The sequence below is a fragment of the Solanum lycopersicum genome, chromosome 7 (genome assembly GCF_036512215.1).
Source record: "Solanum lycopersicum chromosome 7, SLM_r2.1".
NCBI classification, from domain to species: domain Eukaryota; kingdom Viridiplantae; phylum Streptophyta; class Magnoliopsida; order Solanales; family Solanaceae; genus Solanum; species Solanum lycopersicum.
In genome coordinates, this window is record NC_090806.1 from 35,320,344 (window position 1) to 35,392,432 (window position 72,089).

At 37.2% G+C, this 72,089-nt stretch overlaps 1 protein-coding gene across 4 annotated transcripts; it reads left to right on the forward strand.

The window, feature by feature from the left end:
• The first annotated feature begins 15,733 nt into the window (after positions 1-15,733).
• LOC101268198 (uncharacterized) lies at positions 15,734-55,782 on the forward strand. 4 transcript variants are annotated; one of them, XM_004242928.5, is made up of 16 exons: positions 15,734-16,014; positions 16,112-16,161; positions 16,605-16,665; positions 21,498-21,593; positions 21,697-21,846; positions 31,793-31,924; positions 37,203-37,330; positions 42,316-42,358; positions 50,635-50,718; positions 51,370-51,411; positions 52,436-52,506; positions 54,032-54,085; positions 54,187-54,292; positions 54,398-54,466; positions 55,078-55,221; positions 55,371-55,782. In XM_004242928.5, the coding sequence occupies exons 1-16, from the start codon at positions 15,871-15,873 to the stop codon at positions 55,500-55,502; spliced, it is 1,506 nt and encodes a 501-aa protein (XP_004242976.1). In that variant the 5' UTR covers positions 15,734-15,870; the 3' UTR covers positions 55,503-55,782. The 4 variants fall into 4 exon arrangements, with proteins under 4 accessions (XP_004242976.1, XP_010323464.1, XP_019070420.1 ...); XM_010325162.4 differs by having other exon boundaries at positions 15,766-16,014; positions 55,078-55,181; XM_019214875.3 differs by lacking the exon at positions 31,793-31,924 and having other exon boundaries at positions 15,766-16,014.
• Positions 55,783-72,089: the final 16,307 nt, after the last annotated feature.

Genomic DNA, 72,089 nt, shown 5'->3' on the forward strand with positions numbered 1-72,089 from the left:
GCTTCTTCTTTTACTCCTTTCATTCTTCTTCGTGGTTCTTTTTTGAAAATGTATTCATGGATGGGCTCAAGAGGAGGATGACATTTTAAACCTGTAACTATGGCAAACTCTCTTATGCCAAAGAACATTGGTCTGCCATAATAATTAATTACAATCTCATCCTTCTTTTCAGGACTTGAAAAATGAACCTTATTTTCAGAAGTTTATAAATAATGGTCATTTAAAAACGTGGAGTTGTATCAATGGGTAAATCAAGAAGATGACCGAAACAATTATTTATGAAAAAAATCTTCTAAATGATTTCTCTTGAGGATGTCCATGTAGTTGTTGAAAGGTTTTTCTAGGATTGACCTAATAATACTATCATCATTAACATTAGGCTACAGATGCACAGGAAAAGTCTTTGCATTGATGATTTTGTTACCATCATCACCAGTATCATTACAAACATCACGAAGTTCTTGTTCTTCTTCATCAACTTCATTTATTTTTTCTTCTTCTTGCTAAACTAGTTCTCTATTAACTACTATTATATTTTCCCCTTGTTCTTCCTCAGCTTCATTTATTTTTTTTTCTTGTTGCTAAACTACTTCTCTATTAAATACTTCTATATCTTTCCCTTGTTCTTCCTCAACTTCTTTTTTGTTTTTCCTCTTCGTCCTCCATCACTTCTATTTGTTCAAATTCTTTTTGAGAAAATTCTAGTTCTACTTGAGAAGAAGAAACTGCTTCAGATGCAAGATCTTCTAAAAGAGTGATATTTTCATTCATGTTCCTAGCAATTTTAGACCTACCCTTCTTCTGGATATTTTTTGTGTCAGATGTATCAAGTTTTCTTCTGACATGAGCCATTATATTTGTATCTGCAACCACAAAATAAAATATTTGAATGTCACCCACATGAGCTACAAATGAACTTTTTTTATATACACAACACAATACACAACAAACAAACCACAAAATCCTCCCTAAACAATATACAACGTACTATGATGAAGTTTTTTTGAAATCAGAAAATATTTCAAAAAAGAACAACTACAGAAACAAAAAAATGATAAAACCACTAAAAACAGGGCAAACAAGTAAAGCAGAAAAGTACATGCATTTCAAGCCCTAATTAAATATTTCCTGAGAAGACATATCAACGATAAACTAGAAATGATGAGAATAACAATGCCTTGTTGTAGAAGAGGATGGCAACAGATTACAACTAATGATTTAGAAAATATCGCAAGACCAATGATTTGTGAAGGAAGGAATAAAGGAATAATAGAAAAGAAAACTAAAATTAGTAAAAATAAATAAAATTTGGAATATGAAATGACTTTTATAGAAGAGAGGAGAGAGGAGAGAGAGGAGAGAGAGAGAGGAGAGGAGAGAGTGAAAATTAAAATGAAAGTACGATTGCATTGAAACTGTTTTGATTTTTTTTAAATTAAGAAAATTCAAACTGTGACATATGCTTCCACATATATACTTTCTTTTGGGGAATATATGTTATATACATAGTATAATGTTGTCACATATTTCATTTCTGTGACATATGTTACCACATATCTCTTTTATGTGTTATACGTTGCCACATGACCCCTTTCTGTTGGTACACATGCAGATTAGGGACGATTACTATTATAAGCAAAAAGATTGAAATTAGTAAAAATAAATAAAATTTGGAATATGAAACTACTTTTATAGGAGAGAGGAGAGAGGGAAAATGAAGGGACGATTATATTAAAGTCGTTTAATTTTTTTTATTTTGACAATTCATACAGTGGCATAGGTCGCCACATATAAACGTTCTGTTGCATCACATATCACATTTTATGTGACATGTTATACAGTATAATGTTTCCACATATATCCTTTTTGTGAAATATTGTCACGATTCGGATTCTGGAATCCGAATCGCAATCGGCATCGTTGACCTCTAAGATGTCACACACAAGCCTCATCTTGCATTCATCACATTCATATGGCTAATTTCCGCGGAAAATTTAAAACTTTTAAATGTATGAAGTATACATATACTTCATATAGTTATTTCATGAATTCATCATATACTAAACTCAACTTAAAGAAACAACCATCTAACAATTGTGGATTCAAATCAAAGACTAACATATCATAGTAGTTTGCCAAAACGACCTTATTACAAAGCTTTGAATAAATGTATGAAAGAAACTCTAGGGACAACATCAACTAGCTAGGTCTAAAACTAAGGCTAGACAAAAACTGTAGCATCCTCAAAATCAAGAGGACCTACCAAATGATCTCGAGAAACATTGATGTCCAAATCGTTGCAAGAATCATCAATATGTCCCTTAACCTGCATCTGTAAAATAGTAAATAGTAGGGGTTAGTACACCACTTGTACTAAGTATGGGTGTATGCAAAGATGCACATAATGCTATGCATGATCAAATAAAGCTCTTCCTAAACAACATGTTATTTCTAGAAAGCCTAGTGACTAGACTTTCCTAAATTGTTAGATGTGAATGGTGGTATGAATATGATGTATTTTAATGCATTCAAAGCACACAAATCATTTTCTATATGATTACAAAACATTAATATTATCCACATAATTTTAGAACAACTCGGGCGAAGATTTGAGATTCTGATACTCTTAGGATAAGATCTCCTCTTTGTACACTTAGATTATTTTTCAGTCTTTTTCTTCTTGTTGTTGTGTATTTCAATAATTCTTTTGGTCCTATGTTTTACTTACAAGTGCAATGATTCATTGTAGTACCATACACACAATGACTCGATGTAAGTAATCAAAGGACTAAGGAATGATTTCCCTACCTTATAGTGAGTCGTTCTTTACATGATATATTTATTACCTTTCATAAGAAATTCTGGTTTCATTACTTTCATGTCTTATATATAATACATTTCATATACACGAGACTTTGGAATCATTGATGTAGCATAATACATCTCAAGTGAGGGCCCAACATATGGGACCTCAACCCGAGGGCCATTATTAGCAAACATAGAGTCTACTTCATTCGTTCACTCGTACTTCACATAATTCATTCCATTCATTCGTAGTCTGATGTAAACACCAGCTATACCTAGGATGAAGTTTAAGACTCTCATGAGATCATGAAGTGCAATGACCAAGAATGACCTAATGTCAATACTTCATAGTGATTTCACCACCTGATTGTCTTGCACAAACACCACCGGTATCGGTCATTTCATTATTTTTCATACTTTAAGGAACTCCAACCCTAACCAACATATATCATGTGAGTATAATGAAATCCAGTGTCTATGCCAAATCAAAAAGAGGTTGAGTCATAGGCCAAAGTGGCCCAAAACATGCTAGTGAACATAGGAATTGAACCCCGCCGGACAGTCTCATCTCGTAAGAGTTACGTGAACCTCCGTCCTTCCCGAAAGAAGGCATCACTGCTCATAGCTAGCCTATCGATGCTTAGTATAAAGTTCCATTTCATTCAACTCATATGTCATGGAAGTTGGCTTCTACTATGAGGACATCATAGCTCAATAGATAATTTCTCATCTCATCATTAGCATTAAGTATACATTAATATCAATACTTTCGTTAGAGTCTACAGAGAGACTGGTCTCTTCATTAGGTTTACATTCTCATAGGTGAGTACGTTTTGGTAACATTCACTTAGGCTCATTTGAGATTTCTCTCATCTTTCACATTAGCCTCTTATCATATTGTCACCACATTCATTAGCATTATCACATTTTCTTTTCATAATTACTCATCACTTTAACGTGAATGTTCATTTCATCATATGCCAATGTACTTGGTCATTTAGTGTATTTCACACTCTTACTTAACCCTTCTACGGTTTCATCATTTCATTACATACATCTTAGTTACTCATCCATTTTTACGTGAATGTTCATATTTAAATTTCCATATGTATGAAACCTTAGCCAATCTTGTAATCATTTAAATAAGTTTCTAGCCATTAGCATATATTCATCTTGACCAAATAGAGTTAGCCAACTTTATTGGAATCAGATAGCCAATTTATTCAAGATATGATTTCATAGATGTCTTCGAGCCAATTCTTAGTTTATGGATTTTAGTGTAACGTTTTAAGAACATTTCGGACAACATTATATTAACATTTGATGGCTTTAACATCTTCATAACATCACAACAACAAGTCAACATTCACCCAAACACACATATTCAGTTAACACATCACGGACTTAACTTAGCATATTATCTATCCTTAATTATCATGATAAGATTAACTTTACTCAATTAAAAGTTCATAAGTTCATTCGATACTCATCATTAAAGAAGAATACATGTTAAGAACAACCAGCACCACATACCAACAACATGATCTCTAACCTATTAAACATTAAAATAGAAAAGGATACTAGGGAAGGGAAGTTCGACGAGAATGACGGGAACAACCCTAATTTTCATGATCTTGTGAATCGTTCGAAGGAAAATACTCTTAGAGAAAGAATTCCAGGATAGAAAACCACACCTTAAGTAGAAATTAATCTACAAAGACCACCTTGAACGAATCTTGAAGAAACATTGAAAATCGTCTAAGAAATCCTCTGTTTTTTTCTTGCGTTTGTTCACTGTTTTTCTCACGCTTGTTTTCTGGTTTAATCGTGTATTTGTTTGCGTTTGAACGTGGTTTTTAGGTTTATTAACTGACCTTGACTTATTCAAATTAGTGTTTAATATGTTAATTAAATAAATTAATTAACTAATTACTAAAAAGTTCATCCTAGATTGACTAGAACTAGGAAAACACAATACTTGGTCAAATCTGAGATTTATCCTAAGAATTTCGTTTTGCCCATTTAAATTAATTGATTAAATTTCAAATTTAATTAATTAAGGTACCTAGTGTAACTATTGAAGTTCTCCTAAATCATTGGAACAAAAATTAACCCTTTTGGACCATCCTAGGTTAAGTATTAGGATGTTTCTTGAGTTGTACTAGGTTTGTGTAAAAATTTCGGTTTGACCCCTTTAATTTAATTAATGAAGTGACCTAGGGTATTTATTTACGTACCCTTAAGTCTTTATAACCATAACTAATCCTTTGAACCATCCTAGGTTAGGTACTAGGTTTTCTTTTTTCTTGTTTTAACCGAAATCTGAATATTGCTTTGTGATTTCGGTTTTGCCCCTTTAAATAAATTAATTAAGTTGATAAATTAATTAATTAAGTATCCTAGAATAATTACTAAAGTATACTTAAGTCGTTAAGATCTTAACTAACTCTTTGGACCATCCTAGGTTAGGTACTAAGTTGTCCCTTTCTTGTCTTAACCGAAATCTAAAAGTTTCCTTTTTATTTTCGGTTTTAACCATTTTAAATTAATTAATAAATTTTCTAAATTAATTAATAAGTCAATCTAGTGGAATTACTAAAGTACCCCTAATTTTTTAGGACCAGAACTAACCTTTTGGACCATCCTAGGTTAGGTACTAGGTAGTCTGTTTAACTAGTACTAGGTTAGTGTTAACCCGGTTTTGTTCCTAGGTTGTCGGGTGCACTAATGGGTACTATTAGGGTAGTACTAAGTTAATTAGTTATTTATGGCAGTAGGATAGAGTCTAGAATTGGTAGCGAGGTTAGTTCCCACATGGAGTGGTCCCTTGTTCACGTTTTCCCCCTAACTACCCTAACCGAATTCGTTAGGGTGGTCCCCTTCTTTGGTAGCTTATTCACATGTCTTGCACATGGGTTGCTTGCACTTTCCTAACTAACTATTATTTATGGTTCATTTGGGAATGTTTAATTATTGTCCCAAGTACCCTCACTATGTCCTTGGACATTGCTTAATTTACATGATCATTTTAAATGGTCATGTGGAATGGTACTAGGCTTGACACTTGGATGCTTAGTACTTTGTGTGAAACTATTCATAACGGATTTTCTTTTAGCTTAGGGTCTTCATTTCAGGTACATTTATTGAACATCAATCTTGGATTGGGGTATGACAACTCAAAAAGTATATTTCTTATTCATATATAGAAAATTGGCTAATATCCTTTAGCCATTTTTTCTATACTATGCCCAATATTTTTCAATATTGGGCATTGGGGTGCCTATGTAAACCCTAATAGGCTATCCTAAGGGCCTACTAGCACTTCATTAGACATATGATTTTCCGGAATGTTACATTATCCCACCCTTAGGAACATTCGTCCCCAAATGACACTTATATATCATTTATACAAAGAGGGTGACTTAGTTTGTCGTACTTAAAGTTTCTCTTTTGTGAATACCTAATTCACCCTTATTTGGATGATGCATATCATTCAAGATTATTTGAAGCTCTATTTTTGAGATTGAGGAATTTCCCTCTCAACCGCACTTAACTTAATGCACACAACTCATGCAATACAAAAATCATGTCTATGCTACACAAAAACAGCAACATGAAATGCAAACATGACTTAATTTTAACTCACATAGTGCTATTATAAGACATACGATTAGGAAATTTCAACCAAATCAACTAATGCACTAAAACTTAGAGTTTCTTAAACATAAAATCAGACTTAGGAAGAGTAAATCTAACCTCAAGAATTGAACAAATGAGGGTAACGATATCTCATATTGTCCTCGGCCTCCCATGTTTCTCCCTCAACAAGGTGGTTCCCCCATGATACTCTTACAGAGGCAACCTCCTTGTTCCTCAACCGTTTCACTTGGCGATCTAAAACTCTTCGTAAGAAAGGCTCTCATTGACTCCTAAACCCTTAGATAACATCTTGTTGGCCTTAAGATTTGAAACTATTTGGCTTGTTGGATTTGAACCACGCCCTTTCAATCTCAACTCTAACTCATTTGGAAACTGAAACCTTAATACCCTGTTTCTATAGTCTATCATAGCATAACACTTATGAAGCAAATCCATGTCTAATCCATATTCTTAAGTTGGTATACACCCAACTAATCCTTCTCCTCCTCATCAATACTCATAGCAGGCTTTTAAACATTACCATGCATTCACCTCCATGCGAACAACCACACTCACCACACGTCTTTCGTCCACATTGGGCATTTCCATTATGGCCCTTTCTTGGAAAGGCTAAATCTTGATTTTGGCGCATTAGACAACTTGGCCATCCTTATTAATGTGTGTATCCCTATACGTGCTCACACAAGAAGAAAGATAGATACTTAGAATGACACAAAGTGTCAAAGCTCTAGATAGAACAATAAAGAGTAGAAAAATGGAGAATTTCCTATCATCGCGTAGTCTCTAAGTCATGATTGTGGCGTGCTTCACAACCATAAGCTAGAAACTACATAATGTGGTTGAGTTGAATTTTAGATCCTAGATTATTTAACCTCATGCTTTGATACCAAGTTTGTCACGACCCGGATTCTGAATCTGAATCACAACCAGCGTTGTTGACCTCTCAGAGGTCGTAGACAAGCCTCATCTTGCATCCATCACATTCATATGGCTAATTTTAATGGAAAATTTAAAACTTTTAAATGTATGAAGTATACATAGACTTCATATAGTTATTTTATGAATTTATCATATACTAAGCTCAACATAAAGAAACAACCATCTAACAATTGCGGAATCAATTCAGATCAAAGAATAACATATCATAGTAGTTTGCCAAAACGACCTTATTACAAAGCTTCAAATAAATGTATGAAAGAAACGCTAGGGACAAGATCAACTAGCTATGTCTAAAACTAAGGCTAGACTAAAACTGTAGCATTCTCGAAATAAAGAGGACCTACCAAATGATCTCGAGAAACGTTGATGTCCAAACCGTTGCAAGAGTCGTCAATCAGTCCCTTAATCTGCATCTATAAAATAGTAAATAGTAGGGATTATTACACCACTTGTACTAAGTATGGGTGTATGCGCAGATACACATAAGGCTATGCATGATCAAAGAAAGCTCTTCCTAAACAACATGTTATTTTTGGAAAGCCTAGTGACTAGACTTTCCTAAATCGTTAGATGTAAATGGTGATATTAATATGATGTATTTTTAATGAATTCAAAGCGCACAACTCATTTTCTATATGATTACAAAACATTAGTATCATCCACATAATATAAGAACAACTCGGGCGAAGATTTCAGATTTTGATTTTCTTAGGACGAGAGCTCCTCTTTGTACACTTAGATTATTTTTCAGTCTTTTGTTCTTCTTGTTGTGTAGTTCAATAATTCTTTTGGTCATATGTTTTACTTACAAGTGCAATGATTCATTGTAGTCCCATACGCACAATGAATTGATGTGAGTAATCTAAGGACTAAGAAATGATTTCCCTACCTTATAGTGAGTCATTCTTTACACTATATATTCATTAACTTCATATGCAATTCTATATTTGTCATGCCATTGATTTCATTACTTTCATGTTTTATATATAAATGCATTTCATATACACGAGACTTTGGAATCATTGATGTAGCATAAGACATCTCAAGTGAGGGCCCAACATATGGGACCTCAACCCGAAGGCCTTCTTTAGCAAACACAGAGTCTGCTTCATTCGTTCATTCGTACTTCGCATTATTCATTTCATTCATTCTAGGCTGATGTAAACACCAGGTATACCTAGGATGAAGTTTAAGACTCTTATCGGGATCATGAAGTGCAATGACCAAGAATGACCTAATGTCATTACTTGAATCTGATTTCACCTCCTATTTGTCTTGCACAAACACCTTCGATATCATTCATTTTATTATCTTTCATACTTTAAGGAACTCCAACCTTAACCAACATATATCATGTGAGCATCATGAAATCCAGTGTCTATGCCAAACCGAAAAGAGGTGAAATAACCGGTCAAAGTGACCCAAAACATGCTAGCGTACATGGGAATTGAACCCCACTAGATCTTATATTAGCAGTATAGGTTCGAAGACTAGGACATATAAGGAGACCCATACCTGGTATGCCAGAAAGTCTCATCTCATGAGAGTTAGTGAACCTCTGGCCTTCCCGAAAGAAGGCATCACTGCTCATAGCTAGCCTATCGATGCTCAGTATAAACTTCCATTTCATTCAACTCATACGTCATGCAAGTTGGCTTCTAATATGAGGACATCATAGCTCAATATATAATTTCTCATCTAATCATTAGTATTAAGTATACATCAATCTCAATACTTTCGTTAGAGTGTACATAGAGACTGGTCTCTTCATTAGCTTTACACTCTCATAGCTGAGTACGTTTTGGTAACATTTACTTAGGCTCATTTGAGATTCCTCTCATCTTTCACAATAGCCTCTTATCATATTGTCAGCACATTCATTAGCATTAGCACATTTGCTTTTCATAATTACTCATCCCTTTTACGTGAATTTTCATTTCATCATATGCCAATGCACTTGGTCATTTAGTGTATTTCACACTCTTACTTAACCCTTCTAAGGTTTCATCATTTCATTACATATACTTAACCCTTCTAAGGTTTCATCATTTCATTACATACATCTTAGTTACTCATCCCTTTTTACGTGAATGTTCATATTTAAATTGCCATATGTATGAAACCTTAGCCGATCTTTTAATCATTTAAATAAGTTCCTAGCCATTAGCATATATTATTTTGACCAAATAGAGTTAGTCAACTTTATTGGAACTAGATAGCCAATTTATCCAAGATATGATTTCATAGATGTCTTTGAGTCAATTCAAAGTTTATGGATTTTAGTGTAACGTTTTAAGAACATATTGGACAGCATTATATTAACATTTGATGGATTTAACATCTTCATAAAATCATAACAACAGCAATTCAACATTCAGCCAAAGACACATATTCACTTAACACATCACGGACTTAACTTAGCATATTATCGATCCTTAATTATTATGATAAGATTAACTTTACGCAATTACAAGTTCATAAGTTCATTCTATACTCATAATTAAAGAAAAATACATGTTAAGAACCGCCAGCACCACATACAAACAACATGATCTCTAACCTATTAAACATTGAAATCGAAAAGGATACTAAGGAAGGGAAGTTCAACGATAACGACGGGCACAACCCTAGTTTTAAAGATCTTGTGAATAGTTCAAAGAAAATACTCTTGGAGAAAGACATACCTTAAGTAGAACTTAATATACGAAGACCACCTTTAACGAACCTTGAAGAAACCTTGAAAATCGTCTGAGAAATTCTTTGTTTTTTGTTGCGTTTTGTTCACTGTTTTTCTCACGCTTTTTTTTCTAGTTTTAGTCGTGTTTTTGTTTGTGTTTGAACGTGGTTTTTAGGTTTAGTAACTGATCTTGACTTATTCAACTTAGGTTATAATAAGTTAATTAAATAAATCAATTAACTAATTACTAAAAAGTCCATCCTAGATTGACTAGAACTAGGAAAACACAATACTTGATCAAATCTGAAATTTTTCCTAAGATTTCATTTTGCCCCTTTACATTAATTAAATAAATGGATAATTTAATTCATTAAGGTACCTAGGGTAACTATTAAAGTTCCCCTAAATCAAATGAACAAAAATTAGCCCTTTTGAACCATCCTAGGTTAAGTACTAGGATGTTTCTTGAGTTGTACTAGGTTAGTGTAATAATTTCACTTTGACCCTTTAATTTAATTAATTAAATGGATAATTTAATTAATTAAGTGACCTATGATAATTATTAATGTACCCTTAAGTCGGTGTAACCATAACTAATCCTTTGAACCATCCTAGGTTAGGTACTAGGTTTTCTTTTTTCTTGTTTTAACCGAAATCTGGATATTGCTTTGTGATTTTGGTTTTTCCCCTTTAAATTAATTATTAACTTGCTAAATTAATTAATTAAGTATCCTAGGATAATTACTAAAGTATCCTTAAGTCTTTAGGATCTTAAGTAACTCTTTGGACCATCCTAGGTTAGATACTAGGTTGTCCCTTTCTTGTCTTAATTGAAATTTGAAAATTTCCTTTTTATTTTCAGTTTTAGCCCTTTTAAATTAATTAATTAATTTTTTAAATTCATTAATTAGGTAACCTAGGGGAATTAATAAAGTACCCCTAAGTTGTTAGGACCATAACTAACCCTTTGGACCATCCTAGGTTAGGTACTAGGTTGTCTCTTTAACTAGTACTAGGTTAGTGTCAACCCGGTTTTGGTCATAGGTTGTCGGGTGCACTAATGGGTCCAATTCAGTTAGTCCTAGGTTATTTAGTTATTTAGGGCAGTAGGATAAAGTCTAGAATTTGTATGGAGGTTAGGCTCTACATGGAGTGGTCTTTTGTGCACGTTTTCCCCCCTAACTACCCTAACCAAATTCGGTTAGGGTGGTCCCCTCCTTTGGCAGCTTATTCATATGTCTTGCACATGTGCTTACACATGGGTTGGTTGCACTTTCCTAAATAACTATTATTTATGGTTCATTTGGGAATGTTTAATTATTGTCCCAAGGACCCTCACTATGTCCTTGGACACTACTTAATTTACATGATCATTTTAAATGGTCGTGTGGAATGGTACTAGGCTTGACACTTGGATGCCTAGTACTTTCTGTCAAACTATTCATAACAGATTTTCTTTTAGTTTAGGGTCTTCACTACAGGTACATTTATTGAACATCAATCTTGGATTCTGGTATGACAACCCAAAAAGTATATTTCTTATTCGTACATAGAAAATTGGCTAATATCCCTTAGCCAATTTTTCTATACTATGCCCAATATTTCTCAATATTGGGTATTGGGGTGCCTATATACCTCTAATAGGCTATCCTAACGGCATACTGGCTCTTCATTAGATATATGATTTTCTGGAATATTACACATATCCTACCATATATCACCTTTATGTGAAATATGTTGTTACATGTATCCTTTGTGTTTGTATACATGCAAATAATTATGTGGTTTTTTACAACAGAAGTTATATATGTTGTCACAGACACTATCTTTGATCCTTTCCATCATAATTGACATTTGTTCCAACAAAATCAAAATAATCCTAAAGACCATTTATATTAATACTTCACCAATTCTTTTATACAACTTATCAACAAAAATGTAATTTACAATGATATGCATAACTACCTATCTAATCAATGGTGGTAACCACAACATTTTCATTGATCTTTGCCTTTTTAGGTCTAGGCCTATGTGGGTCTTCATTGTCACTAACATAGTCATTCCGAGCCTTTAAAATTTCATAATTCCATAGGAGTGAAGCATATCTCATGCGAAGGGTGTCAACACTAATTCCACAAGGTGGTACTTCTAATACATTACTCAAAAACTCAGCATATGCAACAACAAAAAGTCGACAATCTCTGCATGATATGTCATCAATCAGAAAATTTAATAACATCACATTTTGATAGTCGTAAGACAAAAAAATAATGTGATACTTACAGACTACTGCTTTCTTGTTGGGCAATACCAGTAACATGTCTGACTTCGAATGGGTGAGATTTGTTCTTTCCTTGATAACATTCAAGAACTGACCAGTTGGTTTGCTCTTTTTGCTAAAAGATTCACTTAACTCAAGGTACTTAGGTGACATTGTAGACAACTTTTGAAGCTCGAAGGACAATTTTCTATTAGACCTAGATGAGGACATGGAATCATACACTTTTATGCATCGTTCCTTCAATGCAACGACCGCCAAGACCCAATGAAATTCCCCATTACTATTCACAGGGAGATAAACATCATTTGTCAAGTGTCAAGTCAGTTCACAAGGTACAGCAAACCTTTTCATTATGTCAATGATTTTATCCTCATATTCACTAGCATTGTCAATGTATGTTTTGAAAAAACAACTGGTGGTGGTATATCGATGTTTAGAATGAATTTGTTGCTTCGACTTCTTAAGTAAATAGTAAAATATGACATCCACATACTACACACATGCATCAAACAAGTGTATCGCTGTTTATAAATTTAATTCTATATACTCATGTACTAAAAAATACATAAAAGTGGGCATGTATTACCTCATCATTCCAACACTTATTGGGTTGAGACATTACGTAGAACCAATCCTTATTCTTTGGAAATGCAACTACAAAATCAAGTTGGTCAAAATCAAGTTACGAGCAATTAGCTAAGTAGTGATCGTCCTTGTTTCCTCTGCAATTGGCAATTGTGTAATCATTATAAATAATTATTTAGTGAACAAGAAGAAGAAATACTAATAATAGTTGAACGACCTTACTTACTTTTTTGCATGATTCTAGTAAAGACCCTCGTTTATCCATTGCGAGAAGGATGTCATTAGTTCAGTTGGACCCTCGTCGTCAATGTCAAAACCTTCAAATGGATATTCTCGCTTCACATCACAACTGACGACTTCGACTTTCTTCTCTTTATTTTTGACTTTTGCTTTTTCTTTCTGCTTCACCTTTTCCTTATCCTTCTCCTCCTTCTCCTTCTCCTTCTCCTTCTCCTTCTGCTTCCACTTCTCCATCTCATTTGCCTTCTTCTTCTCCTCCTTCTCCTTCTCCTCCTTTGCCTTCTTCTCCTTTTTTTATTCTCACTAATTGTATAAAGTGTTTGGGAAATAGATTTCTTCAACCTTCTACACTTCAAAGACTGTGAAATCTTCTTGGATGTTTGCACATCAATATTATGAGATATTTCATTAAAAGTATCAGTAAATTTTTTAACACAACTTGTAAAATAATCATGTTGCTGCTCACATTCTTCGCATAAGTAAATAAGAAAAGATTGAGATTTTACAATTCATTATAAAATAATGGTAATAGTATGTTACCATAAATGGATAGTCTGTTTCCGTAAATTAACATTATGTTGTCACATATGTACCTACTGTTGCAACACGTAAAATTTTTGTTGTCACATAGAGATCTTATGTTGTGACAGATGAATCATATGTCGACACAAATGTATCTATTGTTACCACAAATGAATCCTAAGTTGCCACATATAAATCTTATGTTGCCACAAATGACCATTTTGTTGACCTAAAGTGAGATATTACAACATATGATGACTGTTGGAATATGCACCTACATATCACGAAAATGTGGCAACATACAATACATCTTTCAATAAATGAAATATATGTTGGACAACTGAACAAGACTATATTTCTTAAATCATATCAACAAAATGGCAACAAAAAGAAGAACAAAGCAACAAAAACGACTTTTCATTGAATGTTACAATACATATACATTTCCTCAAAATGAGGATTTTTTGGGTTGGTTGATTTTCTTTCAAAAATAATAAATAATAGACACCATTAAGTCGATTATTCAATTTTTACATCTATAGAACGTTTTATTGTTCATTAATCCAAGAAAAAAACTTCAAAAATTATAACATATTTCAAAAAAAAAACTTACCTATTTCTGGTCGAACACAATTTCAGTTCAGAAAAATGAGAGAGTAACGACCGGAGAGGAGAAGGAAAATAATGGAGATAGAGATAGTCAATCGGAGAGAAAGATAATGGAGGAGAGATAGACGGATTTCTGAATTTTTAAGAAAAAAGAAGAAGAGAGAAGAGAGAGGAAGAAAAGATGATTTTTTTTTGAAATAATTTGGATTGAAGTATAGAAATGTATATTGATCCCAAATTACAATTACATTTTAGGGAAAATTGTATATAATGGCAAACTAATAACCTAAAATAAATGGAGTAGCTACGGTTTGATTTAATTGTGCTCCATAGCAAACGTTAACCAAAATTTGTCAGGCGTCTCTCTCCCAAAAGTCTCGCTCGCCTCTCTCGCTTTATACACAGAAGTGTATAATTTCTGTTTCCGTTTTGTATAAAGTGAGAGAAAATTGTATATACACATGCAAAAACATATATCTTCGTGTTATACACTTAATTATACAATTTACAAACATTTTACTTCAATTCAATTGTAGACAAATGCAAATTTTATACAAATATTGCAGAGAAAAAGGTCAACGAATTATACAATTGCGAATTATTAATTGTAGTGAAATACAATTTTCTCTAGCTTTATATAACAGAAGTGTATATATTGTGTTTCTGTTTTTGTATAAAGCGAGAGAAAAACATATATCTTCTTGCTATACACTTATAATTATGCAATATACATACATTTTAATTCCATTCAATTGTATGCAAAGCAAATTTTATAAAAATATTGCAGCGAAATAGGCAGTGAATTATACAATTGTGCATTATACAATTGCAGTGAAATAGGACACTGAATTATACAATTGCAGCGAAATAGACTAGAGAATTATACAATTGTATATGCATAGGGAATTATACAGTTTTATGTTTGCTATGGAGCGCAATTATGCAAATTTTGCTATAGTATACAAATATAATTTTTTTATTTGCTATATGTGAAAGTTGCCCCTTTTAAAAAATGATTTGACACTCTTCATCGATCTGTCCAAAAAAAAAACACAAAGACCCTTAGAGCCCGTTTGGCTCAACTTAAAAGCTGGTCAAACTGACTTAAAAACTGATTTTTGACTTATTTAGCTGTTTGACAATACTCAAAATAATTTATTTTAAGTTAAAAAAACTTATTTTAAGCCAAAAGTAAAAAGCTGGGGTAAGAGTGTTTTTTTTAGCTTATAAGCTGTTTTAAGTTGACCACATTTTTATCTTTTTGGCCTTAATATTTCTATACAATCTCCAAATTACCCATATAACCATAACATCTCTTTCTTCCATTTTTCCCTTTTCACGTTTGACATATCACCTTCAACACTTTTATCCAAACGCATAATTACTTATTTTAAAAATAAGTTTCATCATTTTTTAAAGTAATTTTTATTATGCCCATCCAAACGGCCCTTAATTTTGTGAAAAGACTCGCCGGCTCACGGCCATTTAATAATCTGCTGTTATTTCTAACTCCTCGATTAGGGCCACGGCTTGATCGGTGGTAACCTCTGTAATGGCTTCTTCTTCGCCATCATCCATGTCTCCTCCGATGATTCGCATGGAACTCCATTCACTTAATCGAGAGAAGCTCTTCAACTCTCTGCGTAACCACCTCACTTCATGCGCTCGTCCTCTCCAAGGCTTTGTTCTCTTACAGGTTCTCTGTGCTTTCAGTATTTTTTCTCTCTTAACCTTCACTCACTTAAGCTTTCTCTTCTGACTTCTCTCCTTTCGTAACTCCAACTTTGAATTAGGGTGGCGAAGAGCAAACTCGACATTGCACCGATCACCTAGAACTGTTCAGGTATAAGTAATCATTTATCTGTTTATCTACACTTGTCGATGGTTATGCTTGTTCTTAGCATCTATAGTTATTGCGTGACAAATTGACATTTTGTGTTCTGTTATACCGTGATTTATATCAAATGATTGGACAATAAGGCCTTTCACCATTCTTGCTCTCGATGTCAGTGTCACTGAAAGTAACAGTAGTTGGAGTACCCATAATATTTGATCGGATGGATACGACCATTGATGTCAAATATTACTAAGTGATTGCGGACCATAATTCAATTTATCCGTGCATTCCTGTTGCAATTCTTCTTTCGTCCTTTTATTTTCTCAATTACATTTCATTATAGAATTTCTGTTCAGGCTTAGAATTGAGCTCCAGTGTTCTGTATTCTAAAAATTGTCTACACAATGAGGAGATCGATTGAACTATATACTAACTTCTGTTGCTTATAGACAGGAGAGCTATTTCGCCTACTTGTTTGGAGTGGAAGAGCCTGGATTTTACGGAACTATTGTAAGATATGATATAAATAAGAGTTTTTTTCTTTCTTCCTAAAGATTCTTGGATAGTCCTCAAATGTCTAATCCCTTGTTTGAGAAGTAGCTTATGATCTGGTAACTGAAGTTGTCTAGATTCAATTGTATGTTTTTTTGGATTGATAGGGAGACTCATATTCTCCCTTTCCAGTGATTACATTGATAAAACTACCTCTTTGTTTTCGGTGAAGGCGATAGCTTTTTGTTTGTTTTCGTGAAGTCAATGTAGGTGTATAGGCTAAGAAATGAACTTAAAGATTCAATTATTTGGGCTTCTCTAGGATCAAATTTCCTCTTCCAAAGAGGTTTAAGGAACTTCAATCACTCCATTCTACTTATTGTTTGACTAAGTTATCCTCGATGAATACTTTTATGCAATCAATTTTTTTTGAAATGGTAACAGAATTATATTGAAGTCACAAAAGGTTGTGAATGCCATAATTACAGTGGAAGTGAGGCAAATTATAATCTAGATAAGTTCTACAGTAAACTTGTAATAGAAACTCATGGGTCGTTTCGTAGTATGTATAAGAATAATATTGAATAGAGTGTATTAGCTTTGTTGTGAATAGTGATGATATTAGTTATGCTAGTATTATTTCCTATCCACTGTTTGGTTTGGAGTATTAGGAGCAATCCGGTCTTTATAGACTGTCTTGTGCTAGGAATGCCTTCTTGGCTACCATCCAAACAAAGCATGCCGCTTTGTAGGGTATCTTGGCCTTCTATATGTGTTTCCAAGTCAGTGTTATCAAAGGTGAAAAGCGCAAAAAGCTCTAAGGTCCGTGAGGGCTTTAAGGGCAAAGCGCAGGCTTTAATAAAAAAAGGTGCAAAGGGAGAAGAGAACACAAATATTATTCAAAGACTAGTAATTATAAACATGAATGACAAATAAACGCCTAAAGAAACTGTAAAGAAAATTTTGATAAAGTGAAATATCAATTATTTAGTGTCACTTCTTCATATAAGGTTCATTGGCAAGGAAACGTTTGCCTTAGAGCCTTGATGAAGACGCTGAAGCGCACATACACGTTCTGAGCCTCGCTTCAGGGCTTAAGCGCGCCTTTGATAACACTGTTCCAAGTTCAATGTGCATAATGGTTGTTATCATTATTCATTATGTGATAGATTGTTTTCATGAATGTGTCCCAACTACCATATTTTAACTTGCTTTTGTGAGGTCCTAGTAAATAGATTAAGAGTGTTGTGGAGTTCAGTGAATCTGTCCACCCAGTTTTCAGGAAAGCTTTAAATGATGAGGCATAGCAATGCTATGATAAGTTCTCTTAAATCTTAACAGCCAATAAAAATATATGACCCATTTTGGAAATGTGGAAAATATAATGCTGATTATTTTAATTTGAACTTTTGGTTATTTATATTATCTCTATTTATTTTAAAGGGAAGGTGGAGGCTAAAAAGGTAGCATTTGCGAAGTTGGTATAAAGTAAGGATGAGGAGGAAAATGAACTAATGGGTGTAAGGAATGAAGTGGTGAAGAAGGAGGCAATGTTAGCCGTTACGACTGGTAAGACAACAACTTATGAATGCATGTATGTGAAATTAGAGGACAAAGGCGGGGATAAAAAGTTGTACAGGCTAGCCAAGGTGACAGAAAAGTGGGCTCGTAACCTGGATCAAGTGAACTGCATTTGGTGGAAGAGACACTAATTAGACGGACGTGGCAGTCATACATTCATTAACTCATGAACGAAGAGAGGGACAAAAACATTATGTTGGGGGAGTTGGAGCACTCAAAGAGATATCTCAACTTGAGGGTGTTATCCATAAGATGCGTAAGGGAAGAGCAATTTGACCGGATGGGATCTTAGTGGAATTTTGGAAGAGTGTAGGCAGAGTAGATTTGGAGTGGCTTACTAAGTAGTTTAATGTCGTTTTGAGATGACGAAGATGCCTAAAGAATACGTGTGGAGTGCGATTGATTATGTTGTACAAGAATAAGGGTGACATCCAAAATTGCAACAACTATATGACATAGGTAGTACGTTGTTAAGCCACACTATGACAGTTTGGAGGAGGGTGGTGGAGATGAGGGCGAGGGGGATGTGTCTATATCCCTAAACCAGTTCAGGGTCATGTGGGGGTGCTTGACGACATAAGCCATTCACCTTGTAAAGAGATAGGTGGAGCTGTTAAGGGAGGGGAGGGACCTTCACATGGTGTTCACAACCTGGAAAAGGCTTACGACAAAGTCATTGGGAATGTTCGATGGAGATGCTTGAAGGCTAAAGGTGTACTTATTATGTACATTAACGCGATCCAGCACATGTATGATGGATCCAAGACTCGGGTTAGGATTGTGGGATGTGACTTAGAGTACTTCCTAGTTGTGATGTGATTGCATCATGTATCAACTCTTAGCCCATTTGTGTTTGCCTTGGTGATGGACGAATTGTCTCGACATATCCAAGGTGAGGTGCTTTGGTGTATGTTATTTGCGTATGACAGTCCTGATTGACGAGAGTTGAGGTGAATTTAATGTTAAGTTGGAGGTTTGGAGGCAAACCTAGTAGTCTAAAGGGTTCAGGTTGAGTAGAACCAAGACATAATACTTAAAGTGCAAGTTCAGTGACGTAACAACATATGTTTGTGTAGAAGCGGGGCTTGATACACAGGTCATTCAAAAAAAGGAAGTTTCAAATCTTGGGTCTATTATCGAAAGAAATGGGGAGATTGACGATGATGTCACACATCATATAGGTGCAGGGTAGATGAAATGGAAGTTTGCATATGGAGTCGTTGTGATAAGAAGGTGCCACCAAAACTTAAAAGTCAAGTTCTACAAAGCGGTAGTTAGATCAACAATGTTGTACGGAGCGAAGTATTGGACAGTCAAGGACTCATGTTTAGAAGATGAAATTTGTTGAGATGATGATGCTGAAATAGATGTGTGATATATTAGGAGACACAAAATTAGGAATGAAGATATTCACAGTAAGGAGTGGCCCCATTAGAGGACAGACGCGATAATCGAGACATAGATGGTTTAGACACGTGCAGAGGAGATGCACGAATGCCCTAGTGCAGAGGTGTAGGGGGTTGGCTACTGATGGTTTCAAGAGGTAGAGGTAGACCGAAGAAGTATTGGGGAGAGGTGGTTGGACATGACATGACGCAACTTCAACTTACCGAGGACATGACCTTAAATAGAAGGTTATGGAGGACACATATTAGGATAGGAGGTTAGTTTGTTAGTCAAGTGTTGCGTCACTTATTCCTCTTTACTATTTTTCGCACTATTAGTAGTATTACTTTTGTAGTTTTTTTGTCCTTTGAGTGGTTATTGTTTTTATGGAAAAGGGTTAATATTGCCCCTGAACTATGCCAAATAGACCACTTATATCCTTCATTACATTTTGGGATCAGAAATACCCTCAAGAGTTGACACCCAAAATTTTTAGTGACGTGGCAAGCCACATGGGATTAATCCCTCTACCTAAGCATTGCCAACTAAGATCCACTACAAAAGAACTTGACCTTTGTCGCCACAAGATTCCAAAATATTGCCACTAAAGGTTATGGTTGATTTTAGTGGCGACTAAGGCTCCAACAACCATTCACTATTAAAACCTATTTTTTCAACAAAAAAAAATATGATAATCAATTTTCAATTGCAACCTAATTTTCTAAAATAAATAACTTGCAATATCAATATTAAAAATATCCAACATTATTACGAAAAATCATCAAATTTACTTCTCGATTCAAATCTCCTACTATATAATGCATCATTATACATTTTATACATTTACATATGAAATAAAAATAAAACATACAATGTCTTCATACTCCTACTTAGTCGATATTATTTTTGACTTTTTAAAAACAATGAAAAAAAACACAAAATTAGAATTTAATGTTAAAAAGTTTTAGTGACGATTTTCTGGGTTTTGTTGCGACTGTAGTCGCTGCAAAAGGTCTAGTTCTTTTGTAGTGAATCATAGTTGGCAACACTTAGGTGAATGGATTAGTCCACGTGGCTTGCCACGTCAATAAAAATTTGAGGTTAACTCTTGAGGGTATTTGTGGTCTCTTAGGATAACAGCAGGGACATTTTTGATTCCAAAATGTAACAGGGTATAAGTAGTTTATTTCACATAGTTCCGGGGCAACTTTGACCCCTTTTCCGTTGTTTTTATATTTTAATTATCATTCTAACTTGTTATGACTATGGTTTAGGATGATTTGTTAGTTTGCCATTATTGTCTTCATTTACTTTATTTCTTCCTATGTTATTTTGGATTTTTTTTTCTTGAGCTGAGATTCTATTGGAAAGAACCTCTAGGATAGTAGTAAGGTCTGCGTACATTCTACTCTCCATAGACCCTACTTTATGAGATTACATTGGGTTATTTGTTGTTGTTTGTTCTTTTAAACTGCGTGGCATGAAATTTATAGCGAATCTAAAAGATTTGATCATCATTACTCTTGCGAGAGTAAGTGCACTTAGTTGAATAGATCATTTAAGGATAAATTGTCCAAATAGTACGAGGTAGTCTTTAAGAGAAATAGAGCTAAAGGGATAAAATCAATAAATATCAAATTTTCCAGGTAGATTAGAATATAGTTTACACTAAAGATGAGTGTAAGGAGGTTTGCATAATATTCTAAACCACGTGGAAGATGTGTTTACAAGTGGAGGCCTCTAGGAAGTATGCGATTCGTCCTTTTTCTTCAAGTATATTAATGGTTTGATGTAAGGAAATTTAATAGATAGTAGCCGATGAACCTTATTGTCTAATTTTCTAATGCTTACAAGCATCTTTGAATATTGCTTTCTTAATGAAGGATATAGCAAGTGGGAAATCTATGCTCTTTATTCCTAGGTTACCCGCTGACTATGCTGTTTGGATGGGAGAAATACAACCACCTTCTCACTTCCAGGTAATTTTTTATTTTTCTAACTTGTATTTCATTGCGGATCCTGTTAGTCAAGTGTTTAACTCAATGCAAGGATTTGATTTACCCTTTATTGGTTTTTTTTCAGGAAAAGTACAAGGTTACCCAGGTCTTCTATACTGATGAGATTAAGGAAGTTTTGGTTGATCAGTACCAAGCGACAGGAGCAGCATTACTATTTCTCTTGCATGGGCTTAATACTGATAGCAACAAGTATTTTAAACCAGCAGAATTTCAGGTGATGTTTCGTCTCATGAACACCAATATACCTCTTGCATGGGGTTAATACTGATAGCACAAGTTCTCTAAACCGACAGAATATCAGGTCTATGTCTCATCTTATTGTTTGCCAAGTCATTACATAGAATTATACACAATTTATCATGTTTATGTCCAGTTGAGGTGAGGGTCTTTTAGAAATAGCCTCTCTACCTCCACGAGGTACTGGTAAGGTATGCGTACACAGCCTCCCCAGACCCCACTTAGTGGGATTTCACTTGGTATGTTGTTTTCAAGTTGGTTCACATAGTTAAGCCAGATATGGTAGTGCTAGAGTAATTACTACACCTTTTAGGAAGGGCTGACATACCAAGAATTCAGTAAAATGCGAGATCTAAAAAATTGTAGCTTGTCAAAAAATTTTCTTATGGTCACTACTTCCATCCCAATGACAACAATTTTCCTATTTTAGGGCATCCCTAGGTGTGACACAATTCATTTGTTGGTCATGTTTCATGCAACTTTAAAAGTTTTTAGAATTTAAATTTAAACTATTGCTATGATGTTTTCATGGTTCAACTAAGTTTCTGACAACTACTTGGATGTACCCTACTAGTTCTAACAATAGACTCACGACACTACTTATCTCTGTGCTGACCATGCCTGGTCATATTGCCTCACAGCAAGCGGGACAGAGGGAGTCATTTTCTCTTCGATGCAGTCTGCTTATTTAATTTAGAATTAGTGTAGTTATGATCTTGTCATCCTGTTTCACAGATAAACTAAACACTATTATGTTACTAAAAAAGACAAATCGGCTTGCTGGAAAATGAATTAAATAAGGGCAAAAAGAAAGAAAAAGCTTAAGCATTTGCTGAAAAAGTAATTGTGCGGCAATTAGTGACGGAAACATATCTAGTGAACTGATGAGGGCAGGCTTCCCATTATTTGTCCCACGAATGATTGAAATTGATAGATGGTACAGGTCTGAAACTCAGAAGGAAGATACGGGACCATTGGGATAAATACATCTACCTGTCATTTTTGTCATCCTTATTGAGAATTCCGTTACTTGTGAGAAACTTCTACAAAAGGTAATTTTGTTGATAGAACTTAGGTGCTGGGACATAATTGTAGCCAAAAAAGTTCCAAATTACAGGCAGTGTAATGAGTTATGTTAATATATTATGGCATTAAAATCGTAATTTACAACAGACATGTCACACCAAATGCCAAGCAAAAAAAAAATACATACTTGAGACTAGGAAATTCTTATTTTTCCCCGCGAAGATCCCGCGGTTATATCCCTTCTAAATTGTCCACCAAATATGTGTGGGTATGCTTTTGCATAGGGTGATTTGCAAGTATGACTTCCATAAGGGGTGGTCTGAACTTTTGGCTCCACTAACAAAACTTCTTAAAAAACAAACCCCGTTTAAGAAAATCAGTTGGAAATTTTTTTTGTTGCCCATAAGTCCTAAGTTGTTGGCATAGATTAGTTTTGCCTAGAAAGTAGGTGTTGAGATTTTCCAGTAAGTCAGAGTCCGTGAACCTACTCAACTGACCACACATTTAGCCTTAAAACATAAAGTTGCATGTGTTGCTCCAATGTTCACAATTTATGATGAGCAACAGTTGGTACTATTCATTCTAACTATCATGTTAAATTAGTCTCAGTCGTGAGATATTGACAAAAATTACCTGTATTATTCAACTGCTTACAACTTGTTCCACCACTTTATAAAGGAGCCTTTTTTATAATACACAAAATAATATTCCACGCCATTGTATGTTTTTTGATTATTGTTGAAAAGATACAATTGAATTTAATCATGTTACCTTTTGAAAACTATGTCAGTCAATGCAACTGAAAAATCATGTGCAATAGGCAAACACATTGCACTATCTTCAATCTTCGTAACTTACTGATATGTCCTGAAGTTCCACATAGGTAAACTTACTTATGTGTATACTACAATAGACTTATGTCTGATGAGAAACAAAGTTTTTGCACAACAGATTTTCTAAGTTGAGGTCATTTTTTGAAGTTTTTTTGTTAAGCAGGGAAAAAAGTTCAAGACCATCCTTTATAGTATCCTATTTTTTCTATATAAACTGTTCCATACTGGGATCATTTGTTTTTGAGAAAGTTTACATTTTATAGACAAATTCACCCATAGTGTATTTTAGTAGTAGTTAAATCTGGAGTTTACAGTAAGCAAAACCAAGAAATCTATCACCTATATCCCTCCTAAACTATCTAGAAACTGAGTAATATCCTCCACCTTCTTGGGGAGTACATAGTTACACAAGACAATTAACTTCAGACTTTGGAAAGGGATGCTCTTGTTTTCAAAACATTTTTGTATCCTTTCCCTCCATATTGTCCACCAGATGCAAACAGGGACAATCTTCCACCTCTCTTTGTGGCTGGACATATTTCCTTCTCTATTCCAGCATGTTAGAGCTTCGGAGGTATGCCATGGCATGGACCAACTGATATCCCTCAAGTTAAAAACACCTGCCACAGTTTCTCTGTTCTACAATGGATGAAGATACGGTTTGTTGTCTCTATTTCTCTTTCACAAAAAAAGCACCTGGAACGTAATTTTCTTCCCCTTTTCATTAGATTGTCCTCAGATAGTACTGCTTGCCTGCCTACTTATCAGGTGAAACAAGCCACCTTGTGAGGCACTTTAACTTTCCATATCATTTTCCAAGGCCATGGTAAGAGCATCGCAGTTGGTCTATCAAGGTGTCTGTACTGTGAATTTCCCATTGTTGGCCCTCAACCAGTGTAGATTATCTTCATTAGGTTGAAAGTTAATGGCCTGCTCCAGAGTATTGTAGAAATCTGTTAGGCAGTCAATCTTCCAGTCATTCAACATTCTCCTGAAAGAGAGGTTCCATGCTTGGTTGTCCCTGACATCTGCTACTGTTGCCTCCTGTTGGTTCAAATTATAGATCACCGAGTACATTGTTTTTAGGGATATTGACCAACCCACACATCATTCCAGAATGATGTCCTCCTTCCATTTTCTATTACAATTCTTGAGTTTCCCCACATTTTAGGCCACTGACATAGACGTACCCATAAGGGCTTCTAACTTGCTTAGTGCTCCATAAGCCTTCCATCGTGTATCTGGAAACTATAGCATCTTTCCACAGACCCTGTTCTCCTGAGACAAACCTTCATAGCCACTTCAATAAGAGACTTTGATTCTGTACTTTAAGGTTCTTTATGTCCATTCCACCTTCCTCTTTTCCCCCTTTCCATTTCCTTGCCATAAAAAATTCCTCCGCATTGAGTCTAGCTTCTCTAAGACATTCCTTGGCAAAGGAAATAAAGACATCATATAAGTTGGCATAGCATCAAGTGCACTATTAGTTAGGATCAGTCTTCCACCCAAAGATAGGTATTGACTTCTCCAATTTACCAACTTTTTTTCACACTTTTTCACCACTGCCTTCCATATGTTCCTTGACTTACTCATTGCCCCGAGAGGCATCCCTAGGTAGGTAGTAGGCAGTTCTCCACTTTACCTCCTAGAATATCAGCCAGACTGTTGATGTCTGGAACTTCATTCACTGGGTAGACAAAACTCTTGCCCCAGTTCATGTGCAATCCAGAAACAGCTTCAAACAAAACAAAAATGACCCTTAGATACTTCAGTTGCTCTTTCACTGCCTCACAGAACACTAAGGTGTCATCAGCATATTGCAGATGAGAGAAATTTAAGCCAGAATGTCACTGTCATTCATCCCGAACCCCTAAATCCTGTTCTTTTGACTGTGCCATTTTCAATATATCTCTCAATCCACCCATAGCGAGTATAAAGAGGAAAGGGAAAGGGGAAATGGGAAATGGGTCTCCCTGCCGTAGTCCTCTTTCAGAATGGAAAAAGGCCAGAGGGAGTACCATTAATTAATATTGAGAATTTTACTATACTCACACAGTATTTTATCAAGTTTATCCACCTATTTCTAAAACCCATCCGCACAAGTGTATTCCACAGGAAGTTTCAATTGAGGTGATCATATGCCTTTTCTATGTCCACTTACATAGGACCCCAAGGACTTTATTTAAATTCCTCACATCCACACATTTCATTAGCAATAAGTATGACATCCATGATATGCCTGTCCTTAATGAAAGCCATTTGATGTTTGTCCACCAGCTTGGACATCACTTTCTTAAGTCTTTCTATTAGTAGCTTGGATATGATCTTATGGACACTGCTAATCAGGCTAATGGGCCTGATATCCTTCAATTTTGATGCACCCATATTTTTGGGATCAAAGATACGAAAGTAGCATTAAAACTTTTTGCGGAGTAGCCTTGACTATGTAAGTTCTGAATGGTTGCTATCACATCTGTCTTTACCACCTCCCAACAGTGTATGAAAAATGCCATAGTGAAGCCATCTGGGTGAGGAGCCTTATCTCCTGCACAAGCAAACACACATTCTTTGATCTCTTGTTCTCCAAACGGACTTTGCAACATTAAATTATCTTCTTCATTCAAAGTAGCTTGATCTGTGGGGCTAAATGGAGGTCTCCAGTGTTCATTGTCTTTTTAGAGGTTTGGTAGAAACCTATGATCTCCTCCCTGACCATTGCTGGTTCTGATACATTAGCTCCATTGATCAGAAGACTATCAATGCTGTTGTATCTCTTGTGGCAGTTAGCTGTTCTACGGAAGAATTTTGTATTTTTATCCCCCTCTTTCAGCCATATAGCCCTGGATCTTTGCCTCCATGCCACTTCCTCCTCTTTTGCCACCTCCTCAAACTCTACTGTTTGAACAACTCTCAGAAATGACTCATCATCAGACAACCATCTATGAGCCTGGATCACATCTAAATCATAAAGCTGGTTTAAAATGTTTTGTTTCTGTAACCCTAGATTGCCTTGAACCGTTCTGCTCCATTCTTTCAACTTTACTTTGAGGGATTTCAACTTGCAAGCCAGAATGTAGTTTGGTCATCCTATAAAAATTTCAGAATTCAACCACCCCTTAATCCTCTCATTAAAATTCTCAGTTTGCGACCACCAATTTTCGAATTTAAAATAGGACAAAGACCTCCCCCAGTTTCCACATTCTAGTAGCAGAGTATTATGATCAGAAGTGACTCTAGGCATAATAGTTTACTTGATTTTCCTGAAAGATACTTCCCATTCTTCTGAGAAATGGAACCTATCCAGTCTTACTGCTGTATCGTACTTGTCTCCTTTTCTCCTTGTAAAACTGCCCCCTATGAGAGGTAGATCTTCTAGTTCCATATCCTCAATAAAGGCTGACAAATCCTTTTCCCGGAAGGGAACCTTACAACATTAAAGTCCCCAACAATCACCCAAGGGACATCAAATAGGCTCCTTACTGCCCCCAACTGCCACCATACCGCTTCCATTTCCTCTCTGTTGTTTGGAGCATAAACGCCTGATAAGTGCCAGCTAAAATCCTGCGTGTTGCACAGTAAGCTATCAGTAATGCATAGGGGTGACAATTTCAGCCCGTATAAGTGAAATGAAACCATTTTGCCCATATTAAATTAAATGGACCACTCATATTTTCTTTCCTTTTCTTAAATGGGTTAATATGATTTTCAACTATTTAATGTCATACAAATATGGACAAAATGGGTTACCATGAGAATCCATATCTAGCCCGTATAAGTGAAATGAAACATTTCCTTTTTTGTGTTTGGACAACAATAAAAAATTAGTTGGTGGAGGGGGGGATGAACTCGGGGAAGGGGATAATTTTTGTTTTTTTTTTTTGAAAAAAACAGTTTTTTTTTTTTTTTTGGAAAACAAAAAAATTTAGGGGTCAGTTCGTGAAGATTTTGGGGGGGGGGTAGTTTTTTTTTTTTGGCAAAATCAGATTCTTTTTTGCTTTTGGATTTCAAAATAAGTATAGGGGTAAGTTGGTGGAAGGTGGGGTGGGAGGGGGAGGGGGGGTTGTGCCCGTGGGCTGGCGTAATTTTTTCTTTTTTTTGCAAAAACTTTTTTTTTGTTTTTGAAAAAAAAAGATTTAGGGGTAGGTTGGTGGAATGGGGGGGGGGGGGCGGGGGTTGGTACCCGGGGGAAGGGGGTAAAAAATATTTTTTTTTTTTCAAAAACAGCAGATATTTTTTTGTTTTTGGAAAACAAAAAATTTTAGGGGTATGTTGGTGAAGAGGGGGGGGGGGCTGCCCGAGGGGAGGGGGTAATTTTTTTTTGTTGTTGAAAAATAATAATTTAGGGGTACATTGGTGGAAGGAGGAAGGTTTGGGTAGATTGCAATCCAAACCATTTTTGCTCAATCCACCCAAATTTGATTCAATCCAACCATTTGCCACTCCTAGCAATGCAATAAGTCCCCACCTCAAGAACTTCTCCCTTCCATATACTGCTGTCCCATAGAATGATAATGCCTTCTTTAGTGCCTCCGGTTTCCAACTGTGCGAATTTCACCCTCCTGTTGGCCCATAGCTCTTTGATTGTCTCCCTTATGTCACCTCTTAATTTGGACTCTTGAAAACAATATACATCTGCTCTCCATAATCCATATATGTAACATGTTCTTAATCAATAGCCTCTTCCTAGGATCATTGAGGCCTCTCACATTCCATGACACTATGTTAACCTTCATTCATATTATTTACTAAACATCCCCCCTCTGCTTCTTGTTCTAAACTAATGAAATTGCTGCTTGTTTCTAGATTTTTAAGCTCATTTGGAATCTTCTCTTTTGGAGTCACTGACACTATTGCACATGGCACTATTGCACCTGGAGCCTCTCCAGTTACTTGTCTTTTGCCATCAATTTTCATGAATAGGTTCAAGGCTACCTCCTCACAGCCTTGAAAGTGAACTCCAAATTCCTTACTTAATTTGATTATGTTCTGCTGGACCCAAATGGGGATCATGTTTTCTGGGTCCATTATGCCTTCGTCTTCTGTTGAATTAAGAGATAGAATATCCTCTAATGTGTTGTTCCCCTCCTTCTCTTTCAACTGTAAATAGCCCCGGTCACTAAACCTAACTCACCAAGCCTTAGGAGTGCTCTTCTGTGGGCTTGTAGCAACTGAATTTTGTTCCCAATAGAGCACCATTGATTGGTCTATTGGCAAAGGAAACCCGGGAATTAACTATTTTTTTCTGTCCTCCGGACATTTATTATGCTGTCACTACTGCTTGTCAATTTGAATTGCATCAAACCTGTGTGTCTCTCCATATTTTCTTTGTTCTCCGTGTGGATAATAGATATTGCATCATCATCAACTTGCTCTTCTGTCGCAATTTGATCATTGCATGCCTCAGCAAAGGTTCCTGAATTGAGTACTAATTCAGCCTCTAGCACCCTTGGTGTTGTTATGTTTGCTTCAGTCTCAATTTGAATGGGTCTGAGATCTTTTTTGCCTTAGACCCACTTGTTTAGAACTTCTGCTGGAATGGGCCAGCGGGTCCAAGCCCAAATCTTGTTTGACCTTTTTTGAATTTTTCAACGGACATTCACATGACCAGTCACGTGTTTGGCTTTGCTTTTCAAAAAGATTTGAGCAGCCCACATGCTCTTCTGTCTGTACAGTTGTTTGTAGTGCTGGAAAGGCTTTTCAAAGCCTGATATTGTCCGCGAGTTCAAAGAACTACCCACTACAGCTGGTCCGACAATCTCCTTTTCTTCTCCGACATAAAATTTCACCGGCGCCTCATTCCAGATTTGGATGATATACCCTATTCGTTCGAATTTGATTCTCACTTCTTCGGAATGCTATTTTCCCCGCCCTTTACTAGAATTCTCACCCATTTTAGGTGATTCCGGAGTTGTGTCTCCTCCTCTGTCCTTATCCATCCTCTACAATATTCCCTTACCGCCGTAAAGACCTTGTCTGACCACACGTGCAGGGGTAAACCTACCAGTCTGACCCCAAGTCTGCGTGATGGCTGCTCTAGATTGGATAGCACCTACAGTTGGTGTCTACCATTGGAGTTGCAAGCTCTATTTCTTGCAGGACCAGCTAGCTCTGATTACATGTTCTGCAGCTTCCATTGAGGTAAACTCAAAAAGGAAGCACTTTTTTCTAATGTCATAGATGTTCAGACCATGGGTTTGGTTCCAGTTCGGATTATCTCGTCTGCGAATCTCCGAAAGGGTCAGGGTGTCAGACCCATTGGTTGTAACCTGACCATAAAGGCTCCTGCTCAAGGTCTCATTCTGAGATAAATTGGTGTCACTATCTATACGAATTATATCTCCATCTTGTTTTGTAGTTGCAGCCTCTATCCCCCTAGAGGTCCATTTACTTTTCCTGAGTGTTGCAGCATAAGGAATCTTCTTGTCAACCAATGTGGGAGTTTTATTGGTTATCCTTGTGGTTTTGTAATAAATTAACTTCTTTATTTTGTTAGCCAAATCCCACCAACCTACATTGAATGATGTTTCTGGGATAATCTCTGTTTTTGCCCTGTACGCTGATTATACTTGTATATCTCCCCCTATTGTTGAAATTTCTTGCACAGAAGAGCTGTGCTGATAGTTCCTGTCGTTTCTGTCTGCAAACAGAATTTCCTTTGACCTTTGAAGCTTCTTTGAGTGCCTTTCCTGTACCAGCACTGAAAGTTCCAATGGTGAGTTCGTCACCTAGGCCTAGACCATTTAGACTTCAGAGTGTTGAGAAGAATATCCCCAACTCTGTGAACTTTGAGGTGACTGTGCAATTGAGAAATAAATTGTTGACGTCTTCATATTGCTCCTGAAACAACAACTGAAGTTGAGGAACATATCCCCAATTGTACTTTCTTTACCTTAGGAGGTAAAGTAGCTGATCTATGGAGCATTCACGTGCGGAACCTCATTTTCAGGAAACCACTTAATGGCTGGGAAATTTTGGTAGAATTGTTAAAAGTTTTGGAACAATTCAAGGATCTTTCTACTGCTGGGGATTCTTTAAGGTGGATAGTGAGAGACAAGGTAATTTTACGGTCAGATCTGCTTACAAAGTGTGCAACACTTCCAAAATTCAAATTGAAGAGTGGCAATGGAAGTTGATATGGAAGGTGAAAATACCTTACTTGATTGCATGTTTCACCTGGTTGCAAGCCAGAGGATCAGTGCTCACCATACATAACCTTAGTTAGAGAGGATATCCTTTCTGTTCTAGATGTTTTTTTCTGGAGAGGAATTGGAGACTGTTCCACATCTTTTTCACATAAACTTAGTTAGAGAGGATATCCTTTCTGTTCTAGATGTTTTTTCTGGAGAGGAGTTGGAGACTGTTCCACATCTTTTTCTTTGCACAGTAAAGGGACTTTACGATTGTGGAAAATGTTTCTCAGCTTCAGGGGTATAGGTTGGGCTATGCCTAGGAACATTGTAGATGTTCTAGCAAGTTGGAATAGAGAAGGTGCTAACTCAAGCCAGAAGGAAAGACGAAAGGTCATCCCAACCTCTATTTAGTGGACAATATGGAAAGAAAGGAACAAAAGATGCTTTGGCAATAAATCAAGTCATATCCAGAAGAGAAAGTTGAAGTGTTTGGTATTTTTGTATTTTTGGTGTAAAGGAACATGTATAAAAGATCATGATTCAATATCTGATGTTTTAGACTCGTTGTAGATGATAGAGGAGCTGTAAGTTTGGTCTCTTTACAGTCCTGTATTCATGGATGATTATACAGTCTTTGGATAATCTTACTATTCATATAAGATATGTTAGCTGTTTCTAAATAAATAAACAATGAGTACCATATTCTTACAGCATGATTGTTTGCAAGCAGTTATTTAGTGAATGATGATGATAGTTCGAAGCTATCCGTAGTGTCTAGCTATCTTGTCATTTTTCCTGTCCAATATCTTTTTGTCAATTGTTTTTTCAAATTTGGAAAGATGACGTTCAGACGATATCCATGCCTGAAGCACTTCTAGTTGGAGTTCAAGCTCGTACAGTGGTTTTTGACTGGCTATGCCTGTGGTCTGTACAGGGTATTGAGAAGTTCCAGACAGATCTAAGCACATTGCATCCTATCCTAACTGAATGCCGTGTTATAAAGTCCGATTTAGAGCTTGCTCTCATTCAATATGCAAATGACATAAGCTCTGAAGCTCATGTTGAGGTCAGTATTGTTCTACTTTTTCATGGGAAATTTCATTTAGTCTTCTTAATTTCGTTATAATATCCTGCATGTCCTAATTAGATCCCGTACTTCTCTTATTGGGTACCTGGAACTTACTGTAAAATATTTTGTCAAAACAGCCCACAAGGCTTTGGTTTAGTAGAGCAGCTAAGGGAGTGCTCTAGGTATAGATAGGGTTAAATCTGCAGGGGTTATGCAAATACATAGGGGCCTTCCTTTCTCTTTTGGATAAATGGAATGGTTTAGAAGGCGCTTTCTGGTTCTACTTTTTTCTTAAGTTGCAGTCATGTCTCTTGCCCCCAGTATAGTGACGGCTTCCATGTGTTGCTCGAATTTCATCAAGTGCTCATCAATCTTCGTTTCAAACAATGGTGAACATCTCCATTGAATGAATGTAACTGCTATGCCGCTAGCTGGTTCGATGTGTGGGACAAAGGGCTTGTAGTACCTGCTAGCACGGCTATGCAGTAGAAGGGAAGGAGCCTAAATCAACCCTTCTTTTTTTGAGTGTAGTGCGTGACATGTGGTTAGCTGCATTGCATATCATGAGTTTAGACTTTGTTGTGGACGCAATCCTAGTATTTAATGGATTGCAGGCCCATTTAGTGTTTTGGACAGCGAAAGGTGACAAGGATCTGCTTTGCGGCAGCTCACCTTTTTGAATTGAGGCGTCAATTAATACCAAGACTTCAAATATTTAATTGCATATATTATTATCCAAAAATCTCAATAATAATAGCATGTTAACAAATATTTCAATTCAAAAACTAATTGTAGATAGTAGATACTAAATGTCTAGAACTTGAATTACTCAATAATTCCCGAGATAGTTGACAAGCAATACCAGAAATCTCGAAGTCTATTTTTCTTCAAGATTTTCAAAATCTTGAAATTTAGCACCCATTTCATCATATTGCTCCTCATCTGCTTTCTCCTCGGAGTCTTTATCAATTAGTGTCTGAGTCCTACTTGAACTTGTAAATGTAGTTTGTACTACTTTGCCCTTGTCAAGCGCCCTTGAACTTAATGAAATTCCCCTAAGACCATAAATATTCTCGTCATCTCCAATTGTTGTAACAATAGTACCCCAAGTAAGATCAACTTGTTCATCTTCTTGATCTTCGGTAAATCCAACTAACTATTCATTTGACTCATCAATGTTATCCAAGGCAATCGCATAATGGTATCACGAGCTTCATAACAACATTTAGATGTTCTATTGACTTAATGTACACTAGATCATTGAGACGCGATAGTGCAAGCCTATTTCTCTTCTTGGAATGAATCTGCGCATAAGTTGTAGATAATAATCAATAGATACTAATAATAATATAATATGGAAATTAGGATGTAAAAATGTTCTTCTTATGTGTTCACACACACTCCAATTTGCTCACATACGGATGAGCTACAAGTTAGAGTTAATAACTTAAATAAGTCGAAAACTTAAGTAAAGGTATAATATAACGAACTAAATCAACTCACTTACCTGATGACTTAAGTCTTTGGCTATTTGAGCCTGACCATAACTAAACATCCCATCCACAATTTTGTACTTAGGAAGCTCAACGACTAGTAAATCTTGTGTTGATTAAAATGTATGGTGCCATTTTCCAGAGCTTTATAAAACAACCCCGGGTTAAAATATGTCATGCGACATGCAAAGGCCGATTGAGTTGATTTCAAACATTTTCTCATATGGCTTCTTAACTCAACCTGTACACCAAAAGCCCGGTGAATAGTTTCCTTGGCTCGCTTTATCCATTGCTTCATAAATGTAACTCGTTGGTGGTCTTTTTTCCATTCACCAAACTAAGTGGTTTTGTCAAAGGACCACAAGCTTTAAGTGCCCAAACAATATCATTCCAAAAGTGGGCAGGAATAAGGTTGAAAACTTTCCCCAAAGTTTCCTTTGCAAATCTACTTAGAAGTCCATCCGGTTGAAAGAACTAGAGTTCCCAAGTTTTTCATTTGTTTGTACATAGCTTCCAAAGTCAATTCATTGGTGAATTTTCTCATCAAGTTCAACAACAACGACCTTTCACTAATGTAAGAATGGATCTTGTTGACCTTAAAAATTAGTCGTTTGGTGTGATGGATAAGGAGTTAATTGCGAGATGAATTTTGACTGCCCTTTAATCCCTTGTCCTTTGCAAAGGATGTGATAACTTGTTCCATGATTAACAATTAGTCATGGGGTAAGTTGTCCTACCTTTGGGTGAAATAGTAATACCGGGATAACTTATGCTGGAATAAAAAAATATAATGACAAAAGTATCCTTATAAGCTTTTTATATGCATTACTTTTCATATCCATGTATATTCATATTATTTTAGGCTTAACTCATCCATGGTCCCTTAAAGTTGTCCGTATAATTCGCTTAAACAGTCCTATGATGCACACAAGAGAATGGAGGAGATATAGATTGAGATAGTAACTTATTTTGAGGAACTATACTCTGAGCCAGAAGAATGGAGACCATACCTGGAGATGAGAAACTGTCCTATGATTCATGAAGAAAAAATGGCAGAAAGGTTAAAGAAGGTGCTACACAGGCTTGTAGACAACCAACAAATGACATTCATAAAAGGTAGACAAATAATGGATGTAGTGTTGATAGCAAATGAATGTGTTGAGTCTATACAGAGAAGCAAGTGCCCTGGAATTCTATGCAAGCTTGATATACAGAAGGCCTACGATCATTTAAATTGGAATTTCTTACGACTTATGATATTAAGGATGGGTTTTGGAGCCAAATGGATTAGATGGGTGAAATTATGCATTAGCACAGTTAAGTTTTCTATTTTAGTTAATAGAATTCCTAGTGGTTTCTTCTCATCCCAAAGGGGACTGAGACAAAGTGACCCCCTTGTCAACCTTTTTATTCATCTTAGCCATGGAAGGTTTGAGTAACCTAATTCACACAGCAAAGATGGAGGGTTGGGTAAGGGGCTTTAGGGTGGACAATAGTGCACAAAATGGCTTGGAGGTTACAGGATCGAAAGCGCGATAAAGAAAGATAGATTCACAGTGGGGTGACGTGCCTAAGTTCCCTAAGTTAGTTAGCGAATACGAGTTGCCTTACCCATCTGGAATATGCAGATTATACTCTCAATGACAGGGCAAATGTTGATCCTAAGAGTAATATACATCATCTTTGAAGCAGTTTCTGGATTACATATCAATTGGGGGAAGAGTTCCATTTATCCCATAAATGAAATGGCTCAGGTGGAGAGTCTGGCAGGGGTTTTGGGTGGTAGGGTAGGGGAACTACCAAAAATATACCTAGGTATGCCACTGCTGGGGAAGAGCAAATCAATAGGGATCTGGAATGGAGTGATAGAAAAATGTAAAAAGAAGCTGACCAACTGGAAGAGACAATATCTGTCTAGGGGAGGTAGATTAACTATAGTTAATAGTGTGCTAGATGCAATACCTGATTATATGATGTCTGTGTTCCCAACACCAGACAAGGTCAGAGTATAGATGCTTTGAGAAGAAATTTCTTTTGGCAGGGAAATGAAGATAAAAATAAGTTTATCTAGTCAAGTGGGAAGATGTCATAAAAAATAAGAAAGAGGGGGGATTGGGGATTAGGAACATGAAGAAACAAAACAAAAGCCTAACGTTGGCTTTGGAAGTTTATGGTAGGAGAGAATATGCTATGGAGAGAGGTGATCAGGACAAAATATGTAATGGAGAATAGGTGGATGACAAAGATGGTAACTACACCATATGGATGTGGTATCTGGAGATTAGTAAGAATCTTTGGCCTCTGTTTCTAGAATCAGATTCCAGGTGATTAATCGAATGAAGGTGTCATTTTGGGAGGACAAATGGATAGCCCAAAGAACCCTGAAACAATTATTCCCAGACTTGTATACACTAAGCTTTCAACAAAATGCAACTGTGGCTGAAATGTGGACAGGACAAGGGTGGAACTTACATTTTAGGAGGAATCTAAATGATTGGGAGATGGGGAACATAGTGGTCTTCCATGATACAATGGAACAATTTAGTAATCTGACTGGGGAACAAGACAAGGTTGTGCGGAAGATTGGCAGCAAAGGGGTTTTCAGTGTCGAGTCAGCTTACAAAGATCTCAATCATTCAAAATCAAATGACAAGATGAAGCTCTGGCCATGGCAGATGATATGGAAACCTAAAATCCCATACAAGGTAAACTGTTTCACGTGGTTACTAGCAAAGGAAGCAACGCTGACACAAGAAAATATAAAGAAGAGGAAGTTCCAACTATGCTCAAGATGCTATTTATGTGAGGAACAGGCAGAGACTGTCAACCATCTTTTTGCATTGCAAATGGACAGATCAATTATGGAGAATATTCAGCAGCCTTAGGAAGATCACTTGGGTGAAACCAAGAAACATAGCACAACTCCTAAATTGTTGGATCAATATTGGCAATACTACAATTAAGGAGGAGAGATGGAGGATTGTCCCAGCTTGTATATGGTGGACAGTGTGGAAAGAAAGGAATCAAAGATGTTTTGAGGGCAAGAAGAACAATTTGCGGAATTTCAAGATGAATTATATAGTTCTTTATTATTTTTGGTGTAAACAGAAAGTTTTAGTACATGCAGAAGAACTTTTTGATGTATAGACTATTTGTGACAAAAAGCACAGATGGAGTCGGTCTAGTTTGTAATACTTTTGGAAGGGGGGCTACTTTGATGTAGTATACCTATGGATAAATAGAAAAAAAAGTTACCATTCTAAAAAAAAAAATATCGCTTAAACACCTTAACCAAGGTTTTTACCTATTGAACAACTATGCCCCTTAAAATTGATTTCTTGACAATTAGCCAAAAAATATGAGATGTGTGTAATACACTCGTTGTGACAGGTGGTGACATGGCAATGTGATGAATTAAATGATGACATGTGGCATTCGAGCCCAAGAATTTACTTAAAAAATGAAATTCAACTATTTAGACTATTTAACTAGCTAAAAAAAGATTAAAAAAGAACTTTCTAAAATACCCACCCACCCACCCACAACAGCCCCTCTTTTTCCTCTACAATCGATCCCAACTGTAACATCCTCAATACGACAATCCCTCCCTCAATCTATTTTTCAACTGTAATCTTCTTGTTCTCGAACAACAATCCATAATATAGTTTTCTTTAGTATCTTTCTTATTGTGTTTCTTAGCTATGGGTGTCCTTGTATATTACCTACTCTCCACCTATTCTTTTATCTTCTTGCTACCAGTTGCTTTTTTTTTTTTTGTGTAGGTTATGAGGAAAACAAAAGTAGGGATGAAAGAATATCAGTTAGAAAGCATGTTTCTTCACCATACCTACATGTATGGCGGCTGTAGGCATTGTTCATACACATGTATATGTGCTACTGGCGATAATAGGTAAGTTTGCTTTTCCTTGCATCTTTCATTTCAAGCAACGATACACTATCAATTTGAAAACTGTAATCCGTTGAGCAGATTTTAGATTTTTCCTTATTTATGGGTATTAAATCAAATAGCTAATAGTGGTATGCTAACTGCCATGTAACCTAGGATAGCAAAATGAGATAGTCTTTGTTTTCTTTGTAATCTCCAAATGTGTATGATCTAATATTGAACCAAGAGACATGCTCGCCACAGTGTTGTCTTGGAGAGCTGGAAGTATGTTATCTATGTATCAGGACATGTACCATGTGTAGGCTTTTAAGGAAGCTGAGTGGGTTCTTTCAGAAATGCCTTCTTCCAGGTGACTAAAGTGACATATGCTGCGGTTCAAATTTCAGCTGATTTTAGTTCCCTAGTTGAAGTACATTCTGATAACCATGTTACATCAATTTCATAACGAGCTTAATTCATTATGTGTTCTTTTGGCTGCTATCCTCAGTGAACTGGGAGTTCTGTAGAAGGAGAAAGTAAACAGAACAACCGGAAGGATGACTTGATAAAGATTAAACAAGTCTTCCCTAAAGAAATAAAAGCAGGTATGAGACTATAGGAAAAATATAATTAAAAGAAGAAACTTCACCCACTCATCCAAAAAAGAAAAACTATTTCACGCTTCTTTTTAATCCTAAGTTCTGGTTAAGTTAATGATTAAAAGGAAATGGAATTCATTTCATTCCATTTTTTTTGAGAATTAGTACTATTTTATTCTTCATCATTGGAAATGCTGGCCACGATAAAATTTTGTTAGGAAAAAGGTCCCTACCTTTACAAAGCTCCTAGAAATTCTATTAACTCCTCTATTTCCTCTATATAGTTTCTATTTACACCAAAAAAATAAAGTTATGAGACAGTTCCATTCACATCATGAACTGATCTGACCTTGTCCTCATTCTTCAAAGCACCTTTCATTTCTCTCCCTCTAGACTGACCACCATATGCAAGAGGGTGTTATCCTCCACCATTTTTTCTGACTTTTACTTCCCCCTCTTGTCATCCAACAACTTATTAGATGAGCTACATATTCTCAAATATTCCTCCTCCATAATGCTATTCTCCGTCTTGTATAACTTAGTTACTGTTATACTTCCTTCTTTACTGTGCCTCCATCCAAGTCTGTCAGGCTCCATTGTTGTCCCATTAGAAGTGCCCACTTCTTTTAGCAAGTCAGCTACACTTTCCACCTCCCTGTAATTTAAGTGCCTTCTGAAGTTGAGATCCCAACCCTGGGATGTACCAGCATTCCGACACAGTTATCTCAGGACTGCTAGATAGTGACATGAGATCTGGAAATTTTTCTTGCAGTGGCACTTCCCATATCCAGTTATCCTTCTAGAACTTAACATTGTTACCATTGTCCACTCTGATTCTAGAGTTCTCCTGGAGCTTTGACCTTTGACCTCTGTTAGCCCTCTACACAGCCATCCCATAAGTGCAATTCACTTCTAGAGCACCAAGGACTGTTTTGACCAAACTTGGGAACAATAATTTCCTTCCAGAGAGAAATTTCTTCATCACAGTATCTTCAAAGCCATTTCATCAAAAGGCAACTGTTTTGAATTTTGCGATTTCTTATTCTAGTCCTCCTTGTCCTCTCTTTGTTACCTTTACACATAATTTCTTCTTAGTCTATTTAGCTTCTTCACTACACTAGCAGGAATAGGAAACAGTGACATCGCATATGTAGGTATAGAGTCCAACGCTGAGTTTATTAGTGTGACTCTTCCCCTACAGACAAATATTGTGCTTCCCACTGTGCTAGTCTCTTTTCAGACCTTTCTATACTTCCTGCTTAGTGGCATGCTCAAATGCACAGTGGGCACTTTGCCTACTTCACACCTCAGCAAACTAGACAAAGACTGAATATTTCTTTTTTTTTTGATAAAGTAATCAAATGATATTAGAAAGCATCAAGAAGATGCGAAGTTACAAAAGCACCTTGTGCAAAGAAGCTGCTCCAAACAGAAAATATGGAGCTAGCTTGGCAAAAACTTGTGAAACAGTCAATAGGGAACCCTGCTACTCTACTGTACTAGAGATAGGGAACTAACAAAATCCGAAAGGTTATCCACACTGTTAACATTGGCATAAAAGTGCCAGCTAAATAAACTAACTAGACATTGGGCTTTAAGAGTGCATAAAGAGGTTGATATTCCATTAAAGCATCTGTTGTTTCTCTCTTTCCATATGCTCCAAAAAATGGCTGCTGGGATCATTCTCCAGATCTTTCTGATGGATTTGTCAACTTTCCACAATATCCAGCCGGCATAAGCATCCTTCATGTTGTAGGGCATTACCCATTGTAGACCAAGCATAGAGTAGAAATAATACCATAAGCTAATTGTTGCAGGGCAGTGCAAAAAAAGGTGATTAACACTCTCATTGGTTTGCTTGCACATGACACATCTGTTGATGAGGATTACACCTTTTTTCCTGTGGCTGTCTTGTGTTAGACATGCTTCCTTCAATGCTGTCCAGGTGAAACAAGAAACTCTGAGGGGTTGCCTAGTTTTCCAGACATGTTTCCAAGGCCAAATTAGTAGAATGCCATTCTGGGAGCTCAAATTTTTGTAACATTCTTTCACAGTGTAGGTCTTCTCCTTAGAATTACCCCAAAGAATCTTGTCTTGATCTTCGACCACCAATGTAGTGTTTTGCAGAGTTTCTAAGAGGGAAAGAAGGCATTAATCTCCCAATCCTGGAAGTTCCTTCTGAAAATAGGTGTCCAATGGTTGTTGTCTCTGTACTGGGCTATAGTTGCTTCTTTGTTGGAGGCTATCTGGAACAAGGAGGGGAAATAGTCTTTTAGCCTAGAGTTCCCAAGCCATCTGTCTTGCCAAAATCTGATCTTGAGTCCATTACCAGCCTTGAAGGATATTTCCTCAAAGAAATTATCTTTGAAATTGCTTATGTGTTTCCAGACCCCAACACCATGGGGTTCAGTGCTTTCCATTGGACACCAGTGATCTTGAATGCCATATTTAGCCTTGATGATGTCTCTCCAAAACCCAGCCTCAGTTTGTCCATATCTCCAGAGCCACTTCATGAGTAAGCTCTTGTTGTGAAGTTGGAGATTTCTGATTCCCAAGCCTCCTTGAAACTTAGGTTGAGTTACTGATTTCCATTTAACTAGAGAGTACTTGTGAGTGAGACTATTTCCTTCCCATAGAAATCTCCTTCTGAGCCTATCTATTTGTTTCAAAATTGAACCTGGTATTGGAAATAGAGACATGCAGTACGTAGGAGTACTATCTAGTACTCAATAACTCCATTCCAAATTCCAGAAGATTTGAAACTTGCCCCCAAGGGAAGACCTAGATAGGTGGTGGGTAACGATCCTATTTTGCAACTAAGTATGCCAGCAAGTTCCTCTAGATTGTCCACCTGATTAACCGGATATATAGCACTTTTGAGCATGTTAATATAGAGTCCGGAGATAGCTTCAAAAACTATAAGGGTGGTGTTTAGATTGGAGACTTGTTCCCTGTTAGCTCCACAAAAAATGAGAGTGTCATCCGCATAAAGAAGGTGAGATACATTGACAGTGGTGGCTGGATTGCTGCCTACTTGAAATCCTTGAATCCATTGAAGTTCTTTAGCCCTAGCTAGTAACTGAGATAGTCCTTCCATAGCCAGAATGAATAGATAAGGAGAGAGTGGATCCCCCTGCCTCAACCCCTTTTGAGTAGAGAAAAATCCAACTGGACTTCTGTTGATCAAAACTGAGAACTTCACTGTTGAAATGCAGAAGTATATCCATCTTATCCACCTATCACCAAATCCCATTTGTTTCAGTATATTAACTAGATAGGCCCAGTTAAGTTGGTCAAAAGCTTTCTCTATGTCCAATTTACATAAGATCCCAGACTCACCACTCTTGATTCTCCAGTCTAACACCTCATTAGCAATCAAGGATGCATCAGTTATTTACCTATTCTTTAAAAAAGCACTCTGCTGCCCCGAGACTAAAGAATTCATCACCCTTTTCATCCTTTCTGCTAGGATTTTTCTGAAAATGTATAAAGGGAGATAATTTTAGGAATGAAGACCAGAGTTTTGGTTCTGATCTTTTGCTCTTTGTTTGGAATGAAATGACAGGGGGAGAGGAGTGTTGCAGACCTAAATACAAAAATACAACTGTTATCTCTAATGTCGTGAACTTTTAGATGAGACGGTTCATATGATTCATCATGATTTCAGAATAGGCAAAGCTCTTGGATTCAAGTTTCATTGCCACCTGTCAATTTAAAGCTATTTCCTTGTACAAGAGAAAGAACACACTACAACAACATCATACCCAGTGAAATCCCACTAAGTGGGGTTTGAGGAGGGTCGAGTGTACCATACCTTACCACTATCTCGTAGAGGTAGAGAGACCGTTTCTGAAAAGAAAAAGAACACACGTGAGGGATGAATAAATAAGTAAAAGATCCTCTCTAATAGCTTATGCTTCTAGGTGGCAAGGTTCTCACAAACCAGGGGAAGCAGGTCATTCCTCTTATTCGAGAACTTAAGTAACTTGCTAAACAGGGTGGTGGTTCATTTGGTTAAGAAAAAGAAGTAGGAAGCATTAAGTAACTTGCTGCTTAGATTTATTTTTGTTGCTGTCAAAATATTAGCCAATAGAAATACATGCTGCTTAGATTTATTTTTGTAGCTGTCTAAATATTAGCCAATAGAAATACAAGTAAAGATCTTAGAACTATAATTATCGGCAGAATTCAGTTGTGTGCCTATAGCATCAGATTCCGCGTTTGTCAGTATGTGAGACTCTGTATCTTTATGGGTAGGGTGTTAAAATTCAGAATCAATTTATCTTATATTTGAATTGTTAAGAGTTAAACCCGACTAGCTTGGGATTGAAGCGTAGTTAATGATAAAGTTAAACGAGGTTTGAGATCAATTTTCAAATTATCAGCTAACACTACCACATTCTGTTGCAGTGCTGTACTCCATTATGGTCATGCAGCAGCTCCAAATGACAAGGTATATTATTTGTGTGCCTCTGTTAATATGTTATGTCTATCCTATACTGCTGGTTATCAGATCTGTATTTAAGTTGTAAGAGAACTCGTGTCATTTTGTGGACAAACATAAATCAAGTGCCTCATTTTTATCTAGATTAATTATGGTTGTTACATATTCGTGTTGTAACCATATTTTCCTTTTGGTGTTATAGAAATAATTATTTGAAGTTTCTTTAGAAAGGTCCTCAGCTTGGAACCCATTATTTGTCTGTTGTGTGCTGATATTTTGACCTTGCGCCAATATTGATACATAGTTGGTCTATTAAGTATATTATGTGTTCCACATTGAAAAGGATATGGATTGTGTTAAGTTTCTATATAAATAGGGCTCAGTGTAGGACAATTAGTTTATGCATCTGATACAACCCCACTTTTGAAGAAGTATTTTAGGAAAAGAAAGGGTGAAAGGGGAAATAGAGATTCTAGAATGCACATGGAACCAATCAGCCAAACATGAAGTAACTGCCTCCTTGCTGCTCTCCAGCAGTTACCAATATTCCAACTACTATAAGATAGGCTTTACAGTTCTAGTTGTGTGTTGTAAACAATATGTATCTTATAAATATCTAATCAGGATTATTTTTAAAGATTATTTAATATATGTTTGAATATCAGTTTCTGGGAGTTTTGTCCACTCCATAGGGACAAATTTATTAGCAGTAAATTGTGTCAAGATTCTTGCAGTCTGTTATCACTAGCAATTTACGATTTTACAGCATCTAACATCTTAATAATATTTTTCCATGCATTTACTTCTCACATGGTATCAGAGCAATGGTGAGAAACATCTAAGAAAGATAACTCAGTTAGCTAGTCATCGTGCTTGAATATTTGATGATTTTCTAAGGGATAATTTGTGTTATCTATGTGTCCTTCAGTGTTATGGAGAAAACAATACCACCGTAGCGTCTCCCTACTCTCAAAAAACCAAACCCATCAACTGCTCTGGAGACGACCCTTATGTGCTCTCATGCGCAACCTGAATGCACCAGATCCATATAGTTTTTTGGCGAGACAAGTTGTTTATCATTACTAGATGTCAAGTGGAAGTGCACTGATGTATGTAGCTTATGTACCGATAGATCTATATTGGATTTGAATCAGATATTGGATCATTCTATATTGAATGACTACCTTCATTATGTTGTTTCCCTCATTCACAGTAAAAAATAAATAAGAAGATAAAAAGAAAAGCCGTTTCATTTTGACTAAAAGACCCATACCTAAGTCACACGTGAGGTCATCTCGTTCCACCTTTGGAAGCAAATCTGGTGCTTGGAGATCACAAAGTTGTTCCGAGCCATACTACCCAATTTTTTCATCATTTTCTTATCTCCACAACACTAACCCGGCAACTGCAGTCACCAATTCTGGTGTTTTGTCTGATTTTTCCGACCAAGTTCGTGTTTCTCTACAGCCATTCAAAACTTCTATTAGAACAGGAATAAGTATTTCTTACTTAGAATAGAAACTAGAATAGGAATAAGAATAAGAATTCTAGTTGGAAAAGGTTTCCAATGTAGTATCTATAAATAGGGTTTTCATGTAACAATTTAGATATGCAATTTAATAATATTTTCTCCAATATTTCTCACATGGTATCAAAGCAATTGTGGGAAAAAAAATTTAAAAAAAATAATATTTTCCGGTAACCTAGTTGCTGTCCGGATAATTATTATTTTCCGTCATTGTTTTCATAAAAATGACACCACCACTAGCTGCGCAATTTCCCGTTGAGTAAAGCCCAGTCATCTCCATCGGAAACCAGTGCTACACGCGCCGTCACGTGCCGCCGGTAGGATTTTCGCCGACGAACTGTCAGACCCACGCGCCGGCGCTTGACTTTTTTCGATTAATTTTTTCGATAATTTTTTTCCTATCTGAGTTGCCTCTTCATTCCGAGGCTAACTATGTAATTTTTTTCTGATTTCGACCAAATTCGATCGGCAGAATTAGGGTTCCGGCTATTTTCGATTTTTTTTTCGAGATTTGAATTTTCCGATGATTAGATCTCAATAATCAAGATATTTTTGTTGTTCTCGAGACAAATTTAGCATAATGTCGTTTGGATGTGATGTTTTTGGTTCTAAAATTATAGGGATTGGAAATTCTAGCCCTATAATCACTTCAGAACTTCTATTTGGAAGTTCAAACTATTTATCTTGGGCTTCGTCTGTTGAATTGTGGTGCAAGGGTCAAGGTGTGCATGATCACTTAACGAACAACGCTTATGTGGTAGATGTAAAGGCAAAGACTAGTGAGGAAGATGCAAAAGTCAAAGAACATTGGGAGAAAGTAGATGCTCAATTATGTAGTCTCCTATGGCATTCGATTGATTCCGAATAGATGCCCTTGTTTCGCCCATTCCGAACGTGTTATACCGTTTGGGAAAAGGCGTGTGTTTTATACACTATTGACATCTCTCAATTCTATGATATGATATCTCGATTGACCAACTTAAAGAAACAAGAATCCGATATGTCTACTTACTTGGGACAGGTACAGGCAGTCATAGAGGAATTCGATATGTTGATGCCAGTAACTACAGATGTGGAAAAACAACAAGAACATAGACAAACATTGTTTCTAGTTCTTACTCTTGCTGGACTTCCTCCTGATAATGATTCTGTGTGATCAGATTTTAGCTAGCCCTACAGTTCCTACAATCGATGAATTATTCTCTCGCCTCCTTCGTCTTGCGGCACCTCCTAGTCACAATATCGTTTCATTACCCACTGTTGACTCCTCTATTCTCGCATCTCAAACCTTTGGAAAGCGTACATATCAGTCTACGCAGAATCGGTGAGGGGGAGGACGTTTCGGGGAACCTCGATCCAAGTGTAGTCATTGTCATAAGTCTGGGCACACTCGTGACATATGTCATATTTTGCATGGTCCACCACCCAGTTATGATCCTCTTGTTCTAAAGGAACATAATGAGTTCCTTCGAAATTGCGCAAGTATCTCCACCAGTAGTATATGGTGCTCAACTTAATCAACCATCCAATAATGCTTATATTGCTCAGATAGAATATGATGAGTTCCTTCAGTATCGTGCAAATAAACAAACGTCTCCACATGTATTTTCGGTTGCACAACCTGATGTGTCTGTCACGGGTAATTCTTTTGCTTGTGTGTCGCAATCTAGTACTGTAGGAACATGGGTCGTGGACTCTGGGGCTTCTGATCATATTTCTGGTAATAAATCACTTTATCCGATATTGTTTATTCGCAATCTCTTCCAGCTATTACTTTTGCCAATGGGATTCAGACAAAACCAAAAGAGGTTGGAAAAGCCAAACCCCTATCTTCTGTCACCCTATACTCTGTTTTTATGTTCCTGGTTCTCATTTTAATCTAGCATCTGTTAGTCGTTTGACGAAATCCTACATTGTAGCATCTTTTTTCGATGATTTTATTCTCATACAGGACCGCAGTACGGGACAGATGATTGGAACAGGACATGAATCACAAGGCCTATACTATCTTACCCCTTCAAATTCCTTGACAGCATGCTCCGTTACAGATCCCCAGATCTAATTCACAAACGTCTGGGACATCCGAATCTATCCAAACTGCAAAAGATAGTTCCCAGTTTGTCTAGTTTATCTACATTAGATTGTGAGTCGTGTCAACTTGGGAAACACACTCGTGCTACGTTTTCTCGTAGTACTGAGGGTCGTTCAAAGTCTATTTTTTCATTAGTTCATTCTGATATTTGGGGTTCTAGTAGAGTCAGTTCCACCTTAGGATTTCGTTATTTTGTTAGTTTCGTTGATGATTATTCAAGATGTACTTGGGTTTTTTAAATTAAAGATCGTTCTGAGTTATTTTCTATTTTCAAAAGTTTCTTTGCTGAAATACAAAATCAGTTTGGTGTTTGTATTCGTACTTTCCGTGGTCATAATGCCTTAGAATACTTATCATCCCAATTTCAGCAATTTATGTCTCACCACGGAATCATTCACCAAACATCTTGTCCATACACTCCTCAACAAAATGGTGTCGCAGAAAGAAAGAATAGGCATCTTATAGAAACTGCTCGCACTCTCCTCATTGAATCCCATGTTCTGCTGCGTTTTTGGGGCGATGCAGTCCTTTCAGCTTGTTATTTAATTAACAGAATGCCCTCTTCGTCTATTCAAAATCAAGTTCCACATTCCATACTGTTTCCTCAGTCACATCTCTATCCTATTCCCCCTTGTGTCTTTGGGAGCACATGCTTTGTTCATAATTTAGCCCCAGGGAAAGATAAATTAGCTCCTCGTGCCCTCAAATGTATTTCTTGGTTACTCTAGAGTTCAAAAAGGGTATCATTGTTATTCACATGATCTTCATCGATACGTTATGTCCACTGATGTTACATTTTTTGAGTCTCAGCCTTACTATACATCTTTTGATCATACTAATGTCTCTGTGGCCTTACCCAACCTTATGTTTTACCTGTGCCAACCTTTGAGGGATCTACAATTACGTCTACATCTCCAGTTGCAGTGCCACCACTACTAACTTATCATCGCCGTCCACGTCCAACCCTAGTCCCAGATGATTCATGTCATGCGCCAGACCCTGCTCCTACTGCGGACTTGCCTCTACCTAGCCCACCGATTGCACTTCAAAAAGGTATACGATCTACTCGAAATACTAACCCTCATTATACCTTCTTAAGTTATCATCGTCTATCATCACCCCATTATGCCTTTGTGTCGTTTTTGTCCTCTGTTTCCATTCCTAAGTCTACAGGTGAAACACTTTCTCATTCTGGATGGAGGCAAGCCATGGTTGATGAGATGTCTGCTTTACATAAGAGTGGTACTTGGGAGCTTGTCTCCTTTCCTGCAGGTAAATCTACTGTTGGTTGTCGTTGGGTTTATGCAGTCAAAATTGGTCCAGATGGTCAGGTTGATCGACTTAAGGCTCGCCTTGTCGCCAAAGGGTATACTCAGATATTTGGGCTAGATTATAGTGACACTTTTGCTCCTATGGCTAAAATAGCATTTGTTCGTTTTTTTCTATCTATGGTTGTCGTTCGTCATTGGCCTCTTTATCAGTTGGACATAAAGAAGGCTTTTCTGCATTGTGATCTTGAGGAAGAAGTCTATATGGAGCAACCACCTCGTTTTGTTGCTCAGGGGGAGTTTAGTAGCCTTGTATGTCGATTGCGTAGGTCACTTTATGGTCTGAAGCAGTCTCCTCAAGCTTGGTTTGAGAAGTTTAGCACAGTTATTCAGGAGTTTTGCATCACTCGTAGTGGAGCTGATCACTCTGTGTGTTATTGACATTATGCACAAGGTCGATGTATCTATTTGGTTGTTTATGTTGATGATATTGTTATCACCGGTAATGATCAATATGGTGTCACTGATTTAAAGCAACATCTTTTTAGCACTTTTAGACTAAAGACCTTGTCAGATTGAACTATTTTCTAGGTATTGAGGTTGCTCAGTCTACATCAGGCATTGTTATCTCTCAACGCAAGTATGCCTTAGACATTCTTGAGGAGGCAGGAATGATGGGATGTAGACCTATTGACACTCCGATGGATTCGAATGTTAAACTTCTTTCGGGACAGGGGGAGCCACTTAGTAATCCTGAAAGGTATAGACGACTTGTTGGAAAGTTGAATTATCTCACAGTGACTAGACCAGACATCTCTTTTCCCGTGAGTGTTGTAAGTCAGTTTATGACTTCCCCTTGTGATAGTCATTGGGAAGCAGTTGTTCATATTCTTCGATATATAAAGTCAGCCCCCGGCAAAGGACTACTCTTTGAGGATCAAGGTCATGAGCATATCATTAGATATACAGACGCTGATTGGGAAGGATCACCCTCTGATAGACATTCGACATCTGGATATTGTATTTTAGTTGGAGGTAATTTGGTGTCGTGGAAGAGTGCAAAATCAGAATATCGAGCAATGGCAACAACAACTTGTGAGTTAGTTTGGTTCAAACAGTTACTGGAGGATTAAAATTTGGCAAATATTGATCAGATGGAACTTGTCTGTGATAATCAAGCGGCTCTTCATATCGCATCTAATCCAGTGTTTCATGAAAGGACTAAGGACATTGAGGTTGAATGTCACTTTGTCAGAGAAAAGATCTCTCAGGAGATATTGTTACAAAATTTGTGAAGTCCAATGATAAGCTTGCAGATATGTTCACGAAGTCTCTCACATGTCCTCGTATAAATTACATTTGTAACAAGCTAGGTGCATATGATTTGTATGCACCAGCTTGAGGGGGAGTGTTAGAATATGAATAAGTATTTCTTACTTAGAATAGGAATAAGAATAGGAATATTAGTTGGAAAAGGTTTCCAATGTAGTGTCTATAAATAGGATCTTCATGTAACAATTTAGATATGCTATTCAATATTATTTTCTCCAATATTTCTCACAACTTCTATTTACACTTAAAACTCGACTGAGCCTTTAGACCTCCTGTCACTACTTCCAGATTGTTTTTCAGGAACTCCCCATCTAACTCTGTCAACCAGCAACTTGCCAGTCACTTTCGGTAACCTTCTCAGCCCATTTTGTCACTAAAGAATATAGATATTTGGACTTGATTACAATGATATTTTCTCTCCTGTTGCTAAAATAAAAAAAGTCTGCTTCTTTCTATCTTTGGTTGTTGTTTGCGATTAACCTATTTATCATTTGGACATCATAAATGTTTATCTCCATGATGACCTTGATGATGAAGTTTATATGAAGCAACCACTTGGTTTTATTGGTCAGGGGAGACTAGTGGCCTTGTATGTCAAATGTGACAGTCACTCTATGGTCTAAAATAGTCTCCTTGAGACTGATTTTGTAAGTTTGACATAGTCTATTTAAGAGATTGGCATGACTCATACACAAGTTGTTCTCTCTATTTTTTGTCATCTCCATGCTATGTATTTATTTAGTGGTATGTTGATGATATTGTTATTACTGTCAATGATCAGGATGGTACCACTAGTTTGAAGCAACATCTCTTTCAATACTTTCAAACTAAGGATTTGGGTAGATTGAAGTTTTTCGCTCAATGTAGATTATTGTTATTTCACAACTACAGTATGCTCTAGACATTCTTGAGGCGGTAGGAATGATGAGTTGTAAACCCATTGAAACTCCTACCTGAATGCTAAGTTTCTGCTATACACGAGGAGCCTTTTAGCGGTACTACAAAATAAAAGCGGTTGGTTGGAAAGTTGAATTACTCCATATGACTTACATTTCCTTTACTGTGAGTGTTGTAAGTTAGTTTATGTACACCCCTTGTAGTAATCCTATGTAGTAATTATTGGGATGTGTTTGTTTGCATTCTTTAGTATATTAAATCAGCCCAAGCAAAGGACTACTAGTCGAGATTTGAGGCCATAAGCATAGGGTTGGATACACAAATGTTCATTGGGCAGGATCACCTTTTGATAGACGTTCGACATATGTGGATATTGTGTTTTAGTAGGAGGTAATTTAGTGTCTAGAAAAAAAAGAATTTGAGTGTGGTTGCTCGATCTTGTGCAGAGGCAGAGTATTGAGCAATGACCATGGCAACATGTGAGCTAGTTTGGATCAAATAGTTGTTCTGGGAGTTGAAATTTGGAGAAATAAGCCGGATGGAACTTGTGTGTGATAATCAAGTCGGCCTTCATATTGCATCAAATTCAGTGTTACATGAGAGGACTAACCACATTGAGATTGATTATCACTTTTTCAGAGAGAAAAGAGACTCTCTGGAGATATTATTACAAAGTTTGTGAAGTTTATCAGCTTGCGGATATTCTCACGAGTCCTAGTATAAGTTAGAGATCTGTAACAAGCTCAGTACATATGACTTATATGCACCGGCTTGAGGGATGGGGGGCAGGGTATGTAATAATGTATTGCCCATTTGGATTAGCTTATATTTAGGTGCTTTTAGCTTTTAAGCACTTTTTTTGTTTTGGAGGTGTTTGGAAAGGTCAAAAAGTGCTTTTAAGCACTCACTTTTAGGCCAAAAAAGTTTTAAAATAAGCCAAAAGTAAAAAGTTGGTTTCATCTACTTGTGACTTTTAGCTTTTGACTTATAAGTTACTTTTTTTAAGTCCATCCAAACAGGCCCTAAATGTCCCACATTGATTGTTATATGGATTGTGTAAACTCTGTATGTAAATAGATGTAAGAGAATTAGTTTATGCATCTTAATGATCTTTTCCCGTGCTTTACTTCTCACAAATATGATCTCTTATTTGTCTTACATTGTGCAGACATTGCAAGAGGGAGATATGGCACTTCTAGATATGGGAGCTGAGTACCACTTTTATGGGTCCGACATAACTTGTTCCTTTCCAGTGAGTACATGTGTCCTTCACATTTTTAGGCACATTGAAGTGTACTATCATTTTGCGTGTTATTCTTGTAGCCATTGTCATCTAGAGAAATAACAATAAACATTCACATGAAGAATACAGCTCTTCAATGTCCCGGAGGAGATGAGGACCATATATTCCTTGAATATATAAGCACACTGTAGCATTGTTAACTATTCTGCAGTAATAATAATGTGATAATTTGCTTGTTGACTCATCTGTTTTATGCATTTGTTTGGATCTCTTTCAGTCTATTCATTTTCTTTTTGCTTATTGCTTGTCCAAATCACTGATAGTGAAGCGCCTGCGATGCTAAGCACCGAGTTTTTATTCCATATTTATCTCTTGTTTGAGTAGCCACGGCATGATTGGGTCTTGCATCTTTGGTCTATGTGCCAGTAGCGCTTGTTGCAAGAAGACAAGTATTGATCTATACTAAGCATTGTATCTGTATGCTTGGATACCTTCTCTTCATAGCTTCCTCTCTTCTTGTGCTCACAACTTTAAACTACTCAAGTATCAATTATTTTACTTTTTCTCACTACCATATATATTAAGATGCTGCTCCCAGTGTGTTTTGGCTATAACCTCTAATGCTTATATTCCTTAAGATTACACTTGTGAATTTTGCAGGTAAATGGGAAATTTACTCGTGACCAGTCACTTTTATATACTGTGAGTATTCTCTCCTGTGCATAATAGGATGATGCTTTTGCTGTCAGGCATGTAGGAAAGCAAGCATGCTCATGTAGGGTTCCAATGGAGTATGCTTGATGTTTTTTACTTCCTTGAGATGGGATATGATGCGCATCTCATCTGTATTACCTCTTGTTGATTATTTTCTTTTAAAATGGGGGAATATGATGTGCATCTTATTGGTGAACAAGCTGTTCTTGTGAGCTGATCAGATTGACTTTCTATTAAAAAAATGCATTGCTTGGTTTAGGATTATAATACAGAATTAGTCTCTAGAGATCCCTTAACCTGAAACCACGTGTTAGGAAGCGCGCTCCTGAACTTATGCATCAAACTATGTACCTCTCTGAGCCTTCTACCTTCATTTTTCCATTGGTAAGGCCAGTATTTAGGGATGACAATGGGGCGGTGCGGGGCGGTCTTGTCTTAACCCGCAAATTTTTTAATCCGCCCCGCATAACAACTTTTTTTAATTTTCAACCTGCCCGCATGAACCCGACCCACATAATTTTTTTGACATTTCTTTTTCTAGTTATGTTTGATACTAAAAATAAAATTCATAAGAATAAATTCATTTTTCATTAAGTTGTATTAATTTAATAGAAATGACTTAGAAATTTGTTTTCCAGAGGTCAATTGGGAAACATGTAAGAAATATCTTAAATATTTTAGTAGCTTTAAAGAAATTATCTTAATAAATAATGTTCTATCACTCTTATAACATGTAAAAAGTTAAAATTAAGTTTGAACTCACATAGAATCACATATACCCGCAATCCGCCCTGCCCCACATTAGTTTTTTCTTTAAAAACCACTTAAACCCACCCCGCCCCACCCCGTATAGCATTAAATTCACCCCGCCCCATTGCCATCCCTTCCTGTATAAGGACTGAATATGAAGCTTACAGGACCTTCGAATGTAATTTTCAATGTTCATGTGCTTTGACTTCACCATGGAATATAACAAAACGTTTCATTATTATGTAATCACTAATATTTGCAGGCTGTTCTTGATGCTCATGATGCTGTCATTTCTGCCATGAAGCCTGGAGTGAGCTGGGTCGATATGCATAAGTATGACTTTGCTGTCCAAATTTTGAAATTGGAATAAGTTGTTGAAATCATCTTGTTTTTTTCTTTTTCTGACTCATAAATCAATAGGTAGAATCACTAGAAAAACTTGTTAAAGAACTTGGATTACTTAAATGATGATATGCTTTGCCTAATGACCTCATAAAATCAGTTGATTCTATATTTCTTTCTGGTCATATAGATAACGAATTATAGCTTGTCCCCTCAATTTCAAACTGAACATTTCTTTTTGAGGATGTTAAGATGATGTTAATTTTTCGAAAGTGGAATATCTCATTACTTGTTACATGCAATCAGAAGATCATTTGTTCCCCTTCCCATAATTCCATAAACAAAAAGATTATCAACAAAAAAAGAAAAATCTAGATAAATGAGATGAGTAACTACATACATAACATTTGGAGTCCCTTATTGTGAAGTTCTCTAGAGTAAACATTCTGACTTGATAATTTGTTATGCTAATGTTTTAATAATCTTCTAAAGTCATGTAAAATTTACTAGATATCAAAATCAGAACGGAGGGTGCAATAACTACATCCCTAACCACAAACCTCAGAAAGTTAGTTCTCTCTCTTCGGACTCAAAGAAACAAAAAATCACGCATCTCCATACTTGGCCAGAAAAATGAATGTGTACAATTTGGAGCTTTGGAAATGAGTGTAAACTCTATATCCCCCAACCCCCAATCACATTCTCTGGTCTAATAGCTGTTCTTATTGTATTTCTAACTTATCCACTAGGTCAGTTTGATCTCAATGAACAGATTGAACAAGCTCGATTTTACTCTCATGAAACCTATTAGGCCAAATGCTCCATGGAGAGCTTTTAGAATCAAGGTCTATCAAGAAATTTATGGTGCAAGTATCAGAACTATTTTGAAGCAAAAAGCTAAAAGTTTCTGACATTGGAATTTGCTGAAGTTCCAGTTCTTTCATTAAAATTTTCTGCTATATTCTTCACTATTTTGAATGTATAAGTGGCAATCTTACAACTTATCTTTCTCTATGTACCAAGTCTTTAACTCTTTCTCTGAAGATGAATGAATTAATCTGGTCTTATGTTACCATGAAAATTAGGGAAACTTGTGAAGTGGAAGAGAAAATAAGAGGAACTCGGCTTGATATTCCCCCAAGTTATTGGGGTTCAAATAGCTATGTTTAGACGTCCTAAAAAAGAAAGGCAATTACTATAGGAGTAAATTAAGTTACCTCCTCTATTGACATTTATTTTAGAAAATATTAACTAGGATTCTAAACAAAACTGCCCCCTGAACATCAATTGAAGTTACCCTTCTTTTTCGAAATAATGAGATGCTATGGCAAGTTCAAATATGTCGTAGTTCACGCTATAATAAAAACATGAAGCTTTATCTGCATCTATAAGTGTTTATTACTGCTAAAATCAGGTGAAATAGGGTCTAACTGTCAGTTATCACATGGCATGAATATCTGCCTTTACACAAATCATTGTAGCTTGTTTTTCACATGTATTTCACCATGAATTGCAGATTAGCTGAAAGGGTCATTTTGGAATCACTGAAGAAAGGGAACCTACTTGTTGGGTATCTTCTACTCCCTTCTTTAATTACTCTCTCTCACGAGCCTTTCCTATAGAGTCTGGAATAGCTGATATGGAATAGGGATTTCTTTACTTTGATCAAAGGGATGTTGATAAAATGATGGCCGAGCGACTTGGTGCTGTTTTCATGCCTCATGGATTGGGGCACCTTCTTGGAATTGATACTCATGATCCTGGGGGTTACTTGAAGGTTTAATAATTTTTCTCTATATTTCTTCCTTTGTTAAGTTTCCTGCAGTTTTTCATTTATTCTCTGGATATAATTGAGAAGTGAATAACTGACTTGCAATTTCAGGGAGCTAAAAGACCAAAAGAACCTGGATTGAGCTCTCTACGTACGAGCAGAAAGCTCTTAAAGGGAATGGTCAGTAGTCTAAGTTTTGGTGACATTACATATTAGATTTAAGCTATTAGGTCCAAACTACTATTTCGTGAATTGTCACTGAATAACCATTAATGTGGTTCTTGAAAATTCGCCAAACATGGATGTGTTGACCATACAATCAATGAATTATGACTGGAGTACAAACAACATGGTCATGTCTTTTCAATGCCTTTTTTTGTTAATAGATCTGAAATGATTTCTTCAATACCACCTGCAATAATTGTTGGTCTTCAAATTTACTTGACAAGTCACAGCTTATTGCCACAATTACAAAAGATAATTCAAGCTTGATCATCGACCATGTGAACTTTCTATGTTTTTAGTTAAAATAACATGAAGGTATATAAAAAAATAACATAGTGGGTAGGGTAACTGAAATAGTTTATTGGGTTTCAAGTAATTCAAGGAATTTAAACATCAATGGGCCATTTTCTGTATCTGTCTGCAAAACCTCCCCGTGTATAAAGTATCTTAGTTCTCACTAATCTCAGAAAATCTATTCACGGTCTTTACATTGTTCCCTTGCCGTTTTGAGTGATTTACATATTTCAAATTTGTTTATGCTGTAATTGTGGGGATTGTTTTTTTAGGTGATCACTGTGGAGCCTGGTTGTTACTTCATTGATGCCTTGCTACTTCCTGCCTTGAAGAGTCCAGCAGTTTCAGAGTTTTTCAATCGTGTTGAGATCAACAGGTTTAGACCTTTTGGTGGAGTCAGAATTGAAAGTGATGTGGTGTGTTTTTTACTGGACTTGTTAGGTGTTATTGGAAATAAGTGCTATATCATGTTCATATTAGCTTGGATGTGGTTCCTTTTTAACCTCTATACCTTTGTCAAGTTGTATCCATCTGTTAAATCTTTCCTTTCTTTTTGTCCTTGAAGTGTGTTACTTCCATTGGATGCATTAACATGAGCAAATGTCCGCGGAAGATTGAAGAGATAGAGGCAGTGATGGCGGGGGCTCCTTGGCCGATAGAAAAGACTACCTTTCTATCTGGAAATGGACAAGTGTAATTCTCCCAAATATTGCATGACATCAAGAAACTAGAATAATTGGTCCTCTAGCCATCGGTATCTGGGCCTCTCAACAACTAGACATACTTTTCATTGTTTTGAGAGGCAACTCTCTACTTGTTCTTGAATACCACCTAGCAGATGCGTATATAAGTTTGAAACATGCATTTGTAAATTTATGGAAGATTATGGATTATGTTATTGTTGCTTCCTATTATGGACTAAGATGAGCTAATTGTTGTTATTTTAATTTTATCTGTATCCATGAAATATTTTCTAATTTTCTGCCTGTATGTTTTCCGTACATTTCGTATGCTATTTGCTCATGCATAGATCGAATGGAGAAATCGCGTGGATTAGAGTGTCAAAATAAGCTCGACTATAAGTTACTCATCCAGTTCGTCTAGAATTTTAAGGGTTGAACTTAAGATAATTTGAGTTTGATAATTTTTCAAAATGTCAATATTTTAACATTTAAGAGGGTTCATTAGCAACACTTTCAATATATGGTAAAAATGTCAAATTTTAATTTGTTATGTATCTTATTTATGTTTTTATTATTTGTTTTTATTTAAAGAATATAATTATTTAACAACAAAAGGGAGAAAATTAAAGGGGAAATATTTCAAAAAAAGGAAGGATCACTTAATTTTCTCATCAGTAACATTTTCAAATAAAATTTAAACTTTGTTCTCTTTTTCTCCTCCAGAATTTTTACCTTTTCAAAATTATATTCATTCTACAATGTATTCTATTTATATTTATTATAGTTTTTTATTAGTTTGTATTCAATCCAATAGGTATGCCGAATGTATTTATATAGTCATTCAAAAAATATATTTGTATTCATATATATTTTTCCTATATAATTATTTTTTTCTTCAAAAATCTTGTATGTATTCATTTCAATAAGTATTTTATTTGTATTTCTATTTATTCTAGTTTTTATTTAGAATTTTGTATAATAATATACATAATAAAAAAAATTAGTATGATTAAAAAGTGAATGAAATATAAAATTGAAAAGAAATAATTGAATTTTTTGTGTACTGATTCTTAAATAAAATACATAACTAGTTGACATACCTATAGAATAAATACAAATTAGAAAAAAAATGTCAAATTTAGAAACAATGCAACATAATTTTTAAATGAATACAACTATTAATTGTAAAAATTCACACTAAAACAATATCAAAATTCAATATATACTTTCAAATTTATGATTACAAAACATAATAAAACTATGAAATACAAAAATAAATACCAACTTTGGTACATTGACATAACTATAAAAAAAACAGAATACAAAATGAATTAAGTATATGAAATAAATTCAAAATCTATGGATACAAAATACAATAAAACAATGAAATACAAAAATACATACAGACAAAAACAACAACAAAATTCAATGTACACTTCCAAAATCTATGAATACAAAAAAATTAAAACTATGAAATATACACAATCAAACTCATATTGTGTTACATTGACATAACTAACACATACACACTAAAAAACAGAACACAAAATACAATAAATATATGAAATACAAAAATAAGTCCTAACTATAACATAATAAAAATTCCATATACACTTCCAAACGCACTGTAACATGAATTTTTTTGAATCTTAAAAATTACTAAACAAATTAAACTAAACATGCAACACACAGAACATGCAAAAAAAAATCTCTTCTCCAACAAATTGGTTTTTCTTCTACTTCATGGTTATTAATTTGTGTGGGATTTTGCACATCGACGGATTCAGACATTTTTTCCCGTCTTATATCCTCCTTAGGTTTAGAAGCGGAACCTACATTGTTGTTTAATTCTTGAGTGAAAAAAATGAAATGATGAGAAATCGAAAGAACTTTGATTATTTTTCCAATACCTCTAGTAACTCTCTTGAAAACGTCAATTGAAGAGAGAACTATATAGTCTCAAACCCTAAAAAATATTTTAAGAACAACAAAACGAAAAAATTAAAAAAAACACTAAAATCAGTAAGTAAATAAATAAGGAATCTGAAAAACATAATACCCAAACCAAGTTAATCTTCAAATCAAATCTTGCAACGAAATTAAATGAGAATAATAGAAAATATTAATATATTGAATCGAAAATCTGTGGAATTAATTTGAAAGAATGTTAGAGAGAGAAATTGAAAAAAAGTGTAAGAAAAGAGAGAAAAATATGAGAATTTGATTATGAAGAAAGTAAGAGAGAGAAATTGATAAGCTTAAGAAAAAGAGAGAGAAAAATTAAAATAATATTAATATCTATCTAATTACATAAATATAGGAAAATGTGTAATCTATGAGAGAAAGAAAAAATTGTGTAAATAATGAGAGAGAAAATATTAATAATATCAAAATAATTATTTATTTTTAAAATAATGACATTTTTGACATGTTTACTAATATTATTAAAGTATAGATATTATCACTAAATAAATTGATTTTTTTTACTAGTTAGCTAAATTTCCCTTAATTTAACTCATTCAAGCTTTCTCTCATTTTAGGAGAATTTCCAATTGAGTCCAAGTTAATTTTCAATTTCAATCCATTTTAATATTTTTTACTTGCATTGATGTAGTGTCGTTTAGATGGGCTTTTGACTTGTGAGAGTGTTTGACAATTATAAGAACTAGGGTTGCGCAAAAATCGAACTGATCAATAAATTGAACCGAAAAAGATATTATAGGGTTGTTGTTATTGTGTAATTGGGTTATTGAGTTTTTTAAAAAGTTCATAAAAAAAGTTATTGGGTTATTGGTTCGATATTGTATTTTACAATTGGGTTATTGGATAAACCGATAGCACAATAGGATAGTAATAATTTACTATTTTATCCTTCCTAATAATTTGATATATTACTAGACACTATAACTAAATCAAATTATTAATACTCTATCTACTTCACACTAGGCCGCTTTACTAGATTTTATTGTTTACTAAAAACCAAAAAACTAATGTAAGGTTTCACAATTGTAGCTTTTGATTTTAGTTTTAGTTTTAGTTTTAGTCTTGTTGGACTAGTTGATTTTAGTTTTAGTTTGTAATTGTAGTTTATAGCATTTGCAAGTTTGTAAAGGTCTGTACTATGTTTTGGTGGTAACATGTAATTATAACTTTCATACTATATTTAGCTAAGAAGTCATATGATATTTTATGGATATTTTCTTATTAGGTAAATCGAAAATCGAATCGATAACTATCAAAAATCGATAAATAATATCTTATTGGTTTGTTATTGGGTTAGCTTATTTAAAAATCAAAAATCGATAAATCGAACCGATAATACATAAAACCGAACCGAACCAACCGACGCACACCCCTAATAAGACCTAATAAGAGCAACCTTAAAATAAGTCAAAATTGGCATACAATGAGTCAAAAATTAAAAGTAGGGTAACCTATATTTATTTATTTTTTTACTTATAAGTCATTATATTTTGATCAAGTATATTACTTTTTTACCCTTAATTTCTAAAATAATTTTCAAATTCTTTCATGTGATCTGTTCAAATTATATATTTTTGAAATTTGAAATAAGTTGCACATTTTAAATTAACTTTAATATTAAGTTATTGAAATTGAATTAAAATATGATTAATTTTTTTTAATTTTTTTATTAGAAATAAAACCTTAGATTAATCAACTTTTTATTATGTTAACAATTTTAAGGGTATTTCAGACATTTTGATTAAAAAAAGTATTTAGCAATAACTATTTGCCGACTCAACAACTGTTTTTGAACTGTGTTTTGTATACACTCACTGTCAGGACCCAAAAAGTGTCGTGAGTGGCACCCACATTTACCCTCCTATGTGAGCGAACCAACCAATCTAAACCCCAACATTTCGAAACATAATAAATAGAAAACAATGCGGAAGACTTAAAACTGATTAACAAAATCAATAATCAACTTTTATAACTCTAAACTTATCATTATTCCCAAAATCTGGAAGTCATCATCACAAGAACATCTATCCTCAAATTATTAATTCTAAGAGTATCTAGAAAGCTAGAATAAATAAAAAGCTAGTCCATGTCGGAAGTTCGAGGCATCAAGACATGAAGAGGAAGATCCAGTCCAAGTTAGAAGCATTAGCTCACCCTGAAATCCGGTGTAATGAAGACTGGCTAGAGTTGCGGTTGAGTTGAAGACGACGGCACGTTTGCTGCACTCCACAAATAAATCAAGAAAACAAATACAAGCAGGGGTCAGTACAAGGCACAAGTACTGAGTAGGTATCATCGGCCAACTCAAAATAGAAAACAGTATATATCAGATAATAACATAAAATCAACCATATTACTCAACAGGTGAAAGCAACAAGTGCACAAATCATGTTTAACCACATCAAACACACCTATGAGAACTCAAGTCTCCACACCATACTCATTTGGAATATAGGTTCTTTTCATTCGAATTTATTAACATAATTTCAAGATTCATTATCTTTACTCCTCTTGTGTCGGTACGTGACACTCCGCTCTCCTACTACTATCTGTCGGAACTTGACACTCCGATCCCCTAATTCAACGTGTCGGTTCGTGACACTCGATCCCCTAATTCTACGTGTCGGTTCGTGACACCCGATCCCCTAATTCTACGTGTCGGTTCGTGACACTTGATCCCCTAATTCTACGTGTCGGTTCGTGACACCCGATCCCCTAATACTACGTGTCGATTCATGACACCCGATCCCCTAATACTACGTTTCGGTTCGTGACACCCGCTCCACTAATCTCATTCTGTTAATTCATCAATCCTTCTTTTATACCAAGGCATCATCAATCTCATTAACTTAGTTCATCAAGCCTTCTCTTATACCAAGACATCATTAATCTCATTACTTTAGTTCATCAAGCCTTCTTTTATACCAAGGCATCATCATTAACAAGGTAAAATTAGGATTAGAGATTCAATAGCCTCATCATGCTTATTCATCACAGTTATATAATCACATCATGTAAGCACACAATTAAGCATATAGAAGGTTTTATAATACTACCCAACACATATCATTCGCTATTAAGAGTCTACTACGAATAGCATAAAACCATAACCTACCTCCAACGAAGATTCGTGAGCAAGCAAGCAATTTCCCCAAAGCTTTACTATCCTCTTCGTTCCTCTCTCTCTTGATCGATTCTCCCTCTCTTGTTCTTTCTATTTTTCTTATTCAAACCCCTTTTTCTTTTACCCTAATTAGCATATAATTAAGTATAAAAGATGATAAATCAACCCATTAATTAATTCAAGGTTATCTCCTTTAACCCTCAATTAGTTAAGTTATTAACATTAACCCACTGAATTTATAATTATAGCAGGAATAGTTCAAAACGTCCCTTAAAACATTTAACAGAAATCCGACCCAGCCTGGGATTACGCAGTCTGTGACGGCCCATCGTGCCTGCGACGGTCCGTCCTGCTGCTTCCGTCACAGAGTTCAGAGACTAGATTTTTACCAAAGGTCTGTGACGGCCCGTCACGCCTGTGACGGTCCGTCCTGGCACTTCGTTGTGAAGTTCAGAGAGTCGATTTCAGTACCCAAATTTTAGAATTCTAAGTGTTTTGAAACGAGACCCCCTCGACGGTCCGTCGTGCCATGACGGTCCGTCATGGGATCCGTCGACTCGGCCAGTTTTTTTAGAATAAAATCTGCTGCTCAAAATGACTAAACAGGTCGTTACAATAGATACCAGTTTACCCATCGTTCATCCTCGAATGATCACAAGAAACGAAACAAGGGCGAAAAGGAGTACCTGAATCTGTAAACAGGTGTGGGTATCTTTCTTGCATATCAGCCTCTTTCTCCCAAGTGGATTCTTCAACCGGCCAAATCTTCCATTGAACCTTAATGGATGCAATCTCCCTCAACCTCAACTTGCGGACTTCTCTATCTAAAATAGCAACAGGCTCCTCCTCATAATACAAATTCTCATCAAGCAGAACCAAATCCCAACGGATAATGTAGTTTCCATCCCCATGGTATCTTTTCAGCATGGACACATGAAATACCGGATGCACTCCTGACAGTCCCGGGGGCAAGGCTACTTCATAAGCTACCTCCCCCACACGCTTCAGAACTTCAAATGGACCAATATACCTCGGACTAAGCTTACCTCTTTTACCAAACCGCATCACCCCTTTCATGGGCGAAACCTTCAACAAAACTTGCTCACCCTCCATAAACTCCAAGTCTCTAACCTTCCGATCCACATATTCTTTCTGCCTACTTTGAGCCGCTAAAAGCTTTTCTTGGATGCATTTCACTTTATCTAACGATTCCCTCAGAAGGTCAGTACCCCAAGGTCTAACTTCAAATGCATCAAACCACCCAATGGGAGACCTACATCTTCTCCCATACAGTGCCTCAAATGGGGCCATATCAATACTCGAGTGATAGCTACTGTTGTATGAGAACTCTGATAAGGGTAAGAAGTTATCCCAATGACCTCCAAATTCTATCATACATGCACGGAGCATATCCTCCAACACTTGGATCGTTCGCTCAGACTGACCATCGGTCTGAGGGTGAAATGCGGTACTAAGATCCAACCTAGTACCCAATTCCGCATGCAATGTTTTCCAAAATTTAGAAGTAAACTGCGTACCTCTATCTGATATGATTGAGAGTGGGACCCCATGCAACCGAACAACTTCTGAGATGTAAAGTTTGGCTAACTTCTCTGCATTGTAAGTCACCTTGACCGGAATGAAGTGAGCAGACTTAGTTAACCTATCAACAATCACCCAAATGGAGTCATACTTACCCATTGTCTTGGGAAGACCAACCACGAAGTCCATTGCAATTCTTTCCCACTTCCATTCAGGAATGGGCATTCTCTGAAGTGTGCCTCCGGGCCTCTGGTGTTCATATTTTACTTGCTGTCAACTTGAACATTTAGCAATAAAATCAACAATGTCGCGCTTCATTCTACTCCACCAAAAGTGTTGCTTTAGGTCACGATACATCTTGGTGGCACCAGGATGTATAGAATACCTTGAACTATGAGCCTCTGTCAGAATAGTGTGGATTAAATCATCGACGCGGGGTACACATACCTCCCCTTAATCCTCAAAACACCTTCATCATCGATTGTTTCTTCTTTAGACTCTCCTCGCAATAACTTATCTCAAATCCAAATCAATTTCTCATCGGTAAACTGCTTTCCTTTAATCTGGTCAAGAAAGGAAGATCTTGCCTCCACACAGGCCAAAAATCCTCCCTTCTCATTTACTTCTAGCCTCACGAGGACATTAGCCAGAGTCTGAACTTGTCTAGCCAATGGGCGTCTAGAAACCTGCAAGTGAGCTAGATTTCCCATGCTCCCTGTCTTTCTACTTAAGGCATTTGCCACAACGTTAGCTTTTCCCGGATGATACAAGATAGTGATGTCATAATCCTTCAGTAGTTCCATCCACCTTCTCTGTCTTAAATTCAAATCTTTCTGAGTAAAGATATACTGTAGGCTACGATGATCCGTGTAGACTTCACACTTAACCCCATATAAATAATGTCTCCATTGCTTTAATGCAAACACTACCGCAGCCAATTCCAAATCATGGGTCGGGTAATTGCGTTTGTGCACCTTTAATTGCCTTGAAGAATAAGCAATTACATTCTTCTCTTACATTAGCAATGCACCCAAACCAGAATAGGATGCATCACAATAAACAATGAAGTTCTTACCTTCCACGCGCAAGGTGAGAATTGGTGCAGTAGTCAACAAAGTCTTGAGCTTCTGAAAGCTTTCTTCACACTCGTCCGACCATACGAATGGAACATTCTGTTTAGTCAAGCTTGTCAATTGGGAAGCAATAGAAGAGAACCCCTTGACAAATCGGCGGTAGTAGCTAGCTAAACCAACAAAGCTCCTTACTTCTAACACATCAGTAGGTCTTACCCAATTCCTCACTGTTTCAATCTTAGATGGATCCTCCATCACTCCATCCTTAGAAACCACGTGTCCCAAGAAGGACACTGAATCTAGCCAAAACTCACACTTGGAGAATTTGGCATAAAGATTTTTCTCCCTCAACATTTCCAACACAATTCTCAAGTGCTACTCATGTTCTTTCTTTCTCTTTGAGTATACCAGTATATCATCAATGAATACAATGACAAAGAGATCCAGATATGGCTTAAAAATCCCATTGATCAAGCTCATGAAAGCAGCAGGGGCATTCGTAAGCCCAAAAGACATTACTAAGAACTCATAATGCCCATACCTGGTCTGAAAAGCAGTCTTGGGCACATCCGTTGCCCGTATTTTCAATGGATGGTAGACAGATCTCAAATCGATTTTTGAGAAGGTACAAGCACCTTGTAACTAATCGAACAAATCATCGATGCGAGGAAGAGGATACTTGTTCTTAACCGTTACCTTATTCAGTTGTCTGTAGTCTATGCACATCCGAAAGCTTCCATCCTTCTTCTTCACAAACAAAACAGGAGCACCCCAAGGAGATGCACTTGGTCTAATGAAGCCCTTTCCTAACAATTCTTGAAGTTGAGCCCTTAACTCTCTCAACTCCGCGGGAGACATTCTATAAGGGGGTATAGAAATGGGGGAGTACCCCGTTCAAGATCGATGCAGAATTCAATATCTCTATCCGGTGGCATACCTGGAAGTTCTGCGGGAAACATGATACGCTCAAACTTACTTCTCAAATGAGAAGTAAAGCGGTCGCGTCAAGTAAATAACCCAACTAGTGAGGTTGGGATCGTTCCCACGAGGAAAATAGTCTAGACTTAACTTCAACTTGTTATTACTACTGTTCGGTTGATGACTTCTTTAGAAAGTAAAAGCATAAAAAGGGGGGTTTGTATTTCCAAATAAGTAAAAATAACTAACGAACTTGACAGAGACACTTAACAGCTTTTAATTTTAGGTTTTAATCAATTAATCAAAGTAACTAGGGTTTACGTGTTCCCCACAGGTTCATAACTTGATAATTCTAACTATAACAATTCTTTCCTAGTATCTTGCATGCAAAGTGATAAGTTATGTATTTCTAAATCCTTGGTCCGGCATCTAGAAAATCTCACTCCGCACCTTGGTCCGGCTACATGTGTTGCTTTCCTAATCCTTATCCTTACCTCATATTAAGTAACGTATTCGATATTTGACTAAGTTATTACCTCGTACCAATCAATACTAGCATATTAGACAGTATACACTAAATCTATGTTAATAATTCTTTTCCTATTATCTACCTCCTTGGTCCGGCAAGTAGCATTAAGGCTAGTTCTAACATTGATCATCCGTTAAAAAGACTTCTAAGCGAAAGAATTATTAATACATGCAAGACACTATTCTACAATTGTTATTTTAGCTAGGGTTTATCTCATTATTTGCCTATGGTTCCCACAACCCTAGTTATGGAGTTTAGTTCCTCATAGCCATAAACACAATATTCAAATATGTTAAACAAGAATTCATGTACTTACTTCAATGAGAAAGAATAAATTCCAAAAATTTGCTTGATTAATCACCAAAAATTACTTGTAAGAATCTCCAACAATCCAACACTGCAAACACAAAGTCTAATAATATGATGTTTAATCTCACAGAGTCTAACCTCAAAAACGAGGTTTTTCAAACTATTTATAAAAAATAAAAACCTAATTAAACAAGGATTCTAATTACTGGAAATCTGCCAACACGCGGCTGAGTCGACGGACCACGCGACGGACCGTCGTGGTCATGACGGACCGTCGTGGACTCCGTCGTCCTATACTTGGTGCAATTCTTCTGCTGCTTTCTTCATTCCCCTCGATGACATGTGTGACGGACCGCCATAGGCACAACGGTCTGTCGAGGGTCTCGTTTCAAAATACTTCAACTCTTGGAATCTGGGTACTGGGATCACTTCTCTGATCTTCACGACGAACCTGCAGGACGGACCGTCATAGCCATGACGGACCGTCACAAGCTTCGTAATCCCACACTTGGTCAGACTTCCCCATCTTCCTTCAGCAGCTTCTCTACGCTGCCACCTACGGACCGTCACAAGCACGACGGACCATCATAAGCTCCGTAGGTGGTCTCTTCTGCAATTTTCGCTCAAAATCTCCGCATTCAGCTTTGGACAAATTTCCTGCAAAACAAAGAGAAACTTATATCAAAATTAGCACAAACAAGGCTTTCGGACACACTAAACTTAAGGAAAAAGTATTAATTATACCGTGAAACCACGGTATATCAACACCCTCAACTTAAATTCGTTGTTTGTCCTCAAGCGACGCACTATGACTCACTACACAATCTTTGTACAATAGTATTCATGTTTTATCCTTTGCAATCATTTGGATATCAATCCCGATTAATCCCATCAAATCTATGCATGTTATCACTATTAGGCTTGAATTTTGTGGGATTCGAACATGACACAGACTCACCATGCACTAACACCTATCCTCTTCAATTTCTCACCGAGGTGCTAACAATTCCGGTATTGCAACTAGTGTCCTCACTTTTAGAACAAAATCCTCATTTTTCACACAATGATTTCAGTTTGAGTATAAGGATTACATTTCAACACTCGCTCTCAGAACAAAGTCACACTCATTCATACCTATTGCCATAAGCTTGCCCTTATTTTCACTGCCTTAAGTTCGCTATACAACCCATAGGATCACGATAGGACTTTTTTAGCTTGTAACGTAGGCTCAGAGTCAGGTAGGGTATATTTAGGTATACTTTAGTGACTTTTTGACCTCCTTGACATATCGGCTAAACCTTCCACTTTCTATCACTTTATCTCGCCCAGTTTCTCCTATTCTTTCACCTTGCTGTTTCCCTTCTTTCTTCATTTGTGTAAGTGACTCTTTTCTTTTCTTGTTTGTAATTCTTGAATATTTCTTTTTTTTTCGTTCAACGTGTTCTTGAGTCACTTAACTTTTTTTCTTTCTCTCTCTTTGTTCTTTCAACCCCCCTTTCCAGAGCATTGCTCAAAACAGCCACCCTCAACTCATGGCTTTGCCATGAGTGAAGGTACACAATACCCAAAATCGGGTCAGGGCCATAACGAAGGTTGTTTATACATTAGCCACCCTCAACTTATGCTTTTGGCATAAGCTGAGGTGCACATGTCCAAGGAGGGACCAGGGCCAACATATTGTTCCCAGAAAAGATCAGTTGGGGTGAAAAAGAAAGGTCTAATTTTAAGCTCAAATTATTTGGATCAAAGAAGGATAACTTTCATTTGGTTTCTTTTATTTAGGCTAGAAATGGGCTATATTGAATAAGGGCCTATGATCCTTTCCTAATTGTCTGTTACAACTTACTTTTAGCAGGACTAACCAGGCAAGTTCTAGCTCAGTACCAATAGTGGACTATTCAACTTTCCTCACACTCACTTGACATCTCATCACTATACCAGATTATCAGACACCTAGTTTGACTTGAAGATTTAGGGTAGTGAAATGGTGTAACTCTATTTCATGTTTAGAGCCACACAATTATCAGTTACTACGCCTAGTCATGCAACATTTTCCAATTTTATCGGGATATCATTTTAGTCATCATGCTTCAGAGTTAAACTATGTACACAAGATATAACGTGCCGGTTCAACAGAAAAAGTAATCAGTCTTTTGGGGAAAAAGAACACAGGCAAGAAAACCCCAAAAGAGGATAGTGAGTTGGGTTACTCAGACTTCACCCTACTACTCACTTTCCATTTACCCCACCCCCAACAAAAAAACATGCAATTGTTCCCAATGCATAAAAAAATCTAAAGATTAGATGGGTAGGTGAAGCAAACCTGTGGCGCATAGCGCCGTCGTTCAACAAGCTGGTGGGTCTGGTTTCCCAGAACCCACATCCTCTGTAATCTTGACACCCTCAGTGGTGTCCTCAGCAATCTGGACACCCTCAGTGATGTCCTCAGCAATAACTGCACCATCAGTAGTGCCCCCTGCTGTCTCTGCAGTGCGGGAGCTAGACGCCCCAGCCGCTATCTGCGATGCTCTTATCTGGTGTGCCTCCGCCTCAGCAAGTGAGGCTCTCCTCGCGGCCTCCATCTCTCGGCGCTCCTTCTTCCTTGATCGCGCCTCATCCTCTGATCGACCCCTACGCCTCTTGGCACTCTCTCGAGGGGAAGGTGGGGGAATATCTGATGTAGCAAACAGGGCCACCAATACAGTGTCCTCAACAGGCTCGACAGGCTCCGGCACTCTCGCCTCTAGGATCGTGTCAATGTCTGCACGAAGACTGTTGACTGCAGCCTGAAGAGTCGACACATCTACCGGAGGGGCTCGGCGGGCTAACACTCTCAACTCAAATGCATCAAGGCGCTGGTGAACCTCAGCAATCTTCCGCTGCATCTTCCTCTCCATACGCGCTTCAGACTCAGTAATAGACTTCTGCATCCACGACTGGATATGATGCAGAAGGGTGTCCATTTGTGCCTCCAGTTTTTAGACACTAGAAAGCGGGGCCGGTAACGGTAGAGAGGCTGTGCGAGAGGAGCTCGGGGCTGGGCTACTACCCGGGATAGACTCGACTGGGGTAGTGTCAGTGGACGTCTGTGTAGCGGTGCGGGCCTGGGCCACTGTATCCGTAAGATCATCAGTAAGTGGTGGCAGCTTTGGACGGGGCCCTCGACGTGGGGCCAACTCATTAGCCTCGTCTCTGATGAGGCCGACGTCAACGGTGCCCTGCGGGGTCTTCAACTGATCTATGTGCCATATGGGCACACCTGCGGTCCTGCAAAGGGCAAAAATCATACACGGGAAGGGGTAGGTAGTGGTGACCTTAAATGCCCTCTCGTGCATGACTACCTAGAGAAGCCATGCGAAGTCGACCTCGAATCCGGCTATCATCACCGCTATCAACACTGCTCGATCCCAAGTGACGATGTTATCAACAGCTGTGGGGGAAAGGCAGTGACGGACGAGAAGCCACAAGAACTTCGCAACGAACTTGAGGTTGGCCTTGTTGATGGCCCCCTTCGGCTTAGTAACCCAATCTGCACCCTCTCTGTCGACTGATAGATGCAGGGCCATCCATCTCTTGGTGGTCTCTCTCAGTGCCTGCTCGCGCAAGAACTGGCCATCCTTCACTATCTGCCAGCGGTAGTTAAACTCGGCAGTGTGGGGAGTCCGCGTAGCATCTGCACTCTCGCCGTATAGGAACCGGCGGATAGCTGGTAGGGAAATGTCCACCTGCACGCCCCGAACTCGAACCTGCTCCACTGGGGCCTGTTTACCGGGAGCAACCCGCTTATCGATCTGTGATTGGAGAGTCGCTACGTAGGATGCGTAGAACTCTAGGACCACCTCCTCGCTGTATCGTCCCAACGGATGGGCTGTCCACTCTAAGCGATGCCTGGTGAATATGTTGTGGATCTCCGACATCAATGGGAGACTCCCTGTAAGTACCCGTCGCTCCAAAGTGAGTGTCCGAGTCATTACCCTTTTATCAGTAAGGAATTTTGCTTTGGAGTAAACTTGAATGTGGCCTTCGACGCACCACCGGTTTGGCTGGTCAGAGGCTGGGGTGGGGACCTGGGCTGGTGCGCCGGATGTGGAGTCTGAACTGTCAGCCTCATCAGACGAGGCCGACGCTGCAGCAGTGGCGGTTTCGGGAACCTCAGCAGATCCTGAAGCTTCCTCGGACCAGGATACTCCTAAGGATCCAGACGCTCCTTCCTCGTTTGTGGCCGACCCAGAGGGTGTGCCGGTCAGTGTGCGCTCCTCATCAGACTGGGAGGCAGTGACTACGCCGGACGCCACCATCTTGGGTGTGGCTCTGGGGGCACGTGCAGCACGGGAAGGTGCGGAAGTGCCTGGGGGCACATATTCAGGGTCCCGCTTATCATCAGACCCGATGATCAAGCGTGCAGACGGGGCAATAGACTTGGATCGCCCGCGTGCGTAGGCTCGGTCTTGCTTGGGTGCCATAGTAGATAGTACCTGAAAAGGATCACTATTAGTACGAGTTATGTCAAACAAGACAAGCAAGCCCATACAACATTAAACATTTAAAATAGTGTGTTAGTGATAGTGAAACTGTATTACACGACGGGCTAGATGACGGCTCGTCGTGGATACGACGGACCGTCATGAGATCCGTCGTGTTGTACTTGGTCAATGTATATAGAAAGAACCCTGAAAGAGGGGTCTCTGAACATCATGACGGTCAAGAAGGACGGACCGTGGTCGGGACGACGGTCCGTCGTAAGAGTCCGTCGTAGGACACTTAGAAAACGTTGGGAGACCCTTATCAGAGGGGTCTCTGACCATCATGACGGTCATGCAGGACGGACCGTCGTGGGTGTGATGGTCCGTCGTAAGTGTCCGTCGTAGGAAACTTAGAAAATTTTTGGAGACCCTTATCAGAGGGGTCTCTGACCATCATGACGGTCGTGCAGGACGGACCGTCGTGGGTGTGGCGGTCCGTCGTAAGTGTCCGTCGTAGGACACTTAGAAAAATTTTGGAGACTCTTATCGGAGGGGTCTTTGACCATCATGACGGTCGTGCAGGACGGACCGTCATGCGTATGACGGTCCATCGTAAGAGTCCGTCGTCGGACACTTAGAAAATTTTGAGAGACCCTTAGAAACAGGGTCTCTGACAACCATGACGGTCGTGCAGGACAGACTGTCGTGAAGACAATAGTCCGTCACAGGCGTCGTTGGGCAGGGTGCTAGGGCTTGTGCAACGGACCCTACGACGGTCCGTCGTGTGTGCGACGGGCCGTCATCGGGGTCTCGTTCTGAGTAGCAGTGTTAGAACTGGGGGTACCCTACGCATCCCCGATGAACCAACATGATTGTGTAGTGTTGTGGACCTATATTTGTCTATCCCAACGACCTAAGAAACTACCAAAGCAAAATCACCTATGCCTAGGGTTATCAACATGGCACATACGAACATTTTGAACCTAGGTTTAGACATAAGCATATAAAGGAAACAATATACGACTAAGAAATAAGCTAATACTAAATACAAAACCAAAATGCAAGATAAATAAGTATAAATGTAGAGACACATACCTTGGAAATGGAGAAGAAGACAAACAGAGAATGATTATGGCAAGGTAGACACCGACAGTAGCAGCACCGACAAGTAGATGAAAATGATAAGGCTTAGGTGGTTTTTGGGAGCAATGATCAGTGAGGGGAAGTGTGGAAGTTGAAAAGAGAGGGGAGATGAGGGGAATAAGGAAGTAATGGGGTGGAATATGGAGGGGGGGGGGAAGTATAAACGGTCAGATTTTGAAAAGGGTCCAGCCGGGTCGGGTCGGGTAGATTTCATTAATCGCGCGACAGTTCCCCGACGACGGTCTGTCGCACTTGCGACGCCCCGTTGTAGGTTCCGTCGTGTGTGCCCTAATTTCAAAAATGACAGAAATACGTACCTGGTGTGACGGATGCATATGACGGTCCGTTGCATTCGCAACGGTCCGTTGCATTCGCAACGGTCCGTTGTTGTATCCGTCAGTGGCTACTGCGGAGTAGTTTTCTGCAGAATTTCCTAGTGATGTGCCTGCAAATTTAAAACCCATTTATAGAAAAAAAAATACTACCATTATTAAAAAGATGATAAGTATTGGGTTGCCTCCCAACAAGCGCCTGATTTAATGTCGCGGCACGACTGGGGCCACTTGATTACTCAGACTTCATCAAGATGGTATGCCTCGATCACTTCATTCGCCGATTCAGCATGCCCGAGATAGATTTTTATGCGCTGTCCATTCACCTTGAACTTCACACCCTCCTTAGTTTCCAACTCAACTGCTCCATGAGGGAATAGTTGGGTAACCGTGTAAGGACCAGTCCATTTGGACTTGAGTTTGCCTGAAAACAAGCGCAATCTGGAATTGAATAGAAGCACTAAATCCCTGACCATAAACTCTCGTTTTTCAATTTTGTTGTCATGATACTTCTTCATCTTTTCTTTATATAGGGCTGAGCTTTCATAGGCTTTCAAGCGAAATTCATCAAGTTCATTCAACCCATTTAACCGTTGCTCTGCAGCTTCGCTCCAATCCAATTTTAACTTCTTCAATAGCCCACATGGCTTTATGCTCTAACTCAACCAAAAGATGACAAGCTTTCCCATATACAAGTTGGTATGGAGACATACCTATGGGAGTCTTATAAGCTGTTCGGTAGGCCCAAAGAGCATCATCAAGCCTCCTTGACCAATCTGTTCTACTAGCATTCACTGTTTTGGACAATATCTGTTTGATCTCCCGATTCGATACCTCAACTTGCCCACTAGTTTGAGGGTGGTAAGGAGTGGCCACATTATGGAGAACACCATATTTCTCCAATAACCCATTGAACAATCTTTTGCAGAAGTGGGAACCCCCATCACTAATAATGACCCTTGGAGTGCCAAAACGGGAGAATATATTCATTTTCAAGAATGCAGTGACACTCTTCCCTTCATTGTTTGCGAGAGCTATGGCTTCGACCCATTTAGATACATAATCAACTTCTACAAGAATGTACTTCATCCCATGAGAACTCACGAAAGGGCCCATAAAGTCAATACCCCACACATCAAATAACTCAATCACAAGAATGGGGTTTAGAGGGAGCTCTTGCTTTCT

Coding starts and splice junctions, on each gene's coding strand:
- LOC101268198 (XM_004242928.5), top strand. CDS start 15,871: ATGGCTTCTTCTTCGCCATCATCCATGTCTCCTCCGATGATTCGCATG. Junction 42,359..50,634: donor CAGCAGCTCCAAATGACAAG/GTATATTATTTG, acceptor TACATTGTGCAG/ACATTGCAAGAGGGAGATAT. Junction 51,412..52,435: donor ACCAGTCACTTTTATATACT/GTGAGTATTCTC, acceptor TAATATTTGCAG/GCTGTTCTTGATGCTCATGA.